The 70,680-nt window shown below is 51.5% G+C and overlaps 1 long non-coding RNA gene and 3 pseudogenes across 3 annotated transcripts; 3 read left to right on the forward strand and 1 right to left on the reverse strand.

The window, feature by feature from the left end:
* Positions 1-26,295: 26,295 nt before the first annotated feature.
* On the reverse strand, positions 26,296-26,668 carry LOC147827957 (alpha-ketoglutarate dehydrogenase component 4 pseudogene; annotated as a pseudogene).
* Positions 26,669-27,394: 726 nt separating this feature from the next.
* Positions 27,395-34,578, forward strand: LOC101719037 (leucine-rich repeat and coiled-coil domain-containing protein 1-like; annotated as a pseudogene).
* Positions 34,579-38,674: 4,096 nt separating this feature from the next.
* Positions 38,675-41,931, forward strand: LOC101718696 (liprin-beta-1 pseudogene; annotated as a pseudogene).
* A 6,284-nt stretch (positions 41,932-48,215) lies between these two features.
* Positions 48,216-55,408, forward strand: LOC110350585 (uncharacterized). 3 transcript variants are annotated; one of them, XR_002397244.2, is made up of 5 exons: positions 48,216-48,333; positions 50,606-50,745; positions 51,773-54,356; positions 54,657-54,814; positions 55,066-55,408. It is a non-coding gene; the product is annotated as an uncharacterized LOC110350585 (long non-coding RNA). The 3 variants fall into 3 exon arrangements; XR_002397243.2 differs by lacking the exon at positions 48,216-48,333 and having other exon boundaries at positions 48,340-50,745; XR_002397245.2 differs by lacking the exon at positions 48,216-48,333 and having other exon boundaries at positions 48,340-50,745; positions 51,812-54,356.
* The last annotated feature ends 15,272 nt before the right edge of the window (positions 55,409-70,680 follow it).

Below are 70,680 nucleotides of genomic sequence, written 5' to 3' on the forward strand. Positions count from 1 at the left end.
TTTTGATGCCATTGTGTCCACTGAATGTTGATACTTTCAGCCAACCTTACCAATGAGATTTGGTGCCAGAAATAGAGTGCTTCAGTAACAGGACCTAAAATATGACATGGCTGAGGAAAAAAAATCAGGCGTTGACCATGAGGACACAGATTTCACAGGCAAGAGAGTGCTCGGCTCCTGTTACGTGATGTGCAAACATTCTCTGTGGAAAACTGTCTCCTCTTGTTTCTCGGGACATAAACCATGGTGTTTCATGTAGCTGTTAGGGAGCAGTGGGTGTGATTTATGCTGACAGGTGCTGGTTACCTCTTGACACTTTCAGCAAAGTCACAAAGGACAGGGGTGAATTCAAGCTGGAGCTGACCTCCCAGCTACACGGAGCCAAATAAACACCTTCCCTTTATCCAGCATGCTGTCAGAGCAACAGCAAAGGGACAACAGTAACCCATCTATTTTGGAAAAAATGAGTACCCTAAGCCAGGTGTGGTGGCACATGCATGCCTGAAGGCCCAGAATTCTGGGAGGCTGAGGCAGGAGGATTATAAATTGGAACCCATCCAGGGCAACTTATTGACTTAGCAAGACCCGTCTCAAACATTTTTTAAAGGGGGGTGCTGGGTATTCAGCTCAGCGTGAAGGCACTGGGGTTAAAACCCAGCACAGAAACAAACAGGACACGCCCAGCCCCTTCGCATCTGGGTGTAGAGGCTTGTGGGACGCTACTGCCAAGAACACGGGCTTTGTAAGAGCAGTTTGGGCTGCTTGCCTGTCGCCCAGAGCTTCCGAGGAGAACAGGGAGCCCTGTGCCTTGCTGTCTTTCCAGCCTTGCCCAGCACCCTCAGACTCAGGATCACCAGGGATCCTCAGCTCAACAAGGAAGGCTAGGGAAGCCTGAGGCCAGCTTCTCGGATCACACTTGGAGAAATCCCCCACCCTGCTGTTAGGATCTCCATCTGGATGTCCCCCAAAGAGTCCTGTGATCATGGGCAGGACTAGCAAGAGGACTGCATCTGGGCGCCTAGGGCCCACTTGCTATAGGAGGCAGGGCCTGGTCACAGAGGAGGGGCCTGGGCCTGGCCTGGGCGCGCATCTCTGAGCCATGCGGCTCCTCCTTCTGCTTCCAGTCCACCCTGCCTTGAGCAGAGCTCCTGGCCAGGTCCCTGTGCTGGGCCTTCCTGCTTGGAGCCAGCTGACTGTGGACCGAAACGTGAGCCAAAGTAAACCTCTCCTCTTGTAGGCTGCGGGTGATGGGTGCTGTGTCCCAGTGACCACAGAGTGACCAGGACACTGACCGTGGTCACATGCAGAGCCCAGCACAGCCTGTTCTGCAGTCCTTGCAGCCCCAGCCTCACTTGCTTTCCCCTGGGTGTTCCCCCAGTGTCCACCGAGGAGCACAACCCGTTCTCAGCCCTCAGCCAGGTGCCCCTCTTTGGACACCACGGAAAGGCTGGCTTCTGTCCCCCTCTGGCCAGCAGGGTGCAGCCCTCCTTCTTGTCTGTCCTGGGCCCCGTGCATGCTCCCGCCCTCAATCCCTGTGACTCCAGGGTACACTTGTTTGTCACCGGTCCTGACCAGGCTGTGAGCCCCGACCAGCCACCACCATGATTCACTGGGTTGTCTCCAGGGAGCTTGCATGGGGCTTGGTGCTCATTAGACAGCTTAGGAACATTAAACCAATCAAAGAATGGAAATATGACTCTTTTGAAACACAGCCAAATACCACAATTCAACAATTCATCCCTGGTTATACCACTAGCTATGAAAATTCTTCTCAAGCTAAAAAAGGGCCAATGAAAGGGCTTTCATGGAGGGAATCGTGTCACATTTCTGCCTACCCGGGAGCTCCCCAAAGGAGCAGGCTGCCATTTCCAGACCCACTCTGGGGCTTTCTTCTGAAACCACCGGGGACAGGGGTGATGCCCTCCTCCAGGCTGCATGCCTCCAAAAGGAAGAAGGGGCGGGGGCGGCCACTTTGTTCTGGAGGAAGAAGCTGCCCGACTGTGATCCGCAGGAGGCCGGGTGCCTCTGCTCTGGAGCTTGGCCCTATCTCTAGAGCAGCAACAGACATTGTTAGGTCCCAGGTTTCGTATCCTACCCTGCATGCACCCTCACTGAGCCTCCAGAACTCACAGCAGCTCCCAAGTGCAGGCTCCAAGCCCCTGAGCTCGGGAGAGGCCTGTGCTCCCTTTCAGCCTCCTGCCTGTTCTGACTACACCCTGCCAATCCCACCTCGCTGGCTGCCCGTCTGTGTCCTCAATCCTCAGCATGCATCCTCTGCCTCCCCGTCTCTGTCCTTTGACCACTGTGTGTTGTAACCACCGCCTCTCCAGGCCAAGGGACCATGTTTCATCTGTGTGCTGAACAACAGTTGCTTCATTAATGTTTTGTGTAGCACTGGGGGTCAAACCTGGGGACTTGCGTGTGCTAGGCACGCGCTCACCTCCTACAACACCTGGCCCTACTTGCTGCTTTTGGGGATCCTGTGATGTCTGTGTGCCAGATGCTGGTCTAGGTGCTGGGGACCCCAGGAGCCGACTCTCAGGTTCCCTCCCGAGTGGGAGAGAGACCCGGAGATTTGAGTGAATCTGGCAGAGGCCGCTGAGGTCTGGGGGATGCTGAGACTCTGGAAGGGGGGGCTGGAACGTAGGGGCTGGGGGCTCACAGCCAGCTTGCCCAGCAGAGGCCAGACAGACGGGGGACTAGAGGAGCCTTCACCCCACAGAGCTCCCGAGGTTGGAAGCTGGCAGTGTGAGGTCAAGGTCTATGGGGGCCTCGAGGCTGGGGAGGAGGGGTGAGGGCCGGGGGGTGCAGGGCAGAGCTGAGGAGCAGCAGGCGGGGCGCACTTCACCCCGCGGGGCTGCTGCTGATTTTAGGCAGGGAGTGACACGCTTATATTTCTTTCCAGGGAGATAACTCTGGCAGATGAGCGGGGCGGTGCGCGGCCGGGCAAGTCACTTAACCTCTCCTTCCTCTGCGCTGCCATCTATCAAGTAAGAGCAGCCAGGTCTGCTCTGTGTAGCTCGCAGGGTTTGGTGAGGAGTAAATGTGATAAGAGATGTGAAAACACTCTGAAAAGTAGCCAGTGCCGCAAGAATCAAGCGGGTCGCGCTGTTATTCCAGCTGCGCTCTGTGTGGACTCCGGGAGAGGGGCAGACCCCAGCTCTGCCTCCAAGGGGAACACAGCCCAATAATACTTTAATTTATTGAGTGCCTATTTCAGCATCCAACTGTATAAAGAGCTGAGGGGATTTTATGGAAAATAAAGAAAACCAAATCCGGGAGACATTCCAGTCTAACCAGGGAGACAGTTCCCCGGAAGGGAGGAAAACCCAAGGAAGTTCTTGGACGTTGGATCCCGGCCAGAGGGAGCTGCAGGAATGGTGGAGGCTGAGTGTGGACACTGCTCGCCCTGTGGGAAAGTCCTTGCTGTGTCCTAATGAGGTGATGATGGCTGAATGACACCTGAGGTGTGGCACTCCCTCCCACGGGCAGATGAAAGAGGAAGCAGGAAAGCATTTCATCAGGTGGAGTTTTATTCCATCATTGGTGGCACTGCACAATCCATCCTTCCAAAAGCAACACCTCATCAACAAAAAGGACAGTTTGACGTTACAAAAACCACATGTTCTTAGTAACAAAAGCGAGTCTCAGCCCAGAGACATCGAGTCAGTCTAGCAGGCGGTTCCCCTGGCTCACACACTTGTTGGGTAGAAACAGATCCCAGGGGTACTAAATATTTCCTAGGCTCCTTCTCACACACACGTCTGAGTTGCTTTTACCTCCTTTAAATGGTGCTTTCCTATCACTGCTATCCCAAGTAGTTCCGTGAAGGTATGACGGACGTGTGACACTGTATTTCTCTTTGAGGATTGTGAAGACAAGGCGGATAGCTTTGTAGAAGTGGCGGAATCTTCAGTGCGGAAAGCCTGTTGCTAGGGGATGATGTTATAGTTTGATGTGGTCCGTGTTGGCTTCTCCCCAGCCTTTGGGGAACCTTATTCCTTTGCTGAGCGTTCTGTCTGGCAGGTCAGCCTCACTCCAGGCTTGCTGCATGCAGGAATGGAACAACGTTTCCTGTAGTGTTTGGACAAAGCAAGGAATCGACTGAAACGGACTCTTTACACACAAGCTTTAGTAAGGGCTCGTGGTCATCACTTCAGGAAGACGGTCATAACCAGGTCAAGGGGCAGGATTTATAAATAAGAAACAAGGTGCAAAACCACAAAGCCATGTAAAACGTGCTACATGACAACGCTCAGGGCCGAGGCCTGGGCGCCAGGAGTGAAGCGCCCTGGGGAGAAACCGTGCCTCAGTCGCAAGGGTGATGTCCACGTGGGCAGCTGTAGTGGGGATGAACAGCACCTGCTCTTCGCCAAGGGCGTGGCCTAAGGGACAGCGGGTACTTGTCCATCTCCGACCTCTTCTCACCACAAGACCTGGGCCAAACGACCTCACCTGGTCTTCAAAGTGCAGCTGTTGTTCCAGTCCTGACTCCTAGGAATAATAAGGGTGGCTCCTAGACCGAGTCAGCACCTCTGTGCTTAGTTCTGCCTCTTGTGACTGAGCCAAGAAAGGCCTCTGAGCTGCTGGGGGTTCCCGAGGCCCTCAGAGCAGGGGAAAGGCTCATTTCCCCACTGGAACTTTAGGGAGGGCTTGGGAGCGTGCGGGGAGAGGCGTGGGAGAGGGGCGCGGCGGAGGGGCGCTGCAGAGGGGGCCACTGTTGGGTTAAAGGGAAGGTCGGACAGTGCGGGAGGAAAGATCTCAGGAGCGAATTCCCACACTGTCCTCCCTCTTACACCCACCGAGTGTAACACAAGCACAGAGCGCAGTGGGAAGGGAAAACAGAAAGGTAACGCAGGTGAGCCCTTCGCCCTGAGGTGCTCAGCGCTTCTGTCTTTCCGTGTTTCCCTCAGTCCCTCCCCACTCATTACCCCAAAGGACATTAGGGGGAGAATATTGAGGTACAGGTGAGTTAAGGACTAAGTTACCCTAAAGCTTCTCAGATTTCCACAGAAGATTCACCCTCTCTGCTTAGGATATTTTATACACACGAGGTGTCACCAAAAGCTACAATGAACGTTGAAGTTTTTAAAAACGTATTACAGTAAAGACACATTGCCACGAGTGCCCTCAGAATCCTCCCCCTCGCTTCAGACACACGCCTCCCTCCCACGGCCCTCGCCGCTTTTCTGCAGCAGCTCTGGAGCCCTCTTTCACGAGACTCTTCGGTTGTGCTGTCCTGGCTGCCTCAGTGTTTGCCTTTCACGATCATTTTCGCTGTGGAGAAGAGCCAGAAGGTCCACAGTGCCAGTTCTGGTGGGTAAGGTGGGTGGGGACAGCGTCGTGGCTTCACGTCCTCCCTGTCCATGGGATGACAACTGGCGGCGGCAGCACTCTTCAGAGTTCTGACCACACCCCGTACATACCCCCTTCAAAGAGGATTTCCCGAGCTGCTCCAGAAAGTGGCCAGGAGGATGGAATGAATGTGGTCGGGTATATTCTGAGGGGGACTTGTGACTATGTGTCTTTTACTGTAATACATTTTTAACATAAACATCCACTGTGTATTTTGATCAAACCTCATATGTAGCAAGGACCAAAAATAATCCACAGCCAAATGAAACAAAAGCAGGTGATGTCAGTTGTTCTAGAGGTGGCTGCAGAGTTCCCCTTTACAGGAACTCTCCTTTTCTCTGTAAGAAAAACATGTCATGGGCCACTTGAGTTAGGCAGAGGTGAAAGCAATCTTGCCTCAGCATGGAGCAGCTCGGCCTGAGCTGCTGGATTGCTTTGCAGAGCAGTAAAAGGCAGCGATACTGCGAGCAGCGAGCACTTGTGTAGAAACTGTCACCCAGAACCTTTCTTTGTCGGGGTGCGGGCAGAGGTTCAGGGGTGCCTCGGTGGGCATGGGGAGGAGGACCTGGTCCTGGAGTCCACAGCTGGCCCTGCGACCCCTGCAGGCTGAGGGCTGAGTGGAGGCAGCGCCTCTCGGGGACTTCCGGACGGAGCTCTGTCCGAGGGCTCGGGAGCAGCAGGGTTTTTGTAAACACTGGAGTTATGACCGGAAGCGTTCCTGCGAAAGGAGAGAAGCTGGGGAGTGGGAGAGCTGGGAAGAAAGTTAGGGTTGGGACCGAGAGAAAGGGGCGATGGGCGAGCCCTGGCCAGGCACGGGGTCCTCACAAACAGCAGCGAGGGCAGCAACGCGGAGTCCGCAGGTATCGACTCCGGTTATCCAGCGGCAACCGGCCGGGGTGCTGCGGCGCTGGTCCCAGCTTCCAGACGGTGTCGGCCCCGGAGCCGGGACTCAGCCACATCGTGTGGCCGCGCCTGGGCTCCTCCGGGCCGCTGTGCTCTGCCCCACGGGGAGAGACCGGGCTGTGTAGGGCCGTGCAGGGCGGGGCTCTGGCGTGGCCAGCGGGACTCGGGGGACCATGACATGCAGGAGCTAGAGAACTCGGGGCTTCCGTCGGAACACTTGACAGGTAATTTCTTGTTTAAATAAAAAACCTTGATGGACACATGAAGATTACGTATGTTTAGATGAACCATCTAAATTATGTATGTTTAGTGATGATTTACTGTACACGCATTGCATAAGGACAGGCATGGTTAAATTAGCCATGTCTATAGCACTTGTACCATCTACCAGGCCTCCAGAACCGGATCATCTCACAGCGATAGTTTGTGCCCTGGCATCGAGGTGTCCCTGTGTGTACTCGAGGCCCGGCCGCCGGAGATCTTCGTTTGGGTCTCTTCCCACCACCAGGCTCACTTCCCCTTCCCTCTGGAGCCTCAGCACCAAGCACAGCAATTACTCAAAAGATATTTAAGCAAAAAAGGCCACTAGGAGCACTCAGTGATGATTCCCAGGTGTTTCCTGAGCAACAGCTACCTCTTTCCTCGGGAGACCTTCACAGCTTAACAAGCATGCTACTCTTTTGTACTTTTATTTCTTAGCTCTTCTTTCCAGTAAAGGTCTGCATTAGGAGATGAGCTGAATTTTGCTCACAATTTCCTCTCCAATGCCAAGGTACAATAGGGCATGAACTAATGTGAGATTTATAGTCTTGTATATTATCAAGATATCTGAGAACAGGTAATAGGAGCAACCTAGGAACTTGATAAGATTTATAGCATGTTTAAATCTTATGTCTAGTCCTAATACATAAGAAAACACAGAGGGACCTTGAAGCAAAATTCACATAGAATGTAAGGTGCATGGATCAGCCTGCTCAGGCCCCAGGACCTGAACTTGGAATCTTGTGTTCCCGCTAACAAGACCAGGGCAGCCTTGGACTCCTGCTGCACTGCACTTAGTGATCAGCCACACACACCTTCGTGTGCCGTGCCCTGGATGCGCTGGGCCTGGTATTGTGGTTATTGTGGGTGCTTGGTTCAAGCCCAGAGAAAAAGAAAGATGTAACCCTCCAAACCAAAATTCAGACGTATGCAGTGGAAAGAATGGTGTACTGAATTCCCATGTACATGGCATCCAGTTCAACAGCTGTTCACTTGTTGGTTTGAAGAAAATCCCAAGCACTGTACCATTTGTCGCGAATATTTCTGTGTGTAGGGCTGAATGATAAGAACTCTGACTTAACTTACCACCCTCACATATGAAGCATGAAGAGAAATTGGCACCCACTCAAAATGAGCTTCAGACTCAGATGCACCAGCCCAGACAAATGTGGAGAGCTGCCCCGCACAGGACAGACGCTGGCAAGGATGCAGAGCCACGGGGATCTTCTCCACCACCATGGTGTGAGTGACAAGTTTCACGGCCTCTTTGGAAGACAGTGCAAACTTCTAGCAAACTGGCCGTGCTGCTGCCAAGCGAGACTGAAGTCCCGCTCTGCCATGTGCATCCAATGTCCACCCTTGAGCCTGCCCAGCAGCTCTTACAGCTGCTTTATCCGAGGTGCCAAGGCCTGGGAGCAGCCATGACACCCCTCAGGGTGAATGGAGGAACCAGCCAAGGTCCACGCAGACGTGGAATAGGACTCGGTGCTGAAAACAGTGTGCTTCAAGCCACGGAAAGCATGGAGCAACCGTACATGCACATTGCTAGGTGCCAAAGCCAATTGACAAAGCTCTGTCCCATGTGATTCCAGCTACATGACCTTCTGGAAAGGCTAAGCTTGGGGACGGAGACAGACCAAGGGTGTCAGGGCTTGGGGTGACAAGTGGAGCACAGAGGGGCCTCAGGCAGGGAAACATCTGCACTGTGATGTCCACACCCTGGAATGCACGTCATGTGGACTTGGGGCAGTCGTACGCATCAGTGTAGGTTCATCAGTGTGACAAATGGCGCTCTGTGGGGATCCGACAGTGCACAGGGCCATGCTCCTGTCAGAACAGTCTTCGCAGTCTCTGTATGCTGCTCTCATTGCTGTGAACTTAAAATCGCATTCCTTCATACCACCAAATACCTGGCCACACTTCATGGCTTTTTCTTCCCCCGGTACTGGGAATTGAACTCAGGACCTTGAGCTTGCTAGGCAGGCTCAGCCCTGCTGAGCTACATCTCCAAGCCACTTCCTATTTCTCTAACAGTCTTATTGTTAGGTACTTATGGTTTGTTTGAATAAGGATGCAACCAAGTCTGTAACTCACGATTGGCTGATCTGTCATCGAGACTCTAACGTTCTGCGTTCATTGCCTTTTTACCCCACAAGCTTAGTTCCGGGAGCTACACGAGCTGCCTGGGCTGCCCCTCGCCCTGTGCTTCCTGTGCAGTGGTTCTGAGGCTGGAGACCTCACTGGGGCCCTGTGGGCAGCAGAAGCGGGAAGCTCTTTGGAGCAGCGCACACAGGACTGGGGGAGGCACCCATGTCTGGTTCATGGGGCAGCATCATTGTCTGCACCCAGGAGTCCACTCATTAATCCACAATCCACTGGTTTATCATCACTGTTCTCATTCTAGAGCTCTACCATTAATCAGCTGAAATAATTCTGCAAGAGAAACTACTGGATCATCCCAGAACACATTCATAGCACAACAAACAGACAGGACAAATGCAGAAACAATCCCACCCACCCAGTATTCGAGTCTTCCCTTTTGTCTACCAGATTTAGAAGCAGTAAGTCCATTTCCTAGCATCCTCCGAAGAGGCACGGAGGTGCCCCTCACAATCCTTTTCAGCCACAGTGTGCGTATTGGACATTTTCCCACCCATGGAGACAGGGTTACAGCTGTCCCCGTCACCCAGGAGCCCTTGGGACGCTGGAGGCCTTCTCTCCTTCGGAGAAGGACTTTGGGCTCAGCTGGGGTCCCGACCCGGAAGCTGGAATGGGAGGAATGGGCCCCTTCTTCAGGGGCGCTGGTTCATTTCAAAGGGAGATGGTTTTAGAGACTAGTCTGAGAACTAAGGAGGGCGGGGGTTCTTTGAACTAAAGGAAAGTTGCTTCTAGTTCCAAACAGTAGAGCCCACAAGATGCTGGACTCCATTCTATCGGAGAATTGCTGCTCTCGTAAAGCACTGTGTGCTCTGAAGGAACCATGCTACCGGGCAGGAAATCACAGTAACGCCATCTGTTCACACTGCAGCAGGCCCCCAGCAAGATGTCCACGTCCGGACACCCAGCACCTGTGAATGGTACTTTATGTAACTCGAGACGCTTTACAGGTGCGATTCAGGAAGGGATTTCAGGTAGGGAAAGTACCCTGGACTCTGTGGGCGCTGGACATGACCCAGTGTCCTGGTGAAAGGGAGACAGGGACATGATGAGGTGGAGAAGGCCACATGGGAACGGAGCCTGGGGCCATGTGGCCGCAGCCAAAGAGATAGCGGCCCCAGAAGCCAGGCAGCAGCCCTTCCCTAGCCTCCCACAGGCTCGTGAGGCAGGTCAGGGGCCTGGCGAGGACTCTGTCTTCCAGAACTGTACGAGGGCAAATCCGCCATGCTGGTGGTGGTTTTCAGAATAGCAGTAGGATACTATGCTGATCCTCCTCTGGAAATGGGCCGTAGGAGGCCGGCATCTGTGTTGGAGCCGAACAGAAACAAGAAATCCGGGAGTGTCCTAGGGCCCGTCCTGGTGCGGGGCTGAGTTGGCATGAGCAGAGTGGCTGCAGGCCCTGGGCTCGCTGCCCACTGCACACCTGTCTGTGCACCTGGGCCTGCCCTGCAGTGCTGCAGGCGGTGTCTGAGGAAATTGCCACTCGATGCTGTGGGAGGGCCTGGAGAAGAAGCTCTCCATGGAGCCAGGGCTTGCAGCCTGCCGTCCTGGGCACCAACAGTAAGTGTTAGCGCGTTTCCATCAGCAGCCGGTGGTGGAATAATGCATGCAGGTTTTGTGCAGGGGCAGGCAGCGGAGCTGAGAGGGCAGAGCGCAGGTGCCACGGCTGTGGCTTCTTTGTGGGACCCTGAGCTGCGCTTGCCTTCCCCTCCCAGCTCCACCGAGAAGTGGGAACAGCCACCGGCCGAGGCCCCAGAAACTCTCTTCTCTGACTTATGGCTTCCAGACAGGCTTGGCACACTGTCTGCCTTTGGCTTCACGCTTTGAAGGTTTAAATAAATCCTTCCCTGGACTCAGCAGCTATCAGGGGACATGATGTTGTTTCCCGAGTCCCATCCGAGTACCCACGCCCTTCACCAGCCAAGCAGGCAGCGGCCCGAGTCCCAGAGGAGCTGCACAGTGCAGTGGACAGATGGATACTCCCCTCTCCGCAGGGCCCTGGTGATCTTGCCTGCACACGCTCAGCGCTTCCTCCCCATGACACCCGTGTGAGGAAGGCCCTTGCTGCTGATGCCCTCTTCCTTGTACAAATGAACATTTTCAATGTGTAGGTGAAGAAGTCAGAATCATTGCCAGATGGGTTGTGCAGCCCCCAGGACAGCGTAGCATTGACCCTGGTGTTGAATGGCCTCTGGGGTCGCAGCAAGGTCACCATACTTAGCAAGAAGAGAAACGGATGTTCTCAACAATCCACCACGTCCCTTTCATAAAAGTGTGTCAGTCCCCACTGAAAACACAGCTCTCTGACCTTGACTTCCCTTGGCAGCGTAACCATGAGGCCTGCCATGAGCTGGACATCAAAGAACCAATAAATTTAACGAGTGGCTTTCAGCACTAAATGTTACTAGTTAGTAGTCTCACTGTGGTGGTGTCCCTGTCTTTTAAAAAGACTCAGTTCTAATTTAGGACATTCGGGCCAGGCTGCAGGACAAAGCCTGCCCGAGACTCGTTCTGAGGAAGAGGGAGAGAAGTGATAGAAAGTCTTGTGGCCAGAAATATGCCTCGCGGTGCCTGGAATGTCACCAAACAGTCATTGGTCTTGGTTACAAAGCCTTTTCTGGGGTCTCCTCTGCAAATGCAAAGGGCCAGGTCAGGGCACACGTGGTCGGCAGGTTAGGCCTCCCTGGGAACAGGAAGCACATTCGGGGAAGCAGGGGAAGGGGTGGAGCTGGACGGCGCGGAGAGGAAGGCTTCCTGCTCTCTCGGGCGTCTGCAGGGCGCGGTGACCTGCGTGGGGGACGGTGGGGGGAGCCAGCCGGAGCCTGCTGTACAGCACTGGCACCCTGCCCAGCCCAGGGGTCCCACACACATCATCAGACGCGAATTGGGACTCAGCCTGGCTACAGCATCTGCTTTTTCAAAAAAGCTAGAACTGCGCGTCTTTGTCTGTGAACCGCTCACCTGGACATACCGGCAGCTGACGGCAGGATTCTGAGAGCGCTGGGACTCAACGAGGCGCGGGCGGAGCTGGGGGCGCGGCGCTTGCGGTCTCACAGGGAGGGCGCCGCACGCTTGAAGCAGGTGTACAGCTTGCTCCTGAGGAAAGACCAGGAGACCGTGCGGTTTCTCCGTCTCTTACGCTGGGTCCGGAGGGAAGGACAGCAGTCACTGGGAAGGGAACTTGACTGGTGCGTTGCAAAAGCTCGGTTGGCTTCGATCTTGCAGGCTCTGCTGTTTTTCTGCTGTTACGTGGATCGGCCTCTTGCCCCCCGTTGCTTCTGTGGGGCCACGAAAACCTCAAGTCTCCCAAAGGAGATCTTACAAGGGGGCCACACTGAGGTTCACCCTTCGCGCTGCGCAGTTCTGTGGGTTCTTACAAATAGGGAGCACGGTTTGCCCCCGCTGCACTCAGGCGCAATTCTGTCCCCGGCCCTGGAATAGGGCCCTGCTTTACCGCTCACAGGATTTTTTCTCTTTGGTCCTCACGAGCCAAGCACAAGGGACCGTGTGGCACACAATGAGAAGAGGCCGTTGTGAGCACAGACGCTGGATCTTCAGCTGCAAAGAGGGAGTGCGCTCACAGGGTTAGCAGCTGTCATTAGAGGCAAAAAGCGATTTCATGCACAGAATTGAGTATTCAAGTGAGGGCTCTACATGGAGGCCCACACCTGTAATCCTAGGTATTAAGAGGCTGAGGCAGGAGGATCTCACGTTCAAGGCCTGCTTGGGCAATTTACCAAGGCGCTGTCTCAAAATAAACATTTTTAAAAGGCTTTTGAAAGTGTGTAGCTCAGTGGCAGAGGGCTCACCTATCACATGTGAGGCCCGAGTACTGAAAACAAAAACTTGTAGGTTCTAGTCTGGACCAAAGAGTCGACTCACCATGAGAGCTTGGACCCCTGCCCCTGGGGACAGTGGGGATCACCAGGCCCCTGTTGGCTTCTAGGACTCAGGGCTGGCTTGGGAAGGCACCGCCACCTTTTAACCTTCCTTCCCAGGCTTCCAGTTCATCTGCCTTCGTAACTGTGACTGTCAACAGCTCCAGCCCAAGCGAGGGAAAGGGGGCTCTTCTCACTTCCGCCTCGAGACCCCACGGTGCAGATCTAAGGGCCAGAACCCAGTTCATACCCGGCAGCCCTGGGGGTGGGCTGGCCGGGGCTCCCCCAAGGGTATGTCCCTGGAACCTGGGAATATGCCGTGTGGGAGAGAAAGGCCTCTGCAGGCGTGTTTATGGTCACGGTCCTGCACTGGCTGGGTGGGACCTAAATCCAACGGCAAATGTAGTGTAGGAGGCTTGAGAGAGGAGGAGACGGAAGCAGAGATGCAGCGAGGCAGCCACAGTCCTGGCAGCGCTGCAGCCTCTGCTGGATGGGACCCTACTCGGAAGTGGGTCGGATGCTGAGCGCAAAACCTACGGAAACCGGAAGTTCACGGAGCAGGCAGAGCAGAGTTCTCCTAGTGTGTCTGCTTGGTGACACTGAAATGCAAACCGACCCATCGGTACTGGCGAAACCACAGACCAGGCCAGGGACACACATTCCACACCCCTTTCTCCTGCTGGTGGGGGACTCAGCCAGGAAATGTGGCCAGGCTCTGCTGTGGCCCTGCTTGCTGCCCAGCTGACAGCTGCTGTGTCCATTGCCCCACCGGATCCCTGGCAAGCCCAGCATAGATTAAATCGCCTCCAGGGGAAAACCAAGGCAGTGAGCGCCACAGCATTGCTGCTACAGCACTGCGATTGCCTGTCATTCATGTTGACTAATTTATGCCTAGAATTTGGAAGATTCTCTCTTCTTTGTATTATTTCAATATTCAATAACATGTCACACTCTCTAAGTGGCTGGAATTCTTGTGATCTTTTTGCAGGGACACGTTCAATATTTTTTAAACTACATTTTTAGCCTAATGTGAGCTTCCATAATGAGCAGAGCAAGGTCCAAAGTAGAAGCCGGGCGTATTAACCTAGCAGACAAATCCTAATAACCACAAACGGCAACTGCACGTCAGGGGGTTGTGTTGTTGCTTGTGGTTTTCGGTGCCGTGGCTTTGAATGAATGCCCGACAGAACTCGGCTGTGAGCTCTTGCAGCGAGCCGGTGGTGCCCACGGTTGTCTTAGGGCAGGGTCAGAGGCCATCACATTCTCTCCAGGACATCGTAATGAGCGGTTTGGGGAGGTGGCGGAGAGGCGAGTCAGTGGGACAAGCAGCAGAGGCGAACTCTCCGCTCCCTGACCATGCAGTTCAGTCCTCGGCCCTTGTCGTTCCATCAGCACACGTGGTCGGAAACACAGATGAGTTCAGGCCTTTGAGAGACTGTATGTAAAGACTTCGCTTGGCAGTGAAAGCATTTTAAAGCTTTTCAGTTGCTGATAACATTTCTCTTCCTGTTTGACCTCTGAGGATCATGTATTATTAGTAGTATATTTATATTTTTAAGATATAATCCACATACCATTGAAGTCACCCTCTTAAAATGTACAACTCGGTGCCGCTTTTCAGGAAGTGGTGTAGCCATGGCCACTATCGAATTCTAGAACATAGTCATCACCCCACCCCAGCACTCCCCACTGGGAGTCACCCCAAGTGTCTGTGTGTCTAACTGACCTACATGTGACAAGCAGGGGCCTCTGGGGGCCTCACAGCTGTGCCTCCCGTGTGAGCCTGCTCCACACCCTCGATTTTTCAGACCCCTAGCGACTTTATGACCCCCATCTAATATTTAATTCACAGATACCAAAACACTCATCATCTATGTTTTTAGAGGAAGTGAATAAAGTGCTAACATGGAAAGTACTTAACAGTAAGCCAACAGTGTATGGTTACTAGCAAGACCTACATACCTGTCCTTAGTTGGCAATGGAGCCTAATGGTTGCATGCTTCGAAAAGGAGAAGGCAATAAAATAAAAAAGCTGTAGTGAGGGATCCGGAAGAACAGGCAACTGGGTTTTTGCCAAATTGAATAGTACAGTTTTAAAAGATTGACTTTGTACATCTAAATATAATGTGGATCAGGCTGTGTAAGCTCTGTCATCAATATGTCCTCTTACACACACGCACTGAGAAGAAAGGTCCGCTTTGTGTGTTCTGCTGCTGGAAATTAACCACTGCTCTCTGCCATGTCTAGAAGTATTCCTTGGGGTTTGGGGCATGACACTTTTTTAAAAAGTGGCCAGAAATTCACTGATATTTCTCTCTTAGAGAAGAGATCAGCTGGGCATGGTGGTGCACGCCTGTAATCCTAGCACTCGGGAGGCTGAGGCAGGAGGATTGTTGTGAGTTCGAAGCCAGCCTGGGCTACGTAGCACGACCCTGTCACGGCAGGGCGGGGGTCCCTCCCTGTGAGCACGGCAGGTTATGAGTGCTTTGAACAGAGAAGTGGCGCTGTGTGGCCTTCAGAGCAGGCTGTGAGCCGTGCAGGTGTCTCCTGTCCCGGGCCTGGCTGTCTGGTGCCACCTCGGGATGGCCTTCTGGTTGACAGTCCCCACTGTCCCGTGAGGCCCCAGACTGAGAAAAGCTGTCTTGGGTCCTAGCGATGAGCTCACGCCAGCCAAGACCCCACGGGGCCTCTTTGAGCACCACATGGGACAGCCAGTGTGGCCAAAATCCTGACCCACAAACTGGGAGCTGTAATCAGAAAGCTGTTCTTTCTAGCCAGTGAGTTGCGCGCTTGCTTGGCACACAATGCCTCTCACAACAGGGTCTCCCGCAGTCTGATCAGCCGCCGCCCTGGGGAGCCTGGGGTGATTCCACTGGCCCAGTAGATTCCCCTTCCCCCTGAGCCCTAAAACTTCCTCCGAAAGGGAGGCTTCCCTGAGAGACACCCTTCCCTGGCCACCTGCTCTTCTGCTCCTGGCCCCTCTCCATTCCCCAGGTTGCTGTTTGCTCTGCGGTAGCTGCTAAGGCCTTTGCATTTATGTCAGGCATTAGCTGTTTTGAGTTTGGGATAATTCAGTCTGACCTCAGGCATATGCAAATGTATCTGAAAATTTCACAAGAAGTAATTTCTTGAAAAATTTAAAAATTCTTTCCTTTTACATGTACGCAATGTAACATGAATGTTCTTGAAGGCTTTCCTTTCATTAAACTGGATATTTGTCAACAAAGTGAAGACGGAAATTGAGGTCATTATTTTTGACCTGTACTTTTGAAAAACACAGAAAATGGAACCAAAGAGATATCAGACAACTGAGCTATTACTTTTCCACCTTCCTAAATTGGAGCACCTCATGCCAGAAAGAGGGAAGAAAAATCCACGAAACTGGCCAACAGTAAGCAGTTCTAAGCCGATCGATTATCTTTTAGACTGGGAGAAAATTTTTATTTCTATCTTGGCTGAAGATTTCAGCGTCATCCGTCCCTAGCTGTGGACACAGCATGAATGGCGTGGGACGAGCAGGTACTGGAGGGAGACGTCTCCTGGGTCAGTCCTGAAGCCCCGGGGTATCCCGGCAGCATGCGGTGGCCAGCTCCCGCCCTGCGCTGAGGTCTGCCTGGCCGGTCAGGGTGCATCTTGTCAGGCGCAGCTCTGTCTTTCCCGCTTCTTGTAACAGTGCAGCTTCGAGCTTCTGCATGATGCTGATGAAAGAAGGTGAGGTTTATTTTAGCACGGGAGCTGCCTAACTGAGTGTGTGTGTGGAGGGGCTGCAGAGTATTAGTGTTTTTTCCTCTCTGGCTGAATTTCCTGAAGAAGAATAATTCATATATACGGCTGTCAATTGCTACACTTTTCTAACTGGGACACTGGACACCTCGCTGATCCCACCGCAGCCCCCCTGGAGCCCTGAGATGTGAGGAGTAAACTTGGAAGGAGCCTTCGGTGTCAGCCGGTCCTTGCTGCTCAGTGTGGCCCCAGCCCGAAGCCAGGAGCTGGTATCGGCCGGGAGCTTGTTAGAGATGCAGACTTTCTCCCCACATCGGACCGAGTAAGGAGCCCCTTTCTACCACCTCCCTCACGGACGCCCAGCGGCCTGTGACTTGAGCGTGGGCCGCGTAGATCCAGTCCTCCCCTATAGGAAACACACGGAATACACCGTGGTATAATTGAAGCTGTCTCACTAGGGCTATGAAGACGACGACCTCAGAAACTGCAATGACAACCAGTGAAACGCATGTCAACAAAGTGGGAAATCAGGATGGGGCAACAGTTTGCTGGGGAGAAAGCGGAAGGTCGGAAGTTAATAAGAAAGCAGGGAAGGCCCAGGACAGGTTAGGAGCTGCTGGGGCCCGGGGCAGGGCACGCAGGGATTGGCCTGCAACTTCAGAGCAAGGGACCCTTCTCTGGAGTCCCTCCGACCGGTCCTGTGGAGTCCTTGCTGCAGATTCCTCACCTGTCACAGCCTGAGAAGCCCTCGAGCAAACTCTGGCGCTGAAGCATTTGTTTGTTTTAGCACAGTTTTGTCTGAAGCATGTGAGCCATGTTTGGGGACTGTGGTAGCAGGTGTTTTTCTTAATCTTTTTTTTTTAAAGGAGAACTGCTGAGTTCAGAGGAAATGAGTACTCTTTTATTTAAATTTCCTGAGATTAGAGGGAGAACATATTGCCAAACAATGCCTCTTCACTTCAAAACCTCTCCCCATAAATTATTTGAGGATATCTTATTAAAAGTCTGTAAAATTTCCTATTAAGAATAGTTGATTGCAGCCTGGACATCATAGCTTTGGTGCTTTCCCTGAAATGCCACAGCTGTCGGGAAGAAATATATTTTGAGACAAAAGGTTTTGTTTCCCCAGCAATAAATTATTTTAGTGATATCTCAAGATAGATAAAACTTTCACTTATGTTAGAGTGAAGGAAGATCCTACTGATAACTTGTTGAAAAAATCTATAAAAAGAATATGAGAATGTAGATGTAGATAGCAAATTAAAATCAGACTTCCTTTAAGTTTAGCAAAGCAATTATTTGCAAAGCCAATGAAGATTATTATTATGGATAATGAAATGATTTACTGGAAAATGTGGACGCGACATTCAGTACGTCCACATGTCTGCTCAACATCAAATTGGTATTTTCAACTTTAACCTTAGAACCATTACATAAAAAACCTCACTGATGATGTTTTCTGCAAATTGCTAAGCAGAAACCCTGCTTCCAGGGACATGGACCGTGGCTGAGGTGGGAAAGACTGGCTGGTGGCGCTGATGCCACAGCCCACTGATTTCATGGCAGCTGTGCTCTTTGAACACAACGCTCCCAGCCCTGGGCCTCTCCCTCCCCCTGGCCCCTCATCCTGAAGCTAGGGCGACCTTTCTTACTGAAGTCAGAAGAAAATGCATTTCATCAAACACATTTATTTTCAGAGCTGCAAATACCCTTTTATCCACTGGGAGTAATGATGTAGATACCAAGCAAGTTGCTAAAGACTTTTAATTTTATTTATTTCCTATGAAGCTTTTCAGGGACATTGGATTCATAAAATATTTTTTAAGCCAGGAGGATTCTCTCTCTCTCTCTCTCTCTCTCTCTCTCTCTCTCTCTCTCTCTCTCTCTCTCTCATTCTTGCTTTCTTGCTGGCTTTTGCTTTTAAGCCTAGTATAAAGCCAGTGAGAGAACTGTGTTGTCTTCACCCTGTCCAGAGCAATTAAGAAAGGTCCTGTCCATTTTCCACTCCATCCCTAAAGAGTCTGTTGGCATCTTCTCAGTGCACATCTCTGATTTTTAAATTTTGAATTGTAACCGTGGGTGGAGATGCAGAGCGGTTCAGACTCCACCTAGCTTAACAATGCTAATGCTCAGTGAGCTGCGGGAGGGCAGAGCTGTGATCCAAAGGCCAGAAGACACTGATACAGAAATAATAAATAAATGTGTGATAATACGGTTGCAGTTCTCCATTCATTGTGAGTTTGGAGGTGATGAATAAGTTGTGTCAACATATTCATTCTTTTTTTTCTCAAAAACTAAGAAATGAAGGCCCTTTTACAACTTTCTAAAATAAAAAGCGTGTATCTTTAGTAGGACATCTGAACTGAAAATGACCCAACCCTGTGCCAGGCCGCACATGTCACACAGGTCTGTGTGTGAGCAGCTCTGCTCTGCCTCAGGACCTGGACACAGTGAGCCCAGGCTGCCCGCGGAGCCCTGTGGCTCTTAAGGGGGCATTCATTAATCATTTGAACAAGGTCACAAGCGACAAAGGCCAACGAGGGTTCAGGGTTTACAGGCCCAGGCATTTGTCAGGTAGAAATGGGCTCCACTCCGTGTTTTGTGAGACGTCCTTTCATGAAAAAGCTACCTGGTGCTGTGGAGGCTGCTGAGATGCTGGGGTCCGTGAGCAAAGCAAGGCTGACAGGAGTCGGGGAGCCCTGCGGCCAGCACTGCTGCGGGACCACCCGGGCCAGAGCACGCATTTCCAACTCCTGCTAGGGCGCCAGTGCGACGTGGGGATGCGTTCCACTCTCACTCTGGCAGGCAGACTGGGAGCAGAGGGTCAGGGCGTCGCTAAGTACCGTGCAAATTAGGGTTTTCCACTGATCGTCGTGTGGTTTACGTTATTTTAAGGGGTACAAAGTGGAAGGCTTATTCCACATTCAGCTCGTCTAATCGCACTGCGTTCATCGTCCTGCTTGCTGGTGCTAAGGGTCAGGCTAGGCGTGTTTCCCTTCTGATGTGAGCATTAGGCAGGTGCTGGCTGGTGGTCCCGAATGTGCTGTCTCCCATTCAGGGGAGATCTTGGCTCGTAGGGGCCTCAAACTTCAAAGTCAGGGAAGAAGCAAGTGTGACTGTGTATATAATTCGAGAGTGCTTTCAGTCTGAGTCTGTTTCTTAACGTTGTATTGAGATGTAACTCAAACCATCCCACCCACCTATCTAAAGCATACAATTCAGCATTGTAGAGTGTTCACAGGACAGTGTAACCATGGCACAGACCTTTGGGGCATTTCCTCACCCCCAGCGAAACTCCCATGCCCGAAGGCATGCCCCAGCCTGGGGCAGTCATCAGTCCTTTCTGCCTCTACCATGGGTTTTCACACCAAGGGCACCGTACTCTCTGTGGTATTCTTCATTGGCTTCTTTCTTTTACTGTAATGCTCTCAAGATTCATCCACACTGAAGCGTGTCCTGATACTTCATTTACTTTTATAGGATTAAAACCCACTTGGAGAATGTGCTGCGCCCCAGGCCCCGAGGCCCCCCAATCGAAGGGCTGTGTGGCAGTCAGCTGGGGTGAGGCCCAGGGCTCGAAGTGGGGAGGTGCAGGCGCCCTGAGGCTGCATCAGTGCCCGCCCCACGCCCTAAATATAATGCGGCCATTGTTCTAATTCTCCGAGGACCAGGACGAGGAAGGTCCGGCGGCTGCGAGGGAGCAGGGCCAGTCCCCTCCCCGTCCTTCCCGAGCGCCGTTCGCTGGATATCGCTGTGTCTTGGGCTTTGGAGGAGTCCAGCCTCCTCCTGTGGAGCAGCGTCCCCTGAGCTCCCGGGCATTTCCCCAGCCGAGCACAGAGCCCATGGACGGGGTTTCCTGTGCTGGCTGGCTGAGATTATCAGAGTCCACAGGGTTGATGCAGAGCAGACGGAGCTGTACTTAGCCAGGGCCGCCTCCTGGCCTCGAGCCGCAGGCAGGGCACCGGTTCGCTCATCCGTCTTCCAAGGTTAAACCTGATGTTGACCCCGGCAACAGCCCGGACGCCAGGCTCTGGGGTCCACCAGAAATCCCCCTCCCACTGGGGACCCCGCGGTGTAGACCTCACGATTTCGCCGTCCTAGAAAGACGGGAAAGCACTAGGATACAGCGACAGCCGCGTCCTAATCGGGAGCACCAGGTCGGGAGTCAGGGCAGCTGCACCCAGTGCTCCGCGTCACTCCTAGCTGTGTGACCTTGGCAGCGGCACCAACCTTTCTAAGCGTCAGCTTCGTTTTAGTAAAACTCGACGGCTTGGCTAATGATAGCTGGAGGACGCACCACTCCCACCTTCCAAGTTCTCCAGAGCAATCCCTGCCTGGTCCCAGGCGTGCAGACTCCTGCTGGGCCGGGCCGAACCGGAGCTGTGCCTGGGCTGGGTGCAGGCTAATCTGCTCATTGGCTGTGGATGTCGCTTGCTCTTGTTTGCTGACTTTGGCGGTTTACAAATAGATATATCTACTTTATGATTTGATCGTAGTTCTTATTACCTCACTTCACACGTTAGAGCGGAGGTTTGGAGAGAGGAAGCAACGGCCCAAACCCAGTGTGCAGAGCCTGCAGCCCAGGCTGCATCCTCATCTCCATTTCCCCACATCACGCGATGGCGTCAATTTATCTCGGCCCGTGGAGAAACAGCGCCTGGATTCTAAGCGCAGCGACCGGGCAGTGCCCAGGGTCCCACTGGTGCTGCAGCTGGCACCGCCCCCCAGCCCAGCTCCTCCTGCCCGCAGCCGTGCCCCCTCCTCCCGTGCAGCCCAGCTGGGACCAGCCGCGCCCCAGGTCCTGCCTGTGACCCCAGCCAGCAGCCGCCGAGGTCGGGAGAAGACCTGGGGCCTGGAGCGCTGGCCGGAGGTCCCGTCAGGAGTGGAACCCAGAACCTGAGGGCTGAGCCGAGCAGGGGTGGCAGGGGTCAGAGTGTAAAAGTGTGAGTGCCCTGTGCCCGCCGGGTGCTGTTCTGCTCTCCTGCTGACTTCCACCCTACATGTGTGTGAAGTGCACAGGTGCTGCTGGCGACTGCATCCAGGTTCTGCACACTGGGGCCCACATCCCCAGCCCTCAGGGTCCACTAAATCCGCTTGTCCTCCGTGCGTCTCCTTCTCCCTGGCAGCCCTGGGCTCTGACCACGCTCTGCTCCTCACAGCGAGGCTTCACAGCCCTCCGCGGCCTGGGCCTTCTCCAGCAGGGCTGAAACACTTCTCCTGCACTTGCCAGGGTCCCCAGGCCGCAAACCGCAGCGGCTCTCAAACAGCCCTGTGTGCTCTTGGGCTCTGCCAGGCGGAAAACCCTGCAGCACACCCCCAAGTTAGTCCTGCAAGGCTGGCAGCAGGCATCAGAAGGCGTTCGCCATCGTCGGGTTGGATGGTCGTGAAGACAGAGCACTCAGTTTGTTATGAATGAGGACTGGCGGGGACCCACACGGATCCTTGGTGTCTGCAGCATGGGGACAGCGGACCCTGCCACCCTCTCTGCTGCTCCTCTGCCGCTGTCGGCACGATGCTCACTGCAGGTCTGGAGTGGTCAGCAGGGTGATGTGCTGACACACACTGCGGGGCCACGGTTACCAGCTGCTGCTGACCCCCGCCCACCCTGCCCCACCCTGCCCTGCCCCGCTGCAGGTGCTGAAGACCTGCAGTCACCGAGCTCTGTCCAGCCCAGCTTGTGCGACAGACCCCCTGCCCGCTCTGCCATTTCAGCTGCTGCAGTGGCCTATTCTTCTTTAACCTTCTGAAATTATTTTATCATTTGTTTGTCTCAAATTTATATTTCATTCTACTTCCCCCTCCAACAGAATTTCATCCATAGGTAAATTATCCTGGTCTTGAAAGACATCCATGGGGTACTGCCTCCTATATGATCTCAGGCACAGAAATATTTTAAGAAATTAAAAGAAAGATTTAAAAATTTCTACCATCACAAACCTCTAAGAGTTAAACTTTTTCTTCTGGATAAAGTGTTCATTACAATTACACAGTACAGTGGTGCCTCAGTTCACAAACTTAATTCTCTCCATGATTCTGATTGCAAACCAAACTGCAAGAGAACCAAGTCAAATTCCACGGTCAGGCTCAGTGTTGACCTTACTGGGAAATTTGAATCAGTTCTCGTCCAGCTGGGTTTGGGACCAGAATGGTGGCGAGAACTGAGCTAGTGAACCGAGGCCCCACTGTACACAGCAGTGCATATTAACCAAAATATAAAGTCTACTGCAAATGTTCGTAAATAATTAGCAGTCGCTACAAGAGATGGGGCGGGGCCTTTCTAAACTGACTCAGCTGGGCCTGGCTCAGTGGGGGGTGAGGGGCGGATCCTAACAGGGGCCACATCCCTGCAGGTGACTGCAGGCTGAGGCCCGGCTTCTGCAGCTGCTGCAGCTGTTTTCCTTCACGTGCAGTGCTGAGAAGTATCACTCATGGGCCTAGGCATGGACGTCGGGAAACGTCATCCAATAATTTGAAGTGTTTCCAAAGTATGTGCTAAAAAGCACTATTACCCAGTATTAAAATTTTTCAAATTTTTCTCTTGGCTAACAGCTAGATTGCATCTTTTAATCTTGCAAAAGGACCGGTCTTTGGCTATTCAGATAATTTGCTTTCTCAATTGAGAGGATATGGACCCACAGTTTCTATGGAAATTTATCAGATGGTCATGAATTACATTTGTTACGCTTTCACCTGCAATGTTACGATCTATCCCGCCTAACCTGCTGTATCCAGAAAGGCTTGGGGATATCAACACATTGCCTTAATATCCCTTTGTTAATCTTTTTGGTTTTTGCCAAATGTAAAAATAGCTATTTTACATTGTCCCCTGCTTTAAATACATTTATCACTCTCTGGAGCTTCAGCTCCCGCTGTCAGCCTGTCCAAGTGGCTGCGTGGGTCGCCAGCCCTCCCCTCGCTGCAGCGCTGTGGCCCTTCCCACGGAGTGCTGCTGCCCTGCTCAGGTCCCTGTGGCCTTGGCGGCCTCTGACTATGTTTTATTTACCGACATCATCACCAGCTGTCCGCTCTGTTAATGCTCACCTCCCTCTGACTTTCAGCACCCAGTGTCTTGCTGGAATTTCTGGAGGGCAATTATTGTCTGGAAATTGACCATCAGAATGAATTCATTCAATCTAAAACCTGATTTCTTCTTAAACTTTTGTTATTCCAGGGCTTATCAGATGCACTTACGGCTGCTTCAGGCACGAGATGCAACCATAGAGTCGGCTGGTCACTTGCTGGTGTGATCAATGACATAACCCCAGTCTGGAACTGTAGGGGCCCCAAGGCACTCCCAGGAGGGGAGGCCTGAACGCACTCCCAGTGAACTGCATCCACCTCAGAAACTGCTTGTGACTTCCTGGTCCTTCCCAGGAGAAAGCCAGGGACAGCAGGGCAGGTGTCAGGGACCTGAAGGCCTTAGGGTTCAGGTCTTTCACAAAAGGCAGGGACCAAGAGACAGGGAGAGGCAGGGAGGGGACAGGGCATGAGCTGCGAGGCACACGGAGCGGAGTCGGCATCTGCGGCAGACAGGCACATGGATGACACTTTCAAAATCTAAGGGCTGAACCTGGGTCGCTGCACTGAACCATTTGATGTCTTTGGCACTCTGATTTTGTTCCCATCTGGGGGTGTTTACCCAGTCACTTTGCACATTTAACCCTGGGTTTGGCTCACCGGCGGCACCTGCAGTCCCTGTGCGGAAGTCGTGGACGGGACCCCAGCTTCTCTGCCGCCCTCCTTGGGTCCTGTGGGTGGAACAAAGCCCGACCCTGCATGCTGTCGATGGCACAGGCTGGGAAATAATATTCTCACCACGCAGTTTCAGTGGCTTCCCGTTATCTACACGAGGTGTGGTTGAAAGTACAGTGAATGTATTTACTTATTTTAATTTATTGCAGTAAAGACACATTGCTGTGAATCTTCCTCAAAATCCTCTTTCTTGCTTCAAACACACATATCCCATCCTTCCTTTTTGAAAAGTTCTGAGTCAGGCTCTTGCCAAGTTTCTAAGCTGCCCAGGCTGGGCTTGGTCCTCCTGCCTCCTGCCTTGTGATCCTCCTGCCTTGTGATCCTCCTGCCTCAGCCTCCCAGAGTGCTGGGATCACAGGTGTGCGCCACCACACCTGGCTTCTTCAGTGCTTTTCTAAATGTTGCAGGCAAGCCTGCCAGCACCTGTGCAAAACAGGACCCCCGGGGAAGGCCCTAGCACGACACGGACCCCCTCTCTGCTTGGCCAGAATCACACAGTGAGACTGTGCAACCCACATAAGACAGAAGCTCCGCTCTCTTGGGCAGAAGGCCAAGGTGTGCGAGCAGCTAGGCCGCGAGGAAGCCCTGGCTCAGCCAGTGAGCAGGACATGTGGAGACGCGTGCAGGGTTCGGGCCGTCCTGGCTCCGCGGTCAGAGGCCGGGGCCTCGCGTGGCCTGGCAGCGCCGGGATCAGGGGCAGAGGCGCTGTGGCCCTGGGCTCGGTTCATTACGTGGGGCAGAAGCGGGGCGCCGTCCTGCGACCCTGTCCCCGGAGCAGACCCCGCTCTCCCTTCCCCAGGACGCACCCCCTCACGCAGCCCTGTGTCTCTGGCCAGCGGCTCGAGTCACCTCTACGCACCGCACCCCTCCTCTGGGGCCACTGCTCCACTCCACTCCTGTGCCAACAGCTGCTTAGATCCCGCAGCTGAGGGGCAGCGCTCGGTACTTGCCTTTCGGCACTGTCTTATTTTACTTACCCTTATAATCTCATTCCACAAATGACAGGGTTTCCTTTTTGTGGCTGAATAGTATTCCATGGTGCATATGGATGTAGAGTCACTTAAGACAGTTGGACAGTTTCTTATAAAATGCGACATTCATTTTCTTCTTGACCCAGCAATTCTGCTCCCAGGAATTATCCAAGAGAAATGGAAAGACCCATACATGGATATGCATGGGGCAGCTCTGTTATAATTGTTCAGAAATGGGATAATGAGCTCTACCCAGTGTACTTCACGGTGGAATATAACTCATCCCTGAAAAAGAACAAACTGCTGAAATGTGTGGCTACATGTAAAAATCTCAAATATGGTAGTTTTTTTCAGCCAGTCCAGAAGTCATGGTATGATTCCATTTCTGGGCGGCTCAGAACACAAAACTTACCTCCATTGAGAGGAGGATGTCATTACTCATCCACCTTGAACTTTGTGGCGTTACTGTAGGTAAATCATGCCTCGGTGAGGTTGATTCAAATACATTTCACAAATTATTTGCACTAAAACATTCATAAGCTTTATTTAGAAACAGAATCAATGGCATCTTCCACTTAGTGAGCTTTACTGTGAGCTCCACAGGCCTGTCAGGATTTGCAGCTTAAACACACCTTTGTGAAAGTGTAGTCTACAAAAATCAAAGGTATGAGAAGTTTCAAACTGAACTTTTTTTTTTTACAATTTCTAGTGAAACATTTATTCCTATCTATATTCATTTTAATCTCTTTATTTTCCATTTTATACTGACATTTTTTTCCTGAATAAAGGTTACAAATACATCTTTTTGAATTGTATTCCATGTCTTAATCCCAGTCATTGGTTATATACTTATCAATCATTTACAATAGGGTATGCTTATTAGGCCAGTTCACTCCAGTAACCTTGTGAATGAAAAAACATTACAGAATTAAGGATAATGTAGTTATTTTACTGATTCTCATCTAATTTCAGGAAAACTACTTCCCTAATGCAGTAATTCTATCTAGTAAGTTTTTTCTGTTTCTAAACAGAATCAGAAAGAAAAGTGAGATCATAGGAAATCTATAGTTTACTATAGATGGTGTGCTTTTCCTAGTTTGTCAAGAGTAATTTAATAGGCTAACATTTTCAAATGTATACTTTAATAAGTACAAAGTATATAAACAATTAGGTAAGCTTGTGGAGAAGCTGACCAAGATACATAAATTAGAAGATACAAGTATCCATCTAGATTTTCTATGTTTCTTTTTCTCTTTTTGCAGAAGATTTATTAAGGTTGTTTAATATACAACTTTTCACGTGCCATTTTGGAAGTCATTTATTGTAAAGATAATTCTTTTGTCTGATGACAAACAGCAGCCACGGTCATGATTCTGGCCTCCACTTTGGATAAACTCCACTTCCTCTTGAGATATAAGTTTCCTTCTGCACTTCTGAGGCAGCGTTTTTAGTATTTCTGCAGTGTCTGGTGGACCCGGATGCATCAGCAACTCCGGTGATTTACTTCCCGGAGAAGGCTGTGAAATTACAGAAGAGGGAGGTGGGATCTCAAAGCTTCTGATACACGGTTTAGGATTGTCTCTTCTGTCAGGGAACCTTGTTAACGGTGGATGTGGCTTGGTGACCTGGACAACCCTGCTAGCGGGCGCCATCTTGCTGCCCATCGTGACCCCAGGAAGGGGCAGCTTCCGGGGCGTGAGCCAGCCGCAGTGCTATTGGGAGTCTCTGGCTGCTTCAAACTTAACTTTTAAATGCAGCTTTGGAGAAATTTGAACATTTAAAAAATAATGATTTCTAGCCAAGGCACGGTGGCGCAGGCCCGTAATCCCATCGCTCAGAGAGGCTGAAGCAGGAGGGTCAAGAGCGTAAGCCCAGCTGGGGCAAGTGCATGACTTAGTGAGATGCTGCCTCAAACTGAAAAACGAAATAACGAAAGGGCTGTGGGTGCAACTCAGTGTGAAGGCCTTGTGTCCAATCCCCAGTACTTTAAAAAACAGCAAACCAAGAAGCCCCGAAACGGTCCTCTGAAAAATGCTGGTGCCTCGCACTAAAGGCAGATGCGCCAAGGGCCTGGCCCACTGTGGCCTGCGCCCGAGCAGCTGTTCTGGCCCTGTCTTTCCAAAGCTTCAGGTGACTGACAGTGACGGTCCGAGGTGTCTGCCTCAGGGTTCCCAGACAGCTCTAGAGGTAGGTGGGAGCTTCTCAGGATTTTTAAATAATTTTATTTTTGAAAGTACATAGTTTCTGAGTAGAACTTTTAAAACTAAAACTTATGTTAGAGTGCAATGCAAAGACGTTGTAGATCAGTGTTCCAAGGTGCTGTGTGGCCTTGGCTGTTCTGCCCCTGCTCCCTGGCGTGCGTGTCCCACGTCCATGGGCCCTGTCCTAGCCGACATGGGCGTCTCCACTCCTGCTCTCGCCCAGCGGGCCGCGGGCCCTCTGTCTCGTGTGCAGTCTGTGTCGTCTCCAGTCCTGGCCCGCTGCTCCCCAGGAAGCCAGGTCCCGGCCCACCCACTGCGTTTGTGTGTGGGTTTCCCTGAGTGCTGCTTCGTCCCCTCTTCTTCCCCGACACGCTTTCCTTTCCCGCTGGAGATCGAAGCTCTTCTCCCCCAGAGTCCTGGCCCAGTCCCTGCCTGGCACAGGGTGGCGGGCGCTGCCCCACTCCGGTGCTGCATGCAGGCCCCACTGCAGCACACAGGCTGCCCTGCGTGCCGGACAGGCCGATCCTGCCAGCCTTTGCTACATCAGATTTGTGGGCATGGGTAAGATTTACAGTTTCATCTTAGAAGAAGGTCTGTGTGCACAAATTGGCTAAAAATCTTTCCTTTTCACACCTTCTGAACTCTTGTCTTGTTAAAATGCTTTTGGTGCTCTGCGAAATGGAGGAGGAGGTTCCAGAGGTCCTGCTCCTCTTCACCTGGCCGTGATGCTGCCATGTGCGGATCCCAGCCCCTGGCATGGCCGTGGGAAGAGCCAGGGAGTCACCAGATCGGAACTGGATCGGAACTGCAGGGGAACCGGGCAGCGCTGAGCATGGCTTGGGATCCCGTGGCATGGTCCAAGCACGGAACATGAAGGGGATGCTGGGGCTGCCCCAGGTTGCAACCACTTCCTGGCCAAGAGCAGCATGAGCTGCCATTCTGCTCTGCCCGAAGCCCCCCAAGTCCCACTCTGGAGGTAGCTGGGCTTCAGTGACGCTGGCCACCAGAGGGGCAGCTGCTCTCCGAGTCCAAGCTGAGACCTGAGGTCCAGGTTCATGACACGCCCGCCCAGTCCTGCTCCTGCAGCCCTGGAGGTGCAGGACTGAAACAGACGTCAGGCAAAAGCAACCCAAACCCTATAAGCAGCACATCCAGGGCTCGGGGGAGGCGTGGGTCAGGTGCAGGAAGCTGCCTGGTGGTGGTCAGGAGGGGCTCTGAGGATGGCGGATGTGGCAACCGAGGCCTCAGCCTGGTCCAACAGGGCTGGCATTGGCACTGGGACCTTGCTACCTGCGGATATCCCCATGGGGCTGGGCAGAGGACACAGGGTGCAGACATGGACAGATGGGGATCAGGAAGGCCGCCTGCCAGGTCCTAAGTCAAGTGGGCTATAGTAGCCTGTGCCTGTAACCCCAGCGCTTGGGAGGCTGAGGCAGGAGGATTTCAAATTCCTGCCCAGCCTGGGCAATGTAGCAACTTAGACTCTGACTCAAAATAAAAGGAATGGAGCCCTATGGGAAAGTCCTGGGTTCAATTCCAGGACCACAGAAAGGGGCGGGGGAGGAAGGGGAAGAGGAAGAGGAGGAAGCAGCAGCTTGGTCCCAAGCGGTACAGTAGAGGCACTGTGAAGACACCAGAGACTGCCAGGGCTGGGTGGGCAGGGGCAGGTGTTAGCCGCAGGGGACCACAGGGGTAGGCAGCGGGGAGAGAGATTCTGACGTCCCGGTGACAGATGGTCGTCAGGAAGCCTGCGACAGTCAGTGCCTCGGCCCGTGTAGTGCAGCGTCTCACTCCTAGCTTGGTTGGAGAGGCGTGGTGTCAGGAATGACAAGCGGTCTGTGACCTTCTGCTCCCTGCACCCCAGCCTCACTGCCCTTTCCCGCTCTGTGTCCTCGTGAAGCACATGTGGGTCCCCGAACCCTTGCACATGCTGCCCCCGTGAGAGTCCCTTCATCCTGGGCCTTCGGAGGCCCCCGCTTCTGACCACCCACTGACATCCTCCCTGCGCCCCAGAGCCTCGGCGACTCCCGGTGGACGCGAGCTGCTGCTCCGGGTGCTCGTGGGAGCACAGGCCTGGCTTGAAGACTGGCAGGGCCCGAGAAGACGCCAAGACCACCAGGCCCGTGAGGGCCCTGCCTTTTCTGAGCTGTTAGGATGAACAGTGCTCTGCATCCTCAGTGAACGCAGAAGCCACGCGAGCATGCAAGCACCAGCATCTCAGCACACGTGCACACTTGGCTGGTGTGTCAGGATGCAAGGACCAGTGCTACAGATTCACAACAAGGTCTTACATTTGCTTTTGTCCGGGGCAGTGCTGGGGATGGAGCCCGGGTCACACATGAGGCAAGTGCTCTGCCCCAGACGAGTGAGTCTTCAATGTGCAGGACTAGCAGCATACAGGGTGCCTCTGGGGCCCAGCCTTCCTCCCACCGGGCGGGCATGCGGAGCGGTTCATTCCCAGGTGAGCTCTACCCAGACTCCAGAGCCTCGACGGTCAGGGCACCTGGCAGCCAGCACCAGGAAGCCACCTGGACCTCGGCACACGGGGCAGCCTCCTGGGCTCTGCCGTGGCCAGCCAGCTCCAGAAGACACTCGGCCTGGGGTCTGTGACAGCTTGGGGGACCCTGTGACCCTGGGAAATGCCGTGGCTGAGATTTCCACACCCACACTGGGACAAGCGGGCCCAGCAGCAGGGGACTGTCCTGTGCACTGGGCGGGACTCTTCCAAACCCCTCAGGAGCTCTTAGTCCTGTATCAGCTCGGCAGTGCTTGGACTTTGGCTGGGCACAGCCCAGGACGAGCTGGCTTCCGTGTCTGCTGGTCACAGTCCCGGGCAACGCTTCTGTGGGGATCCCCGACTCCTCAGGGTTCCCCAAGCTGCTTCCCATGGGCAAGTCTGGTGTGGACGCTGACCAGTGGGCAGCGAGAACCCACAGCCAGCTCTGCGCCTTCACAGTCACTGCCCGAGGGGCACTAGGCCAGCTGTGCAGGAGCCTCCCGGAGCCCTGCGGCTGAGAGACCCTTGCCTGGCCACAGCCGGGCTGTGCCCCCTGCTGGGCGGCATCCTTTGGTCTCTGTGGGGCCAAAGCAGCCTCTTTGGAAGTTGGCCCGAGCTGCCTAGGGCCGAGGCTGGGAGCTGCCCACATGGGTCCAGCTGCGCCCTGGCCAGGTGCCCACGTGTTACTGCTGCACCCAACCAAGGCCAGGCCTGGGCTTGGGCCGGGGTCCAGAGGCCAGCCACTGACCCACTTAGGGTGGTCCCATCCATAAAAGGAGAAGCAGAGGATGCGCACTCAGAGAAAACCCATAGAACACGGCCCGGGAGGCTATGCAGGTTCACGGAGAGGCCGGTGGTGTGGAAGGCAGCCCTGTCACCAAGGGAGGAAGACACACAGCCACAGTCCCCTTGGCCAGCAGCGTGTGGAGCCAGCCCAGGGACACAGGCGACCCTGCAGCGGGCCTGATTTCCTTCCCCTTCTCATCTTTCCTTCCACAGAAAACAATACTCACCAGGTATGGTGTGTCATCCCAGCTACTCAGAAGGCTGAGGCAGGAGGGTCCCAAGTTCAAGGCCAGCCTGGGCACCTGAACAAGACCCTGTCTCAAACTAAAAACAAAATGTTAAAGGGCTTGGATGTGGCTCAGTGGTAGCGCTTGCCTGGCATGTGTGAGGCTCTGGATTCTACCCCAGCCCCACAGGAGAAGAGAAACAAGCCAGGTTTGGGTCTTTCCCTCCGCTTCGCCTTCATGTGCTGGATGGTGATGTTTTCTTTATCAGAGTTCAGGATTCCCCTTCAAATCCCTGACTTCCAGGGTTTCACCCTTTGGGAATGAGCAGAAGGATCAACCCCAGCCAATGTGAAACCCGACCTGCCTTCCCAGGATCTCAGGGAAGCCAGTTTCCTCACCCCAGAGTGGCCAGTGGCTCCTCCTGCTCAGGCCTGTGACCTCGAGGATGTGTGGCAGGGCCCTGTGGTCACCCCGAGTGTTGGGGTCAAGGTTTCGCCATGAAGAGCATTCCAAAAACCCCTACCAGCAGACTCACGGTTTTGGATTTATTATTTGAGCTTGAACAAATCAAAAGCATCATCACATTAAAGCCAGGCAATCTCATACAGAGGTTACTGCTCACTGTGGCTGCTAAGGACTCTCCTGTGTGCGGAAAACAGAGACAAAACAGGAAGTGCTGAGATCATGAACTCTGGGGCACTGTGCACGATCCTCCCATGTCCAGCTGCACCCATCTCCTCTCTCCCAGAACTTCCCCACAGCCCCGGCCCAGAGAGACCGAGAACACGCAGGACAAAGCAGCGGGTGGCTGGGATCCAGCCCCTGCCTCCTGCACCTAAAGCAAGGTGGACAAGAGGAAGAGTAGATGCTGGCACTGCAAGGAAATTCGGCCTTGACCTCCCCCCAGCACAGAGGAGGTGAGCCGCGCAGGCGCCAAGGGCAAACCCTCCACCCTGTCGAAATGAGAAGACACATAAACAAGCCACAAAACCAGACTCCCAGATCACCTACAGCAACCCCAAAGGGAAGCAAGATGGAACACTCTGATACTCAACCACCTGGACTCTCTGAACTGGCAACAAAAGAGGATCTGGAAAAAATGAAATCAGAAATAATTTCTCAGATAACAGCAGAGATTGTGCCCATAGTGCAAGACATGATTAATAAATATAGAGAGGACACAGATAAAAAAAATAGAGGATCTGAGGAACATGATGGAATTCCAACACAGGAAACAAATGAAATCCATAAAACAGATGCAAACAGACTTCCAGAAGATTAAAAACTCCTTTGAAAGTTTACACAGCAGAATTAGCTAATGTGAGGACAGAATCTCAGACATAGAAGATAACATTGCAATTAGTGAACAGGAAAAGAAAAATTGCTTTAAAATTGTAAGGGACCATGAGAAATCAATCCAGCAGCTACTAGACGATGCAAAAAAGAATAACATAAGGCTGATTGGAGTCAATGAAGAAACAGGAGAGAGTGCAGATGACATAAAAAACTGTTCACAGAAGTGATGGCAGAAAATATCTTAAGCAGGGGAAAAGAACTTGACATACAGATAAGTGAGGCATATAGGACTCCAACTAGCCTTGATCAAAAAACATCTACACATAGGCATATAATAGTTTAGATCCCAGAAACCCAACAGAAGAACAAAATTCTACAAGCAGGGAGAGAAAAGAAACAAATCACATACAAAGGAAAGCCCATCAGAATCACAGCAGACTTCTCAATGCAAACCCTCAAGGCAAGAAGAGCTTGGAGTGATGTATTTCAAGCTCTCAAGGAAAACAACCTCCAACCCAGATTGATGTACCCTGCAAAACTATCTTTTAGAATTAATGGAGAAATAAGATACTTTCATGACAAAAAGCACCCGAGGAACTTCATGAATACCAAACCAGCACTCCAGGTAATTTTAGACAATACCCTAGGAAAAGACAACAAGGATCACAACCCCAGGAAGCCCAGCAGAATGAATCCATTGGGCGTGACAAATTAAATGCAAAGGGGGAGAATCTAGCAAAAAGAAAAAGTCATGACAATGATAAGTCAATACGTATCAGTTATAACCATCAATGTTAATGGTCTCAATTCACCAATCAAAAGAAAATAGACTCTGAAAGAGAATTAAACTTACTTCAAACTTCTCTTCACCAAGAAAAGGAGCAAGTGCAACAACTTCATGAACTGCTGGCATTGAAAGAACAGGAGCACAGGAAAGAACTTGAAACAAGGGAGTTTTTTAGTGATGCTGACTTTCAGGATGCCTTAGCTAAGGAAGTAGCCAAAGAAGAGAGAAAGCATGAGCAAGAAATAAAAGAATACCAAGAGAAAATTAATGTATTAAACCAGCAATATTTGGATTTAGAACATGAATGCCGTATTGCTTTAACTGTTGAAGCCAGAAGATTTAAAGATGTTAAAGAAGGTTTTGAAAATGTTGCAACTGAGTTAGCCAAGAGCAAACATGCTCTTATTTGGGCCCAAAGAAAAGAAAATTAATCTTCTTCTTTAATTAAAGATTTAACCTCTGTGGTAAAGGAACAAAAAACAAAACTAGCAGAAGTTTCCAAATTGAAACAGGAAACAGCAGCAAATTTACAGAATCGAATCAACACTCTTGAAATTTTGATTGAAGATGACAAGGAGAAGAGTATTCAAATAGAACTTCTCAAGCATGAAAAAGACCAGCTTATTTCTGAGCTAGCAGCCAAGGAATCACTAATTTATGGTTTAAGGACAGAAAGAAAAGTGTGGGGACATGAACTGGCACAACAGGGATCACGTCTGGCTCAAAATTGTGGAAAATTAGAAGCCCAAATTGAAAGTTTATGTAGAGAGAATGAATCTCTGAGAAAAGCAAATGAAAGTGAGAGTAATGCATTAAGAATAAAGTGCAAAACTGTAGAAGACCAAACTGAAATCATTATAAAATTAAAAGATTGTCTACAAGAAAAAGATGAACAAGTCAAAATATTACAAGAAAAGATCACTGAAATAGAAAAATGTGCTCAACAACAACTCACTGAAAAAGTAGGGGTGGAATGGGATTTTATCTGAGTTTGAGTCTATGCCTGATGGGTTGTTTGACCCGGTTTCGTGGAGGAATAGCAGGTGTACTATTGTTAGTGCTGTGATGATGAATGGTAGAATGAAGTGGAAGGCGAAGAATCGGGTCAGTGTGGCTTTGTCGATTGCGAATCCGCCTCAGATTCATTCTACTAGTGTTGGGCCGATGTATGGGATTGCTGAGAATAGGTTTGTGATGACTGTTGCACCTCAGAATGATATTTGTCCTCATGGTAATATAAAGAAAAATCTTTATAGCTGGACAATATAATAGAAAAACTAGAAAGGCACAATGAAAGAAAGGAAGAAATGAAAGAACAATTGAAAACAAAAGGAAGTAGAACTTGAAAAGAAAAGCTTACAGTACACTTAATCAGAAATGGCACGATAAAGGAGAACTTCTATGCTATCTTGAAACACAAGTAAGAGAAGTGAAAGAAAAATTTGAAAACAAGGAAAGAAAATTTAAAGCAGAAAGGGACAAAAGTATTGAACTACAGAAGGATGCAGTTGAAAAGCTTCATAGTATGGATGATGACTTTAAAAAACAAGTAGATGCAATTATGGAAGCTCATCAAGCTGAAATAGTACATTTGGCAAGTGAAAAACAGAAATGCATTGATTCTGCAAATTTAAAGGTTCGTCAAATTGAAGAAGAAATGCATGAACTTTTAGAAAAAACATGCAAAAACAAGAAACCAGTGGAAGCAAAAATTAACCAACTTGCTTGTGCTCTAAATGAGATTCAGTGAGAAATGCAGTAGTTCTGAGAACAAATTTAATTGAAATGGACCAGCAGACCTCCTGTAAAAATGATTAAATATTGTAATAGCAGTAACTGATATGACTTTGAAATGTCTTTCTATATATTTCATATTGAATATATTTTAAAAGATTTTTGATCAAATATTTATTGTATATGTAGGTTTTTATAATAAATTGATGATTATGTATATTAGAAAAAAACCTATCATAAAACAAAAGAAATAGACTGGTAGAATGGGTCAAGAAGCAAGATCAGACAATATGCTGCATACAAGCAGCACATTTAATTCAAAAAGACACTCATAGACTGAAAGTTAAAGGGTGGAAAATAATACTCCATGTGACAGGAACCCGAAAAAAAGCAGGAGTAGCTATCCTCTTTGCAGAGCAAATGGATTTCAACCCAAAATCTGAAACACTTCTGGTCCCAAGAATTTCAGATAAGGGATAGTCAACATGTATGTAAAAATCTATTGTGAACATGTGTTTTCATTCCTCTTAAGTAAAAACTTAAGAACAGAACTGTTGGTTCTTAGCAGTAATACAAGACATTTCTATATTGTTTTCCAAAATGGTTTTGTCATTTTACATTCACATTAGCAGTATTAGACAGTTCTAATTGGTTCACACCTAAGCTGACATTTGTTCTTGCAAAACTTTTAACTCCCTAATGAGTGTATAATATGATCTTGTTATTGTACTGATTAGTATTTTTCTGATTCTAGTGTTGCACACCTTTCCTTGTGCTGCACTGGCTACTTATCATCTTCTTATGACTACTTTTTAATTGGGTTGTCTATTAATGAGCTGTAAAAGCTCTTTATATATTCTGGTTTTAGGTTATACGTATTATAATTTTTTTTTTTTGTACCGGGGATCAAACTTGGGATCTTGTGCTTTCAAGGCAGGCGTCAGAACCACTGAGCTAAGTCCCTGGCCCTTATATGTGTTATAAATATGGTCTGTTTGAGGACTACTTTTCATTTTCTTTTTTTTTTTGGTACCGGGGATCAAACTCGGGTCCTTGCGCTTGCGGAGCAGGCGGCGAAACCACTGAGCTAAATCCCCAGCTACTTTTCATTTTCTTAACGATGTCATTTAAAGTTCTAAATCTTGATGGAATCTCATTTATCAATTCCTTTCTTTCATACATCACGTTTTTTGTATCCTAGGAAATTCTTGCCTATCCTAAATTCATGAACATTTTCCCTTATAATTTCTTCTTAAAATTTTATAGTTTTAGTCTTTCATATTTAGGTTCATAGATCCTTTCAAATTATTTTTATGTATGGGAATAAAAGGTTGAGGTTAATTTTTTATATATGGATACTGGGTGTTCTAGTGCCATTTGCTGAAAACACCATCTTTTCCTGTGGTCTCGAATTGAGTTTATGTTCTATAAAATGTTAATGTTAAATAATCTTTCAAAACTCAGTGGACAATATATGTGTGGTTCTATTTCCAGATTCTCTGTTTTATTCCCTTGATCTATATGTCTTTCCTTACACCAACACTGCCTTGATTACTGTAGCTTTAGAGGAAGTCTTAAAATTAGGTACTAAACGTCTTCCAATACTGTTTTTTTTTCTCTTTACTTTTGTAGGTCCTTTGTACTCCTACACAACTTTTAAATTTCAATATCCAAGTCTTCATTTATAGCAAGTATACATAGACCTGAATTTTTATACATACCTTGTGTTTTCTAATCCTGCTAAATTCAAGTACAAGTTCTAGGGGCTCCTAGAGATTTCTTAGTATTTTCTCTGTAGATGATCATTTCATCTACAGATAAAGATTTTACTTCTACCTTGCCAATCCTATGCTAATTGTGTCTTTTTATTGCCAGACTATTTTGGTTTAGGCCTATGTTTCAAAGTTTAATGGACAGATGAAGAGTAGGCATATCTGCCCTTGTTCTCCACCTTAGGGAGAAAACATTGTATCTTCTCCGTTCATATAAGGCATTCTCACTGGAAGTATGGAGTACAGGTCTTTAATCTGTGGAGAAGGTTCTGTTCTACTTCTAGTTTCCTGATAGCTTTTACCATGAACAGCTGTAGAATTTAGTCCAATACTTTTTCTGCAACTACGGACAGGATCATATGGCTTTTCCCTTTCCTCTGTTAAAGTGGTGACTTTTGGGGGTGGATCTTCCAATGCTGACCAACACTGCCATCCCTATAACAAAACCACTTTCAACATCCTGCCAGATCTGACTTCTAATAGTTTGTTTTGTTGAGCAAATTTCTATCTATGTTCATATTTTTTCTTCTATTATCTTTATCAAGTTTTAGGATTAGTACAATGTTGAGTTCCTAAAATGAGGAGAGAAGTGTTCCTTCTTTTTTCTGCTTTAAATTTTTGATATAATCTATCAGTTAAAATGCATATGAGCCTGCTGTTGTCATATAGGTAGGTTTTCGAGCTAGGAATATACTTTCTTTAATAGGTGCTATTCAAATTTTATATTTCCTCCAGAGTCAGTTTCATTAATTTGCCTTCCAAGGTACTTCTTAGAAGTTGTCAAATTTATTTGAAAAAAGATGTTTGTAATATGCTTTCTATATCCTTTTAAATTCTGTAAAATCTGTGGTAATGTCCTCTAAATTTTGATATTATAATTTAAAAAATGTATAATTGATATTGTGTAATAGGAAGAAAAGGTCTAAAGAAGTAGGGGAAGTGGGAGGGGTAGGGGAAAGGAAAGAAGGGAAAAAATATGAGAAGAGAAAAAACATGAAACGAAGTCTGTAAATAGGGAGGGGTGGAGGGGGTGAAGGGAGGGCAGGGGAACGGGGAAAAATAAGAACCAAGATACATCATGTACTACAAGATCCCAATGATGAATGTAACTGTACTGTATACCTAAAATGGACCAATAAACTTAATGGGGGGGAAAAAAGAATCTGCATGAACAAAAAAAGAAAAAAAGGAAATTCGGCCTCCTTGAAGTGTGGTTGCACATACATAAGTGCATCTATTTTAAGCGAACAAATTAATGTGCCCCGACACGGGACGCCGCTGTGTACCCCACAGTACCCTCGGGATGTGACCCGTGTCTGCGTCCCACCCCTCCCAGTGCCCTGGCGGCCCGTCCCTTGTCCAGCAGCCTTCCCTCCCGGCAGCCGCAGACCTGTGTCGTCCGTGGATCAGACCATGTGGAATGCACGCTTGGGGTCGGGCTTCTTCCACTCAGCAAACGGTCCCTGAAAGTCACCCCTGCTACCGTGTGTGTCCGCGACTGCTCTTTTTGATTGCCAAGCAGTACGCGACCGCTGACATGCCTACGTTGGTTTGCGGGCTCCCTTCTCCATAAGGCCTGTGAGCTTACGCCCAGTTCCTGCTGGGTGCTGCTCACGTGAAGCTGCACAGAACCCTAAAAGCCTCTGCTAAGCAGACAGTCCAGGTTCGGAGGGGAGAAGCAGCTCATGGGGCGAGGCAGAGGACCACGGTCGAGGGCCACAGCGTAGCAGAGCCCTGGAGGACAGCGGGGGACCCCGCTTCACAAAGTGAAGTGCAGGCTTGAGGTGGCCGTGACCGGAGGCTGTCAGAAAGGCGAGAGTCCCGGGTCCATGCAGCCTTGGTCAGGGACAAGGGCCCCGCCCCACAGGCGAGGAGAGTCAGGAAGGGACTCGGGCTGATTGGTCCCGCCCTCCGGCTGTGGGGTCCTGCGTGCTGTTCCCGGCGGGTGGGGAGGGGCTGTGGGTGTCAAGGGTGACGCCGGCCCCACCTCGTCGCTCAGGCACGGGCCTCTTATTGGCTCCCACTGAATCTTCGCGCATTTGGCTGGGTCCGGGAGAGGTGCAGCGGGGTGACAGCAGGGTGACAGCAGGGTGAGGAGCCCGCTCTGCTGGCGCCTTGGTGCTCCCTGAGGCCTCATGGACAGTGCCAGGCCGGGACCCGGGAGCGTTGGGACCTCACCGCTCTGGCCCTGCAGCCTCTTCCGGGTCTCAGCCTTGAGTCCGACAGGTCAGAGCTTTCTGGGCTCAGCTGGCAGCGGCTCCACCTCGCCTCTCCCACTCGCCGGCGGGGCAGCCCTGTGGCCTGGGTGCTTTGTCCCTCTAGGGCCGGGCACAGAGCGCGACCCCTCGGTGGGAGCCCACTGGGGGAGGACGGAATGGGCACTGACAAGAGCACAGCTGCTTTCAACAAGGGTGTGGGTCCAGGTGCCTTACAGACGCGCGCGCGCGCGCACACACACACACACGAGCACACACAGGAGCACACACAGGAGCACGCACACACGCAGCCTGAACCAACAAAGGAATCAATAAAATGTAACCACATCAGCATCAGTCAGGTTCCCATCAGTACAGGGAGTATGGGAGGCTGGGTCACTTCATAAAGAGAAGGGGTCTGCTTGGCTCACACTTCCGAGTTCCTGGCGAGGCCCCCGTGTGGGGCGCATATGGGCCGAGAGCCCCAGGGCCGGGTGGGAGCTCAGAGCAAGGAGGCCAGGTCTGCACCCCACCCCTCAACGGCACCCACACGTGGGCCTGGGGAGAGAAGCCACCGGCCCTGCAGTGTCCACGGAGGATTCCGTGTGTGTCTATGAGCCACGTACAGGCAGGTCACGCAGAAGTTCAATAAGAGAGAAAGATTACACTCGATGGCCATAGTGGGGAATATCTGCAAGTGAGCATTCTTGCTCTCCTAAGACTGCTTTCTCAACTCCGGGACACTGGTTTGGTTTGTTTCTCACCTGCTCGTGAGAACTGGGAGCAACTCCTAGGACAAAGACTTCCTGGGTTTCTTCCCCGCTAGATCAGTTATGGGAGTAAAACAACAGCAAACTTGTCAACTTGTGGCAGAGCCTGTAAGATGGGCCCCGTCGGCAGGAATAGATGGGGACTGGGAGTCCTGCAGAGTCCTCCGGGGACATTGAGGAGGAGCTGGCGGGGCGGGGCCATGCATGGGTTAGCAGGTATAGGGTCCTGGTCCCACAAAATGACTGAATCCAGAGATTTGCTGTACAGCGTCACACTTGTGGTTAACGGTGCAATCTTCAGTTAGGATCTGCTATGGGGTAGATCTCGTGTTAGGTGCTATTAGCAGTTTTTAAGAAGGAAGGGAGGGAGGGAGGAAGAAAGGAGAGACAGAGGAGGAAGGACAAAGAAATAAGAGACATGAACCAGGGAGGAAGAGAGAAGCAGGGAGGAAGAGAGGAGCAGGGAGGAAGGTCTTCCGGAAGTGCCGCGTCCTGCGAGGCCCCGGCCGAAGAGCTCTCTCTTGGACAGGCGGGCTCATGGTCCGGTCGTGGACTTGCCCTTCCCAGCTTCAAGGGATCAGGACAGCACAGAGCCCCCAGCCTCCTCTTTCAGGGAAGAAAAGAGCAACTGCTTGCCCTCATCGCGGGGCTGGGAACAGCACCAAGAAGCCTGGTCTTCTTAATCTCAGGAGTACTTACAAAGGCTAGAAACAATTTATTTTTAAAATCTATTATTTATTTAGTTTTATTTTTTTAATTTCAAACTTACAGAAAAACAGGCAAGGTCAGTACAGTGCATGACACACCCTCCACATACAGCTGTGGATTTTTAAGTTCTGCCACGCTGGCCCGATGCTCAGCTGTCTCCTCTCTCTCCACCTGAGTCCACGGAAGACCCATCTGTGGTTCTTTCGGTCTGGACGTCTCTACCACTAAGGGTATACAGAAGGCTGGATTTGAACACCAGACTATATCTGAAAGGTACCTTGCAAAATTCTTTTCTCTGTACAGTTATGAGATCGGTTGGACAGAAAGTCAGGCTCATGGGTTTCTGTTTTGCTTCAGCTTTAGGGTTTGTTTGCTCCCTTTGATATAAGTTTATTTTTGAAATATGTAAAACATTTGCAAAAAATAAAACAATGTCAACAGGTAGCCCTAAAGAGGTGGGAGTCCCACCCATAGATAGCCATCTTTAGCCTGTCTCAGTTTATCCTTCCTGTGTTCCATTCTCCCCTTTTCTCACACAGAGGTAGCACGCTGTAGAAGTTTGGAGGCTCAAACTTGACTGAAACAGGAAAGGAGACAGCAGAGCACCTGGGTCTGGCTGGCATCTTCTCAGCCCAGAGATCCACCAGGGAGCAGCGCCTTCCAGCTGTCTCCACTACCTCCAGATTCCAAAAAGAAACCCAGAGTTATCACGAGACTCTTTGGAAAACTTAGGAGAAGTCAACTGATCACATTCACCCCAGAAGACATGTCTGAGCCTGAATTCAAAAGAGGAGGGACACGGGCAACTGCAGGTCTTCGATTGGGTTGGTCTCGTGGTCTGGGACAGGCTAACAGTGACGTGGATATGCCTTTTGCCAAATGGACCAAGGAACAAGTTTGTACTTGGCTGGTGGAACAGGGGTTGCGGTCCTACCTGAATTCTGGCAAACACTAGATTGCAACCGGCCAAACCCTTTTGCAGGCTTCTCAACAAGATTTAGAGAAGGACCTTGGAATCAAGCATTTACTTCATTGAAAGAAGCTCCAGCTGACATTCCAAGCCTTACCATCTGAAGAAGAAACCAATCATGGAAAGCTGGATTTCAACTGGGTCACACATGGTTGGATGATATTGGTTTTCCCGAATATAAGACCCAGTTTGATGAAGGATGAGTGGATGGTCGAATGCTCCATTACATGACTGTTGATGACTTACTGTCTCTGAAGGTTGTGGGCACCATCCCGGTATCAAAAGGGCTACCCAAGTTCTGAGGATCAATAACTTTGAGCCAAACTGCCTACAGAGGCGGCCGTCTGGTGTGAGTAGCATTACCCCATCTGAAGTTCAGCAGTGGACAAATCATCATGTGATGGTGCTGCTAGGCTCAGTGGACTTGACCAAATATGCCCCCAGTCTCAGAAGCAGTGGGGTCCATGGTGGACTCATGGTGTTAGAGCCTTGCTTTAATATAGAAACTATGGCTCAGTCATTAAACATCCCACCAAATAAAATGCTGTGAGAAGACACTTGGCCATTCATTTCAACCTTCTGATTGGTGCTGAGGCCCAACACCGGAAGCGAGGTGCCATGGAGTTACCAGGCTATGGACTTTTAACAGCTACTACCAAAGTGAAGCCAAAGAAACTTACCTTCAGCAATTTTGGGAATCTGACAAAGAAGAAACAGGAAGATGGAGAAGACTATGTTTGTCCAATGGGATTGGGACAGGCATCAGGCAGTGCCTCCAAGAAAGGATTTAGGCCTGGTTTGGACGTGTGCCTGTATGATGAAGATGATTAGACCAGATGGAAGATACAGAAGGGACGGCGAGACAGGTAGGTGCATTTTCTGAAGGCATCAACAGTCTCACATACATGCAAAAAGAAGATGACATGTTTAAAGATTTTGCCGCCCATTCCCCAGTGCCTGCGTTACAGATGAAGATCCAAATGTTTAACTGTGCGAACTGGATAAGCACTTGGAAGCCTTAGTCTTTTCTCCACTTTTTTTTTTTTCAAATACAATGTATACAGCAGGCGAGGGATTGCATATTGTTTACCATCCTCACTTCTGTTCTACAGAAGTGGAAATGGAAATTGGAAAATGTTCCTATTTAGAAGTTGCCACAGGCTGGCAACTTAGCTCAGTGGTGCCACTGCCTGCCTCAAAAGTGCAAGGTCCTGAGTTCTATCCCCGGTACCAAAAAAAAGGGGGGGGGGAAGTTGCCACAAAATGAGACACTGGTGAAGAGAGTATGATTGTTTTCCTCTATTTAATGTAAAAATCTATGATATATTTAAAGTGCTGCATTTAAAAATGAGTGTTTTACCAGTGTTTCCATCCACATCCCCAGTATGGAGGGTTTGGGGAGCAGTAACCAGTGAGGGAATGACTTTGTCACATCTGCGTCCACCTCAGCCACCTCTGCAGGACGTGCTGTGCTTCCAAGACCGATATGAGGACTCTGTTACGCACTCAGTGTGCCCACTAAATGCCAGTCACACCTCCACTTGCCTCTTATTTTATATTTTTTCTAAATACATATATACACACACAGTACATAGAAAATAAAACTTGTATGACATAAGGAAGATGATGAAAAGGTCACATCAAAAACAAAATACCTCCCAAATTTCTAAATTTCCATATGCCAGCCCGTTCCTAAAGAAATCAAAATGATACTTCTTTCTGCACAGCTGAATTTTAACAACGTTGGTCATTGAACCTAAGTTAATATACATGAAATACCCCTTCCTTGATGATACCACAAAATTCTTGAACAGTTTAAATATTTCAGTCTTAATTTTGGATCCATTTACCTTATAAGGAAGAATTTGAGGGACATGAATACCCTATTAACTTGAATGCATTCAGAAGTATTCATACACCCTAAAATTTTGCAAAAAATTTGTCTACTGAAACAAAAAGCAAAATAAAAACCTTTACAGAATTGTTTCTTATTTTTCTCTTTGCCAAATACATAATCCTAATAGTGCACTACACCTGCTAGTTATGTTTTCTCAGGCTGTCAGTGGGGCAGAATTCAAAAGTTCTGAGCCTGCAAAATTAGTTCTATAATGACTTTTTTAAGACAAAATGTTACACAACACTGAAAAACTCTTTATAAAGAACATAGAAAAATACAGCAAAAACTGTTTCTGTGTTTATCTTGTTGTTGTTGGTTTGGAAAATCTGGTTTTCATTCCGTGCTACATAATTGTTTGTGATAGCCAACTGTGTAGAGTGAGTGTTTATGAGTTGGAGCAGAGGTGGGCAGTTCAGCTTTCCCAGTGGACTTGGTTACAAGCTGTATTGGAACATCAGTGCTATTTTTCATTTTCAGCAAGTTACCAAGCTATGCATAAAGGCACTTATAACACTAAATTATTATGTATAAATCACTAAAATGATCTGATGCTAACAAGGGTTTTCTTTGAACTCTACCATTCATTATTTGGTAATTGTATTAGACTCATTCTGTATTTGGGTTTTATTTTAATGTGAATTTATGTCATCATTTGAAAAACTCAAATTTGCTGCTAGAACCTGGTTTGAAATACCATAAGACTTGCAGATACCCAATAGTCTTCATTTAGGGCAATGTAGCATAACTGATGATATGGTTAAATAGTTTGATGATATATTTTATTTATAAAATATATGCTGCTGGTAATGCCACATGAGAAGAAATAAAGTCAATTGATAACTAAAAAAAAAAAAAAGGAGTTCCAAGGCTTCGTTTCTACTCATTTGAGAACCCATCCTAGGGCCGGGGATTTAGCTCAGTGGTTCCGCAGCCTGGCTCACAAGGACCCGAGTTCGATCCCTGGTACGGAACAAAAAAGAACCCGTCCTGCAGCGGCCCCACGGCTGCCACGTGGTTGGCTGCACACTGTCCCACCCCCTCCAGCTCCAGTCTTCCCCTGCCGATCGATGCTACAGTGGAGCGGAGTCCACTTTGCTCCCGCGTCTCACTGCAGAATTTAAGGGGCTGCCCAAGTGGAAACCGCTCTATTGCCTCCCACCCTAACCTCTACGTTCGTCCCCCAAGGTAAGGCCGCTGTTGGCTGCAAAGAATGAAATTTCTAAGTACTGGAAATGCCGTTGTTCGGAGCAGGAGTGTGTGCTTGTGGGACAGGCCGTGGTCACCGCTGATTCTGCAACTCGGGACGTGGCTCATCGTCTTTCTTAGCTGGGTCCTGACCAGAGAAAGGAGGCCCAGCCCAGTCATACGGTGTGTTTTGCTTTTGAAAGGGAGGAAATGAGGAAGTAGATGCATTGTACAGGTTAGAAAGTACTTTATACAGTCAGGTGAGGAGATGCTGTCCGTAACCCCAGCCACTTGGGAGGCTGAGGCAGGACAGTGGAAAGTCTGAGGTCAGCCTGAGCAACTGAAGAAAGTGAGAACAGCTAGGGATGCAGCTCAGTGGTTGAGTGCCTCTGCTTCCAGCCCCAGTACTGGGAGGAAGGGAGGAACGGAGGGCTGCAGCAATGGTCCCACGTCTCCTGCTGCATGTCCTGCAGCACTCGGATGAAGGCCCCTGGCTTTGCCTGGACCCTTTCAGTCACAGCTGGTGGCTACACCCAGGACGCTGGACTGCAGGGAGGACAGCAGACCGCAGGGCGCTACTGGTCACTCACCTGGATGACAGCGTGCTGTCCCGACCCGCTCCAGATGCCCATGTCTGCAGGGGCTGAGTCCCTGAAGAGCTGGTGGCTCGAGCACAGGGCCTCACCCTGCAGGAGTGGGTGCCCAGGCTGGGCACAGCCCGTCTTATGCCCCGTGCCCGTGAGCTGCTGCCACCACCCCCACCCTGGGTAAGAGAAACACGGGGGTTTCGGAGCCCCGGTAATTTGTTCCTGGTCAACACAGGCCTGTGGCAAAAATACAGTCACAGTTGTGTGTGCACAGGAGCACATGTGTGTGGCTGTGTTTGCACACTTTTCCCTTGCTCCTTGTTCCCTCGTTTCTCTGGGTGCCCCTCTCACCCAAGCTCTCCCACATGGCAGTCATTGCTGCTGCACAGTCCCGTGCCACCCCTGACCCAGGAGCCACCCAGAGTCCTCCAGAGGACTTGCAGGGGACTTGGCCGGCAGCAGCAGGGAGCCTATGCCTCAGGGCAGTGTCCCGGCAAACAGGGCCGTGAGCATACATGGCACTCTGCTTGCTGCCCACTGTTTCTTCACATCCTTTTCCTTTTCCTTCGCTTAGAAAAGTATCTGAGATGGTGGTCTGGGATAAGAGAAAAATGTGGGTTCTAGGCAGCTAGCCTTTCCCCTGCTGATCTGATCAAATAAACAGGCTCCTCCCAGGACCAGGAAGCTCGCCCAGCCCGGCCTCCGACCCTCACACACCCCGATCTATGAGGCAGATTTGCCACTGAGCATTGGAAACATCAACAGCAGCACTGAGCGCTGGCAGGAGTGCAGCTGCTGTTGGAACAGAGCTCAGATGCCAACCCCGCCCACTGCACCATCAGGGTGCCTGACAGCACAGGCCCTACCTGGAGGACCGAGTGGGAGGGCTGTGGTTTCCAGCCTGCTGGGGCAGACACTCGGCAGAGCTGCCTTCCCTGTCTGTCTCTTCCCAGGGTCTGGAAGCTGCTGTAGGGTTTCCTGTGGGGAGATTTCTCTTAGCACAGAGGGATTTGGTCTTTCCCTGCTGTTCCCACTTCTCACTGGGGGGCCGATGGTTCAGGCTGGAGAGCCACTGCCCAAGAGAGGCACAGCTGCAGGCTGCAGGTGGCAGCTGCCTGCCCTGGTTCAGGAAGGGAGTTTGATTTAGGACATGCGGGACGCAGCCGGCACCGCAGAGCTGTCCTCCCAGGGCCCTTGGGATGGCGGACACCGGTGTGCGGTGACATTTCTTGGTCCACCTTCCTCGTGGGATGCAGGACACGGTTCAGACCCAAGAGCCATTGTTAGAAAATGACCTGGAACACAGGCAGCATTTTCTGGCCAGGCTGGCGCTGCCTACTCTCTGCTGCCTGGTCCTGCTGTGCTTTCCCAGGACAGGCAGCCTTCTGGGTGCCGCGGCGTACACAATTGGTGCCTAATCACCCTGCTGTCTGTGTTCACTTGTGCCTTTCAGAGCCTCCCAGGCCCTGGTGTGCAGCAGTGCACAAGACAGGTGTGCAACTCTCTCCCAGGCCTCCAGTCCCTGGCAATGCAACTGGGCACACGTGAGACACAGACATGGGGCCCCGAGCGGAGGGCGCATGCTGGTCCCCACGGCGTCGTGCTGCACCCCGCCTGCAGGCAGCCTCTCGTCCCCATGAGCCCAGGTGCTCGGAGCGTGATGTCTCTTCCATAAGTTCCTGTGCATGTTCTACCTGTGTGTGTGCATGACACAGCTGGGGTGGTGTGTGCTTGTCCCTGAGCGTCCACATGTCATCACATGCTCCTCTACGACTTCACGGTTTCCAGTGTGGACGCCTTCTAGGTCAGTGCCTCTCCCACTGGGCATGAGCATGTAACAGCTAAATAACTTTGTGACTACAAACACAGAGGACAACTCACTCACTTGCAAATTAAGCTTCGCACAGGAGTACCTGATGGTTTTCTTAGGGAGAACTGGAAATGGACCTGTGAGGCCGTCGCACACTTTGTGACAGATGCAGACGGGCCCGGGGGGGGGGGTCGGCCTGGGGTTCCCCATTGCGCCCCTGAGTGAATCCAAGAGTCACCTGTCTCACAGGTGCTGTGTCTGGATGGGTGGATCAGGCTGCCGCAGGCACGAGGAGCCGCTCTGGCCCAGGCTGGACTCCAGGGTGGGCCTCTCCGGAGCTCAGGGCTGCAGCTCAGGATAAGGGGAGCATGGTGCTTCCTTCCCTGGCTTGGTGCAGAGATGAGGGGAACCACGTGCCTGGCCAGAGCAGGCATCTTGGGAATGAGCCCTCGCCTTTGGCCTCTTGGCGTGGAAGTGGCAGCCCCGGCCTCTCAGCTCTGCGGGCTGGCTGTGTGGCCCGGCACGCTGCCACCTCCTGAGCCCCGCGAGCCCTGCTGTGGGCCTGGGTGATAAAGTCACCACTCAGGGTGGCCGAGAGGGCTCAGCAGGGTGAACACAAGCCGAGATGACAGTCTTGGAGCCCTGACCTCTCACTGCTTCCAGGCAGCAAATCGCATGGCTTGGGCATGCAGGGCTCCCGGGTTAATGGGGAGAGACAGCTGCTTTTAGGGTGGCCTGTCTTCTATTCCTGCAATGATCAATGGCTTCTCCCCTTCCCATGCCCTGATTCATGAGACGAGGGGAACATGTAAGCACTCAGGATGCCATGACCTCTGGCACTGCAGGTGACAGCAGGACCATGCCGAGTCGGCGTCCTTGTCCCGGGCATCTGCTGGCAGGGACTCAGGCCCGGCCCCGTGGCAGTGGCTTTGTGGTTGCTGTGCCAGAACCACCGTGGAGTCCATGGGTGGGGAGGGGAAGGGCTCAGAGGACTGAGAGTTGGAGTCAGAGCTGTGTGAGGTTTGGGGGTTTTCTAATTATTATTTTATCCTGCTTCTGTCAGGAGTCCTGCTCCTCCTGCCCCGAAGGCCAGGCCAACCCCAGCTTCCCAGCGCAGACCCAGGCCTTGCAGGGCGAGTGCAGGCCCTCCTTCCCCAAGGAGCATTGCCCTGCCCCCTCGGTGCCAGCTCCACCTCCTCACTTACTGGAGCCGGGACCTTGGGGCTCCCTTTACCTTCTGGGGCTTTGTTTGGTTTGGGTTTTGGCTTGGCCCTTCGTGCTCCTGTCCCAGCTACCAGAAAGTTCCACGGACGAGGCCTTCAAAGCCTGCCCAGGTGGCGCGCCTTCCTGTGGGCGGTGGTGCCGGGTGGAGCTCTGGGCCGAGTCACACAGGCCCCAGCCACGCGGTCGGGTCCTGCCATCCCTGCTTCCTGCCCTCGGTGCCACGCTCTCCCCTTGCCTTCCGCATTTCGCTGCTGCCCTCTGGTCTGTTCCCGGCACAGGGGGCAGAGGGGCTCAGGGGTGCCCATCGGGTTGTGGCAGAACTTCCCATGTCCCTAGAAGGTCCTTACTCTGGGCCACAAGCCGCTGGCTCTTCTCCAGGCCTCCTCGCTACCCAGGCTGCCCGGGGCTCGCTCTTCCTCTGACACCCATGGCCCACGCTGGCCTCAAAGCCCCCTGGGCCCCTCTGCCTCGGGGTTTCTTCTACTCTTGCCCAGCTTCACTCACTACCACCTCCCCAGCCCCGCCCACCCCTCCTGAGTTCCCAGGGAAACAACAGTAACAGAGCTAGAGGCAGATTCATCACAAGAATTTGTTCACCTGATCGTGGAGGCTAGAAAGCCCAGCATCTGCCGTGCACAGGCTGGAGGCGCAGAAAGACTGGAGGGCACCTTCGGCCACGTCTGGAGGGTGAGCGTCAGGGGACAGAGACCACGGCACCCCAGGGCGCCCAGGACACACCCTGCCCCTCCATTCTGTTCTCTCCAGGCCCCCAGCGGGCGACGGGCCCACTTGGGGGTGCAGTTGGTGATCGTGCTCTGCTCCCCCGGTCTCCCATCTCCAGAAACATTTCATGGCCACAGAGACACCTTCCACCAGGTATCAGGCCTCCCTCAGCTCAGGCGGAGGACACAGGGTCCCGGCAACTGGGACGTGGGTGTGCAGCACAGGGCGGGGCTGTGTCATTTCTCTTGTCCCTTAGCTTCGAAATGGAAGCCCCAGAGAATGAGGAAGGTGTGGAATGGGCCCCTGGGGAACGCGTCTGAGGCCTCCTGGACATGACTCTGTGCCCATGCCACACTTCGATGGGCGGACATCAAACCCGCTGTGCGCTCAGTGCCGTGACACTGCGTGAATGACTGGAGAGGCCGGTGGGATTGGATGGAGGGGGTGAAGAAAGGCAAAGCTTTTGCTCCTTCTCTGGTTTTTCTTAAGTTCTCTCCTCCTCCTCTCATTTCAAAGGCTTATCCTGGAGTGATTGGGAGGCTCAGGAAGCCATTGTGATTCTCAGGTGATTCGCATATGGGTATTTATAGTCTTCCAAGTCTTTAACATTTAAAAATTGAGCTTACTGTCCTTAGTAAATATTGCTGGTTGATTTCTGCTCATTCACTTTATCTTTAGCCTAGAATGGTTTTATAGTTGCGAAGGAGGTAAAACCTCCTGTAAAACCATGCCTCTCAATCCCAGCTTTCTTAAAGATTCCGAGTCACAACTGCTGGCATTGTAAGGGAACATCTGACTAGTGAGTTAAGAGGCCAGCTCTCACTGTTTACATGTTTATCTCATCGGTTCTTGAACATTTGCTGGATTCCTGATCTGTGTCAGTTGTGGGGACAGATGGATAATTATGGGGTCCTCTCAAGAAGTTACATCTGTTGGACAAAATAATCTGGGTTACAGACAGCTACTCATTCCTGCAGATGCACTGGAGTCCACCTTCATGAAACATGATTTGCAAGGGGTGTGTGTGTACACAGATACATACGCATGCGTGTGCAGGCACACACATACACACACATTCACTGCACCCAATTCATTTTTTGGAACTTTAAACAACCTTTTTTTTAAAAAAAGAAAAAAAGTCCTGAAATTCAGCTTATAGTTTGGGGAGACATGTCTATCTAGGTTTCCTATAATGCTTTATAGTACAGTATTGTAATCCAGGTCATGAAACAATCTAAAGTTTCCATAGTTTGAAATGCATTATAATCTTTATATAAACATAATCTACGACTGTATAACTGTAATCTTACAAAACCTTCAAAATCTGTTTTGTGGAAACTGAGCCTTTTACTCTCAGAAAATGTTTGTAAAACAGACAGGCAACCCTGTTGGAAAATGCAAAGGCTCTTAGAGTTCTTACTGAGCTACCTTACTTCCTGCTTGGTGAGTTTTAAGAGTGTTTAATGGTTTTGTTTATCTAGGTGATGTGTGTAACTCACAGCTCAAGGACAATGAAAATCCTTTCTTTCTGCACTTGTTTTCTTGTGTATGCTTATCTTTGGCCGCATTGGATGGAAAGAGCAAGCTTCCTCCTCCTGGACGTTTGGGGCTGGACCATTCTTCGTTCTGGGGCTGCATCCCTGGCGGCCCCGCACCTTGTGCCCAGCAGGGACAGCCACAGTGGCCCCGGCACTGCTGTGTGTCCAGCAGCTGAGAACCACTGCTCCAGCATGGGACGCTGCTGTCCTCACAGTGCAGCGCACTTCCGGCTGCCTCAGGCTTTCCGGGGAATAATGCTTCTGGTGTTTTTCCATTCAGCACATGCAGTTTTGGGGCGGCCCAGGAAGTACAATTTTACTTCCATTTAAAATAAATAAAATGTTAAACTGCACTAAAATGGATTCATGATAATGTTGAATAAATTCTAAAAGAACTCCTACAATTCAGCGGGTCCCTGAGGACCAGGGCTGGTGCGTGCGTGTGTGCAGCTGTTGGGCAGGGGCTGTTGTGTAACCTTTGACTTGGACGCTTGGCTCTCAGAAGCAGGAAGAAGAATGTGAGCCTGAGCACAGCCAGGCTCTGCCCGGAGAAGCCAAGGAGACCAAATCAGAGATGATTATCGCTGCGACTGCGCATTTGGCGTAGATGGATTCTTCAGCCGTTCCTTTCAAGTGACAGTTTATAGCTCTTTCTGTTTTTACTCATTTGGCTTCTGCTTTCAAACGCTCACATACAGGATGAAGCTAGGAGCCCCCGCTCTGAGCTTCCCCTGGCCTTGAGATGTCGCCTCCAGGATGGGACGAGGATGGCTGACATGGCGAGGCTGGCAGTCCCACCCACCTCTCAGGCCCAGGTGGGCCATCGCAGACAGCACAGGTGAGAGATGTGAATCCCACCTGAGCTCCGGGGTCACTTGGCCTGGTGGCCCCTCAGAGGTTGGGTCCGGGCCCCTGGGCTGGCGGGTCTGTGTCTGCGAAGAGATTAAGCAGCCTTCAAAGGGTGGCGGAGGGGTGGCTCCTCCATGGGCCGCCTGGGCGGGCACAGAGCCATCTGGAGGGACCTGGGCCGGCGCCACTGGAGGGAGGCAGTGGCTGAGGGGTGAAGGTCACAGCGAGCGGGTGTTGTGATGATCAGGGCCCTGCTTCCTTGAAGGTTCCGTGTCCTTGATTCTGGCTTCAAAGTGCGCTGCCCGTGGAGCAGGGCACCGTCACACCTGCCGGGCTGCACAGGGCCCAAGACAACAAAGGGGCCGTTGAGGTCTTCAAGGCCACAGCCACAGCCAGCCAGGGGAAGGCTCTCTCCTCCTCTCTCTAAGGGCAGAAAGTGTCTGTGTGCCAGGAGAAGTGGCAGCGACCCAGTTTCAAGGCTGTACGCTCAGTGTGGACGCCTCACGGCCGACGCCGACTCGTCCCGCCACCCTGCCCTCTCCTGGCCCGGAGGGGCAGCGGGCCTGCGTGCAGTGTGGGTGTGGGCTTTCTCTTCTTTTCTCTGATGCCCACCCCGCTCCTTTCTACAGAGGCTGCACCAAGACATAAGAAGTGGGGTCCCGGGTTCCTTCCTCTGTTAGATTCCTCTGAGAGCCCGGGAGGGAGGCGGGGAGCCCTGTTTGTGGATGGGGTGCAGTGATTCCCCCCACCAGCACGTCTGTGTGTCTGCTGGGGCCTACGCCAGCTTTCCCCAGAGTGACCCCGTCACTAGCTGGCATACTGAAAACTCCTCTCTGAAGACCCTAAGGCCGGGCCAGAGCGGCCGGGAAGGACAGCAGGCGAGGGCAGGTGCTGGGCCACACTGGACCCCCAGACAGGGAGACTGGGGTCCCCGGCGGGTTCTCGCTTTGACTTTGAGAGTGATAAATTCTGACTCCAGGTATGAAGTGTTTGCTCATTCTCTGTCTTGTTCTGAGATGGTGAAAACACAGTTATGCTGGTGGATTCCCACACAGGACATGGGCAGAGCCGCTGCACACACAGAGGGAAGACTCGCCTGCCCTGTGCTCAGGCCCCCACCCCTCCACCTGGCACTGCTACCACAGTACCTGCCGCACGTGGGCTCCACCTCCAGCACCAGCTCTGCTGCCTGGCCCGGCCTAGGTTTGGCTGCGATTCAACGCAGAGTCCCAACGGGCAGCCCAGGTGTGCAGTCTCAGACCCTCGCCTGCTGCCAAGGGAACATTTAATCTGTTGACTGCATTCAGTTAGGCCAGTCTGGCAAGGGTGCGTGGAACTGTAAATTACTCCGATGCTTAATTTATTTGGTGTGGAAGGCTCTCTCTTCGACTCTAGCTGTCTCAAGCTGAAGATGAAACACTGCTTCGTTTGCAAGTCGTAAAAACTTTAACAGACTTGTGCCTTAAAGAGTGAGACCCTCTGACTTCACAAGTGCAACTGCTGTGCGATGCTGGGTCATTTACCCCGGGGAGAGCTGCAGCGTAAACAGACTGCAAGAGAAGGGAGCAGAACGGGCCTCACTTCTGGTGTGAACACAGCCTGGGAGAAGCTGGAGAGAGGGCCGAAGGCCACCTCAGGGCTTGTCAGCGCACCCTGCCCACTGTCACCCGGGCGGGGAGGATGAGGCCCTGCAAGTAGAACCTGAGCCTAGTCCTGTACGAGGTCGCTACCCGGTTCGCGGGCGTGTCATTATTTCAAGTCTGATCTCACACTCGGGCACGTGGCCTGAAGAAAGCTCGGTACAGGGGCCCATACCTGTGATCCCAGCACTGTGGGAGGCTGAGACAGGAGGATAGCAAGTTTGAGTCCAGCCTGGGCAACTTAGCAAATAAGCAAGATCCTTGCCCAGAATAAAAATAAAAAGGGATGGAAGGGTGTCTTAGTGTGAAGGTCCTGGGTTCAATCCTTACTACCAGAAAATTAAAGAAAAAAACAAACAGCAGTTCCCTCCAGCAAGTACCCTTCATGGGCTTCTGTCTTGCTGCAGAGGTGGAATCCGATCTGGATCAGAATCCCAGGAAGTTAGCCTGGGAAAGGGATTCATCTGGGTTGTGGGGGAGGAAGCGGCTCCATGCAGGACCCACAAGTTGCCAGTTAACGCACGGCGGAACCGGGGCCGTCGGTTAGCTGTGTGCCAGCGGCCAAGAAATTATGGAAATGCGTTCCTGGCCGCAGGTTGAAAAGGACAAGTTTGGAAGTTGCCGAGTGCGCGCCCCGTCAGGGAGTTTCTCATCATGGGGTAGACAAAGGGCTGTTTATGTTTCATCCATTTCCATGCAGAAAGGTTCCTAAGACAGCGCCAAGAGCTCTCGTCCACACGGTGTGCATCCACTCTTTCACTATATTGTGCTTCTCTTCTGAAAATGCAACATTCTATGGTTAAAATGTCCCTTGTGCCCAGGAGTATAGCTTACCACATCATTGATGCAGTTGCATAAATACTGCGTGGGGCTGGAGATGGTGAAAGAACGTTTTAGGTCTGAGCGTGAGCTTTGTCTCTGAAATACTTTCTGAGAACACAGTGTGCGCGGAGCTGGTGGATATAGTGGTCCCCTCAGGGTCACGTCACCTGACTATCAGTGTGCCAGACCAGGAAGATTAGCACTCGGCCAAAAGAGAGGGGGAAGCTTTTCATGTTTCATGATCTCCTTAGCGCATGGCCCAGCTGGAGTTAAAAAGCCCTACAATTGTTCAGCTCCTCAGAGACGTCAAATCTCAAGGATGCAGCAGAGACTCTGCAGGGCCCAACTCTGCTCCACCCCATTCTATGCTATTTTCTCTTCTGAATAGAACACCAAGGATAGTGGCAGCAGGAGGAGGGAGTAGGATACGCTCCATACTCACACCAGCTCCCTGCCGTGTATGGCAGTGACACACGAGTGAAGCACAGTGTCAGCTTCACTCTGGAGTCAGGGCAGCCTGGGGCTGAAGCCCAGCTCCCTGGCCGGGCCTACAGGCATCACACCATCTCCGTAACCCCGAGTGGGCACGGGGGCTTGGCTGCGGTGGCTCCGGGAGGATGAAGTGAGGCAAAGTGCAGAGTGCTGAGCGGACAGCTCTCCCCCACGACGCCGGACGTTTGGGGTTTGCTTTTCACACAGCACTGGACCTTTACAAAGAAAGTCAGAGATGGAGATTTAAAAACTAGATGTGCCCAACTGATCACGTTAATGTTTTTTATTCTTACAGTGGGAGTCTTTTGTGAAGTAGAGTCATAAGCCTAGAGGTTTAGATTCTAAAGATTCATTCCACAACCTGATCCACATAAGGAGCGAGACAGTAAATAACCACTTTTTAACCAGAATATATTTGGTTCTGTGAATCAAAGAATGATGTTCTGAGAGCGAGCTCCAGAAAAGCATCCTCAACTGGTGGCTTGAGGAAACCGTGACAGAGCTGCTTCTGCCCAGCGCAGTGCAGGGTGCTGCACAGTAGGAGTCCGGTATCTGCAAAATGAATGAATGACTGAGTGTCACAGGCAAGGTCCTGAAACCTGCAGAATTTTAGAGTTGGAAGTGGCTGTCTGCTCAGCTAGCACAGGTAAGGAACCTGGGGTAAAATGACTTGAAACTAACCATGCGGTGCCCGGGATTTAGCTAGTGGTTCTCGTGCCTGCCTTGCGAGTGCAAGGTCCTGAGTTCGGTACCAAAACAAACAAACAAACAAAGAAACACTAACCATGAAGTCAGCTATTAATGGAAAGTGCTTGGCACTTTCAAATGAGGCACTGCCTCCCGCAGTATTTTCCTAAAATTTGAAATTAGAAACACCAGTCTCTTGAGGATGTCACGGGAAAAGGAGATGGAGTTTTCTGTGTTCAAATGATTTTGCGACATGCAGGAGAAGCACAGCGACGTGGTGCATCTGCAGCAGCAGCAGAGCTGTGTGCGGTGTTTCCGGACGATCTGACCGCAGAAGCCCTGAAGAGAGCGGCCTTTGGTGCCGATGGCCTTTGGGACACTGCATGGGACTCTGACTCGAGGCTTCAGCGGTGCTCAGTAAGCCCCTCCCGCAAGTGTCAGGAGAACAGCTGCTCAGGAGTGTCAGGAGCAGTGTGGGTGGAGGGAAGAGTCTGTCCATAAGGGCACACAGGAGGAGGGCTCTGGGCCCCTGGCTCCCGTTGGAGCTCCTGGGGAGAAGGAGCCCTGGGGACAAGTCTTCTCCCCAGGCTGGGTGCTTCTTCAGGGTGCTCTGCTCATTTCTCTTCACCCAGATCTGTCTCTCTTTTGCTCTGGTTCGTGATATATAGCTTTCCCGGACACTTCCCTTGGGCACCGGGAGTGTTTCCCACTGTCGCACTGCGTCTCCATTGCTCTTGAGAAGTCTGCGGTGATCCAATCATCAGCGCCTCCAGCGAGGTCTTCCTTGGCCACCCGCTGCTTCTCCACGTTCTCCAGATTCTCTGTAACATGTCTGAGGCACGAATTTCCTTCCACTTATTCCTCTGAGGACCTACTCCGCTTCTACATCTGTGGACTTGGGTCTTTTCATCAGGTCAGAAGAGCTTCCGGGTATTAGGGTTTCAAATATTGTGTCCCTTAGATTCTATCATCTCGTTACAAAACTCCGATTAAATGAATATTTGAAAACTTCTCATTCTGTCTTCTGCATCTTTAACCTTTTTGAGTTTGTTTTCATGTTTTCCATTTCCTACTTTTTCTACTACATTCTAGACAATTTCTTCACCTATTTCCTTAATTCACAAGTCCTCTTTTCAGATAGTTAACATATTCATTAAATTGCTTTTATTGATTTTATTTTTGATCTTAACCCTTTCTTCCCTCTTTCCTTATCTTCTTCCTCCCTCGCTCCTTCAGGCCTCTCCTCTTCTCTCCCTCCCTCTCTTCCTTCTTTCTTCCTTTTTGGGAATCTACCTGATCACCCCTGAGGGTCCTTCATTCTGGTTTATCTTCAGGAGTTCACTCCATATTTTCTTAAATGTTTTGCGATTCTCTATTAGAAAGGCAACAAGGTATAGTGATAAACTCTAGAACTGAACTGCTTGAATTGTAGTGCTACCACGGAAGAGAAATTGAGGAGGACAAATTTCCTAATTTGTCTGTGCCTCAGCTTTTTCATTTTTAAGACGGGATAGCAATCGTATTTGCTTCATAGGGTTTTAATGAGAATTAAATATGCCAAAATTTGAGAAATCTTTATAACAATGCCTAGCATATAATTGGTGTATACATTTTTATAAATAAAAAAATTCTGTACCTGAAAACTCCAGTATCCAAGCTTCTTGGGGCACAGGCTGGATGTTCATGCTCTCCCCATTGCCACCGTGGCTTTCTGACCTTTGATTTGGACTCAGGCTTGGTGGATGGCGATGGCCCTCCTGGTCTGGGATAGCACATCCACTTCTGCTGGGAGGCAGGGAATGGACCAGCCTTCGGCCTGCACCCTCCCAGAGTGCAGCAGCTCTGAATCTTGGCTTTCCCGACTTCTCGACGTTCCAGGGATTCCTTCTGGGCTGTGACCCCTTGGTTTCCAGCAGGATCCCACATTATTATTATTATTATTATTATTATTATTATTATTATTATTGTTGTTGTTTTTGGTACCCCGTATCAAACTCGGGACCTTGTGCTTGTGAGGCAGGTGGGGGAACCACTGAGCTAAATCCCCGGCCCCACATTCTTATTTTATTAGCATTCTTGACTCTGAGCCCCTGCTGCACCTCACTCTCTGGGAGAAGGGCCAGCCTTAAGCAATTCCCTGACCACTGACAGGCACAGCTGTGCATTTTTTAAAATGTCCCTGTTCTCTTGCCTTCGATGACCTAGTTGTCTGCACCACCTGCCGTATCAATGGGTGGCAACAAACAGCCCGAAGCTCAGGAACTTTTCCTTCTGATTCGCATGTCTGTTGTCTGGGAACGAAAATGCAGCAACTCATAGGCTGGCTCTTAGAGACTTTCAGCTCCAAGCAGCAAAGTGTTGCAGCGCACTCCGGATTGACCAGAGCGTGTCCCGGGGGACATCCGAGGGGAGGGGAGCACACGCGGAAGGAGGGTCAGTTACAATTACTCCACCCCTCTAAAACACTCATATTCTTACGCATGACTGGTAACAGCACAGTCTTACAGTTTTATAGGGAAATCTCAAACATATGAAATATAAAAGAATAATACATAAATAACCACAACTATAATTTCCAGTGCCTGCATAACAGTCCAGGTTAGGGGAGATTCAAATAACATTTTTCTCCCCCCCTTTGTATTAGTATATGTATGCAATGAAAAATAAGACATTCACCGGGAGGAGTTGGCATCTATGCACACAGCAGCTTGGGCCTTTTTACATCCCTTTCCTCTCCTCTCCCTCTTGTTTCCCATTTTATCAGTAAATATTTCAAACATACTGAATTTAGGACACTTGAGAGCTTTGTAAATTATAAAATAAAGCAGCTTTATCATTTAAAAAGTTTAAATTTAGGAAAAAGGTAAGGAATGACTAGAATTTTACTCATGTGCATTCCGAAGTGGAAGGAAAGGCAGCGGTGTGAAAGTGTAGCGTGCATGTGCGGAAGCCAGTGTTTCGGCTTCCCCGAGGCATGTGTACCAGCGGCAGATGACAGCAGGGAGGTAAGGGCAGGCACATGGGGGCCCAAATGTCAGGGCGGAACTCGGCCCAGCAGGAAATAAGAAGAAACTGAACCATTTCAACAGAGAAACAACCAGTTCAATCCAGACTTAGTAAGTCTCTGTCAGGTATGGGCACTGGATTAGACGCGGGGAAGTAAGAATGAATACAACACAGACTGTGTCTTCAGGGAGCTTACATCAGTGACAAGACTGAACATGTACCCGGTGAGACGATCCAGTCCACAGAAGGAGACTGCAATCTCCACAGAGAGGCACCCAAGATGGCGGCTGTGGTAAGGGCCCAGGTCCATGCTGAGGAGGCCGAACCAGAGGGCTGGTGATGGAGAGGGAAGGAAAGGACCATGCGGAGGACTGTGGAGAGGAAATCTGCCCAATGTTTGAGTTACCCAGACGCGGCGACAAGGAAAAGGAAAGACTCAGAGCATTTGAATGGAGAAGAGATACCATCCACAGAAAGAGAAGTTCTAGGAAGAGCACTTAGCCTGGGGAGAGAGGATTTTGAGATTCCACGACCCTATGCAGTGGGAGGACCCAGCAGCAAACAACGCACAGGGAGGGGCAGCTAGAAGTCACATCCTTGGCCCAACAGGAACAGCTTCTACCGGCCGCCCAAGCAGAGTCAGGTTGTCTAAACCACAAGATGGGCACTGAGGGTGAGAGGCTCGCCCTCCTGGAAAAGAGGGGCGCAAAACTACTGGGTCCAAGTCTTGTCCATCACAGCAAAGGAAACTCCACCCCACTGCTCTGTCTACGTGTCTGAGGCCTTCTCGTCTCCAGGTAGGCTACAGTGTGCAGTGTACACCAGACAGTTCTACAGCCTGCACCTGGGGTGCCCCCAAGTGCTCCAGCCTTTAACACTGTGGGCAACATGGGCTCTAGGAATTTGGTACCAGGCTGACAGCGGTGGCGCCCAGGGCAGTGTCCAGCTGGGGTGTGGTGGGATGGAGGACCATGCAGGAGACCACAGGAAGGGGCAGAGCTCAGAACAGAGGGTGGTCAGGTGCCAGGTCAAACCCTGAAGCCTTCAAGGGTCTCCTGAGGCCCCACCATGTAACGATGTAACGTGTGTGTACACACGCATGTACACATACACACACACACATACACACACACTTATGCAACCCACCACATGCCAAAGGAGCGTAGCGGAAATGTGGAGTAAAATGCTCAGCATGAACTAGCCAGCCCTGTTGCTTGGCTTAACAGTTACAGTCTGGCTGTGACTGAAATAGTAAATGGTCTCCCTTCCTTCTGCTTGGAACAGCCATCCAAGCTTTGGACACCACCTGGAAAACGGGCAGGGCAGAAACCTAGAAGTGGCTCCTCCTGATAAAAGCTTTGCCCCTTGGTACTTAATGCCACTGAAAGATGAAAATGGCTTGATGGTGAATTTTATGTTAGGTATATTTCCCCAAAGTAAAACAAATGGACCTAAACAGAAGCAAGAACAAAAACACATGATCATCTCAACAGAAGCGGAAAAAGCCTTTGATCGAATCCAACATAACACGAAATAGGCATAGAAGGACCTTATCTCAATCTGATAAAAGACATTTATGACAAATCTACTGCCAACATCATATTAAATGGGGAAAAAATGAAGAGTCTTCCTTCTAAAATCAGAAACAAGACAAGGATGTCCACTATCACCACTCCTGTTCAACACAGTACTCAGAACATTAGCCAGAGCAATTAGGCAAGAAAATTAATAATAAAAGGGATACATATAGGAAAAGAATAAATCAAAATATCATTATTTGCAGATGACATGACTTTCTACATAGAAGATCCCAAAAATTCACCAAAAGTCTCTTAGAATTAATAACCAAATTCATCAAAACCAACACACAAAAATCAATAGCATTCCTGTACACCAGTAATTAACCTAGTGAGAAAGAAATTAGGAAAAAATACCATTCATGAAAACATCAAGAAAAATTAAGTACTTAAGAATTAATTTAAGGAAGCAGATGAAAACTACAGTACTCTGAAAAAGGAAATTGAAGAGGACACCAGAAGATGGAAAGATACCCCTGATCCTGTAAGCAGAACCAAGAGAGTCAGAATGGTCATACTTCCAAAATTGATACACAGATTAATGCAATCCCTACCAACAGCATTCTTCACAGAACTGCAGAACACAATCCTAAAACTCATATGGAACCCCAAAGACACAGAATAACAAAGGTAATTCTGGGTAACAATCAAATGAGGGCACCACAATCCCAGATTTGAAGTTATATTACAGAGCTACTGCAATTAAAAACAGATGTGGAGATCAGCGGAACAGAAGAGAGGATGCAGAAGCAACCCCAAGCACAGGCAATGATTTGATCTTTGACAGAAGGGCCAAATGTACACTGGAGGAAAGAGCTTCTTTAATAAATGGTGCTGGGAAAACTGGCTTTCTGCATGGAGAAGATTGAATCAAGACCCTTTTTTCTCACCATGTACTAAACCAACATCAAAATGGATCAAAGGGAAAAAAATGGATCAAAGGACTAAAAGTTAAAACAGAAACACTTAACTTGTTGGGAGATAAGATAGCTAAAACTCTTGATCACAGACATAGGCAAAGACTTTCTGAACAGGACCCTGGTTTCACAGAAAATAGTACCAAGAGTCAACAGACAGGATCTATCAAATTAAAAAGCTTCTGCACAGCAAAAGAAACAACAAACAGAGTGAAAAGGCAACCTTCAGAATGGGAAAAATTTTGGCAGCTATTCCTCAAATGACTACTATCTAAAATACGTAAAGACCTCAAAAAATTAGACCCCTCAAAATAAAAGACTCAATCAAGAAATGGGCAAGTGAAATGAATAAACACTCATCAGAAGTACAAATGGCCAAGTACATGAGGAAATGTTCAACACCTATCTTTACAGAAATGCAAATTTAAATAGCACTAGATTCCCTCTCACCACAGAAAGAATGGCCGTCATCAAGAAATCAAATGAAAACAAATGCTGGTGAGGCTTCAGGGCGGGAGGACCCTTCTGCATGTCGGTAGGAAGGTGCACTAGAACAACCACTATGGAAATCAGCATGGAGATCCCTCAGAACACTAAAACCAGACATTCCATTTGACCCAGTTAGATATCTTCCCCAAAGAGTTAAAGGCATTATATCGCAGTGATCCATGCACACTCATGCTTATAGCAGCACAACTCATAATAGCTAAATCTTGGAAGCAGCCTATATGTCCAACAATAGAAGAATGCATAAAGAAGATGTGGTATTTACACATGATGGAGTACTACTCTGCATGTAAAGAAGGATACACTTGAGTCATCCTTAGGAAAATGGATGCACCTTGAGACCATAATCTTAAGTGAAATAATGAAACACACAAGCTTAAATACTGCAGTTTCTCTTACATGAGAAACTCAAGATAGAAATAAAGAGTAAAAGAAAAGATAGATCATAGGAAGTAAGGAGATAGACTTTTCTTAAATGAGGAGGGGATCAAGGATAGAGGGAGAAGAAGAGAGGAGAGAGGAAGGGAAGAAAAAAGAAGGAAGAAGTGTTGTGTACTTGTATCAACTCCCTACAAGGAATATAAACACAATGTACTGCAAATATGTGCTAGCTAATTAAGTAAAGAATAAGTACATTTTAAAAATTTTAAAGCAAAACAAATGGAATTAAATACAAGATCATTTTCTTCAGAGCATTCTGATACGTGTATATTATGACAAGAAATGAATAGCATTTATCTGATTTTTTCAAGGGGCTTGTACTTGGAGGTCATCGGAAGTGTTGTACAAAGTGGGGCTGGGGCCGCTGCCTTTGAGAAGCGGTGAGAGTAGCAGATGCCCCACAGGGAAGCCTATGGAACCTAGAAGATTCTTCCCTGCTCCTTGGTGGGGCCTGGCCGGGCAGCGTCTAGCAGGGAAGGCTTCATGCCCCGGGTGAGGTCTGGTCCCAGCCTGGGTAAAGATTCCTCCCTGAGGTCCTGCTAGGCCTGGAATGGAGGGCAGGCACTTTAGCTCTGCTGTAGTTACCTCTCCATCACTGAGACACAATACCCGACACCCTCAGCCTAAAGGAGGCAACGTTTGGGCTCCAGAGATTCAGTCCTCGCAAGGTCAGACTCCAGGCAGAAGGAGCATGATGGGCGGGGCTGGTGGAGGAGAAGGCAGACCGGAAGCAGGAAGGGAGACAAACACGTCCAGGCCACGCCCCCGTGACTGCCTCTCCCCACCTCCAACAGCGCGTTTAGCTGTGTGGCCAGTGATCCAATCACCTTTCGAAATCCCCCAGAAGATTTGAGGGAAGTTCAGATCTAAACCAGAACAACCTCTTCTTGTGCATTCTGCCAGTCTGCTCCCGGAGCCGGGCCTGCATGTGGTGAGAATATTTATAGGAATGAGAGAGGGGACAGGCCGGGCCTTGGTGGCGCCCCAGACTCTGAACTGCGGCCCCAGCCTGTGGACCGCAGGAGAGGGAAGGGGTGCTGGGCTTTCTGGCAGGCCGAAGAGGCAGGATTGGAGTCTGACCGTTGATTCACAGACGGTCAGCAAGACATTTCTTGCTCACCTGAGAGCCCCATGCCTCCCTCAGAGCGTGCTGTGTAATCGAGGCTTGCACACGCAGTAGACGGGAGTTACCCTGCACACAGCGTGTTCAGCCCTCACTCAGGACCGGGGCGAGGGCTTCATCTCCGAGGGGAGGCACCGAGGCTGCGTCCTCGGGAGCCCCTGGACTTGTGCAGCCCTGGATGCAGAGACCTGTCCCGGGGCGGGTGTGGGTGGCACCAGGATGAACCTGTGCTTCCTTCCGTGGACTTCGAGCCCTGGGAGTGCTGGACAGGGCTGAAGTGAGCCCAGGGGCCTGCGCTCCCTTCCCAGCACAGCACTGAGTCGGTGGGGTCGAAGGCTTGGGAGGTGGCCTGCACCCAGCTGCCCTGAGCATCGCAGTGTCCCCGCCGCCATCCCCAGAGTCCGCTCTGGTGGCCCAGGTGTCCCCAGCGCCGGGCGAATGCCTGGTGTCATCCCTGCTCCTGGCCTCCTCCCTGCGGGCCCAGTCTTTACAGTGTTTCTAGGGTAATTTGTCCCCTAAGAAGCAAAAGGGTCATAGGAGCCCTGCGAAGTGCTGCTCCACCCTGGTGACAAATGTTCTCCACAGCTCTACCGTCAGCCACCGTGATAGGGAAACTGACTCAGGCTGCTCTGCGCCCGATTTCCGCCTCCCAGGCCCTCTGAGCCTTCCCCACTCTGCCACGTCGCCTGGAGGCAGGCAGGCGGGGAGTAAGGACCAGAAGCTCCACCGGAGTCCCTGGGCTTCTCTCTGGGCTGCTGTTCCTCTGAGGAGAGAGCTGAGGCCGGCAGGGGTGGGAGTGGCGGGTCCAAGGCTCTCCTGGCTCCTAGGGCGCTGGCCCTGCCCGCAAAGTCCTCTTGGCACCCTTCCCCAGTGAGCTTCTACCCACCCTCCGGCACCCGACCTGGGGTGCCCCACGTCCACCGCACGTGTGCAGGATGCAGCTGTCTCACAGCCGGCCTAAGTGTTCTGTGCGCATGTGCGTCCCGACGGGAAGCCAGGAAGGAAATGTGTTTACTCTGTGTGCACCCTTGCCCAGCTCAGTACAGGGCTCAGAAACCAAGTGTACTAGGAGTGTCTCGGGTCTCCTGGCTACACCGACCCCTCCTCCCGCCACCCGGGGACAGTGAGATGACCAGGATGCACCGTGACCTTGACCCGGGCGGGGCGGGGCGGTTCCTCCTGCAGGTCGCGGGGCTGAGGAGCGGTCACGCAGCACTGTGACCCCCAGAAGCTCCCGGGAGACAGGGACAGACGCAGGAGGCTCATTTGGGGCCCCGGAAGCACGAGGACAGGAGGAAAACAGGTCCCTGCCTTGGAGGCCAGGGCTTAACCCGTGACATCCTTGGAGGAACCACACGGGATGCCTCGGGCCTGAGCCCGGAGCGGGGCACGGGGACACCACCCAGGATCCCGAGCTCCGAGGGCAGGAGGAAATGCAGAGGGCAGAGAGGGTGCCCGGGCTGGGAGTGGCCACTGCGTCCAGGACGTCAGCCAGGCCTGCCACAGAGACCCCAGGCTGGCAGCTGCAGCGCGACAGCGAAGGAGCCTGCACTGAGAGGAGGGCCGGCAGCGTCGCCTTTGGTAACTCTGGGGAAAGCGCTCCCACAGGCTCCTTCCTCCTTCCTCCCTCGGGTCCACCTTACCACAGCCTTTTGAGCTGCAAAAAGCTTGGGCATTTTCCTAAGGTCTCCTTTCGCCAATTCTGGGAAAAAGCGAAGGCGAGGGTGGTTCTGAACCGACCCAGCCCAGTTTGCCTGTGGCCCTGGAGGGGTGCTGTCGGCCTGCTCCCCCGCAAGGCCTCTTCCTCCAGAGCAGTCTCCATTTCACCGGGATTAGATTTACAATGGAGCCCACTTCACAGTTGAAAGTCCTAAATTCATCCTCAGCACAACTTGCCGAGCAGCTGCAGAAGAGATGGATGTCACTCCTGGGATCCAGAGCCCTGAAGGCTTTGGGGGAAAGTTCATCAGGGCAGGCACTCGGCCCAGCCCCAGGCGGGGTGAGGGTGTAGTGGCCTCCTCTTCCCCTGAAGGGCCTGGGAGAATGGGCTCCAGGCGACTCCCGAGTCCCGAGTTAGGAATCTGGGGACAAAGGCCCGGCTCTCAGGAGCGCCCTCCAAGGTCAGTTCAGCGCTCAGGGTGAAGAAGGCTGTCTTGAGCCCTTGGGCAGGTGCTAGCGGTTTGCTTTCCTACTTAGAAATGCGTGGCCCCTGTGTGGCACTTCCCACACCGAAAGGCAAAGCCCCACAGCACCTCCCGTCCCACCGGCTTGAGTCAGGCTGTTTACACTGCTGGGAGCTAGCCTTTGTCTACCTCCGGGTCATTTTATAGATCCATTAAACCTGCATTCTCTCCTGGGCTCCTCTCCCGGCTCCCCTCAGCCCTGCTCTAGCCACACACTCTAAAAACCCCTTAAGCCCCAGAAATAAATCTCTATAAACTGCCAAGCATTCAATCAGCTTTTACTCTATCTCTTTGCAATTAGAATAAATTTACTGCCCAGAGAGATGAGGGGAAATGGGCAAGGTACCTCTTGGGTAAATACACTGCAGGGAGAAAAGTCAGGCTCTGTGAGAATTATCTCTGTGAATTCAACAAGAACCAGGGTCACGGGAACCGCTGCATACCAGGCCCGCTAATTAATGGGCCTGCAGCTGGCGGTACCACTTGGCCGCCGCGCTCCAGCTGCCGGCTCCATATTTCTCTCGCTCGCAAGACCGTTCTTGGACCAAATCCCATCTCTTTTGTTCCTCCAAGTACAAGAAGTACATAAGTCCATCCTGGAAGGTTGCCAGCCTTTCAGGGAATGCAGGGAAGTGCTGTTTCTTCACTGTTTTTATCTCCTCTCTAACGGAGAGGCTCTGCCGCCTGGGGGAGGATGCGGGGTGGCCGCCTGGTCCCGGGTGAGGCGGACAGGGGCGCTGTCACTTCCCCTCCAACTCAGCGGACACCTAGAAGACTCTCGCGCCTCCTCTGTGCCGGCAGAGGCACGGGAGAGGAGGGGACAGGGGATTGGGTGGCGGCGGAGGGGCCAGGATTGCGGGTCAGCACAGCGGCGCCACTGAAAGCACAGGGAAGCTTGAGATGAGATCGGTGTAGTGCGAGCCACTGGGCCCAGCAGCGGCGGCTCCCGCGGAGGCCATGCCATCCCTCAGCTGGGGTCAGCCTTGGTGTCCCACCTGGGATGCCGTCCAGGGTGTTCGGCACAGGTTTCAGGGAAAGATCCGGGTTCGAGTCCTGACCAAACGCCAAGGAGCTGTGACCCTTTGTGAACCCGTCTCCGCCTCGTTGCTCTCAGCTGTGGAAAGGGCCAATCACAGAGAGCATCTGCCATGCTTGGTGTGGGGCTCAGCACAGTCCTGGGCACACTGTCGGCCTCCACCCGTCCTCACAGTGCTGGCCCGGGCTGTGAGTCACGCTGAGCCTTTCCGTGGGCAGCAGAAGGATACAGAGGGGAGCTGGCCTCCCTGGGCCATGGAGGCACAAGAGCTGCTCTCAAAGCAGCGAAAACTGCCCTTGCTGTGCCCAGGCCGCCTTGTTTCTCTCCCCGTTTGGAATCCTTCTCCCTCCTGAGCTGCCTAGCAGCAGGACTGGGCGTTCTTCCACACGATGACAGACAAGTGAGTCTCGCCCAGAAACAGCAGAGAAAGCACCTGACCCTGCTGCTTTGAGGAATCCCCAGGTGGCCATGGGCCTGGAGCTCCAGGCCGGAGCCAGGCAGCCACCCCGGGACAGGAGGCCACCGTCCTCAGCGCCAGCGCTTTGCAAAGGGGACCCGGCCTTGCAGAGCCTGGAGGGAAGGAAACACGTGAAGTGCTCTCCACTGCGGCGTCCACACTGTAAGATGATATTTGGGCCTTAAAAGACTTGGGGCATTTTCTGAGATGAAGGAATGATTGCAAGGAAGCTTGGGGATTAGACTTGTCCTCCTCTTTGAAGCCCTCCGAGCGACTTTCATCTGCTTTCTGAATGCCGCTCAATTCGGCATGGCGTGCTGCTGAGGCCCTGCGCCTTCTCTGGGCGCCTGATACTTCGGCGCCTCTTCTTAAAGCTTTTTGGAGAGGTTTTTAGGCTGTAGCAGAAGCGGAGACCGGTCCTGAAGAGCGAGGCTGCGCGGGGTGCAGGGATGGCTGCGGAGAGCCTGGGAGGGCGTCTCTGACTTCTGTGCAGAGGGTGAGAAAATGAAGGACGCCCCTTCTAGCTGTGCAGCCAGCCGCAGCAGTGACCGCGAACACCTAATGTCCTGGCTGGCGGTCCTCCTGTCAAACATGCGGTGCCTTATGCTGTGCCAACATTTTCTTACAGGCTCTTAATTAAAAGTGCTACCTGGGGAGACGGATGTGATCATGCTTATTTTACTGACACGGAAAGGGGCTTAGGGGAGTTTAAAAGTTTGCTAAAACTTTTATATGGCAAGAACTTGAAGCCTGAACTCCAAGTTTGGATCCCAGTACCTTGTCTATAGGACCTGATGGGTTTTCACCGCCAGGGGACCTCAGCTCCTCCATCCAGCTCCGGCCCTCTGCTCCCCAGCCTGTGATTAGGGTGCTGGCTCTCTGGCTCCTTTTGATAAGTCCTGCAGGCCGAGTCCATCTCTCCTGTGACCAGGCTTTTGAGATGACTTGGGAGGAGCTGCACAAAGGGCCCTCGGGGGACACAGGGGCCCAGGCAGGGGCACCAGCTCTGTGGGAGGTGCTTTAAACCACACTGTGTACCAAGAGGCAACCGGAAGTAACTAGCAACTGAGAATCGCCCCTTTTCCCCAGGGGCTTTGGAGCCTGCGAGGGGACGGACAGGGGCCAAGGGGACACATTGCCAGTCTGGGGCCTTAGTTCTCTAAGCTGCAAAAGGGGAAACAACAGTACCAACCAAACCAGTGAGAGCCCTGGAGCTGCACAGTTTCAGACCCACAGTCCTGAAATGTCAAGGAACTTATTTCTCCTCCTTATTTATTCATTTATCCATTCATTTCTAGATGATTATTATTGTAAAAATAATTGATAGCTTAAAATTAGAGTGGCATTCATTACACTTACTCCTCCAAGACTCAGTTACTTCCTCCTAAGCCGTTTCCCACTCAGAGACAACATACCGACCTATGTATGTACGAATGCATCTACGTAGAGGTACGCACTTGTGAAAGCTCACGACACGCACTGTTCTGCAACTTGTTTTCTATTTTTCTTGGTTTAACTCAGTGCACTCGAGCCACTTGCTCTTTCAGACCCCTTCTTTTTATAGGCTGGCAAGGGTTCCAGTGTCTGGACAAACCCTGGTGCATTTAATCCGGTCCCCCGAGCGTAGACACAGTGTGCTTCTCTGTGCTGTGTAACTATTACGTGACTGCTTCAGTGGGTTCCAATGACGATCTGGCGGTGACGGACCAGATCAGATGTGACCCCGCCCTGGCACCTGGGCAGGGGCAGTGGGGGCAGCCTCTCCTTGCTCTGGCTCCCCCTGAGGCCACTTGACAGCTGGCACCGAGGAAAGGACTCAGGGACAAAGCGAACAGAGGAACCAAATACAGCAAGAGAAGCAAGAGAGGACCTGCGTGTGTGGAGACCGGGCAGCGTGTCTGGAGCTTGTCGCTCAGACTGGAGGCTGCAGGAGGAGGACGGGCAGGCTGGGAAGACGCTGGGACATCAGCCTCTGCGTGGCCCACAGATGCCGGCTGGCCTTGTCTCCTCCCGCTTTGCAGCCCCACAGCTGACGCGGTCCCGACGAGAGCCACTGTCAAAGCACGGGACTGCCCACCCCGGGCCAGCAGAGCTGACCTGAATGGAGAGAAATCTTGATGTGCAGCTTTAACAATGAGTGAAAAAATAAAAACCACTGAGCTTAAGTTTAAAAGCAGTAAGTTCAAAAATTGTCTCAACAAAAGCCTGTTTTAGACTTTACTGAGCATATTTTTCTAGTTACTCTCCAGTGTTTTAACTCACTGCCTGTTCAAAAAGTGTAATAATTTAAACTGTAACCGCCCATTGAAATTAAAAATTTTTATCTCATTTTTCTTGAGTCTAGAATCAAGTGGTTCTGAATCTTTTTGTCCATTGGGTCAGCAGCCATTTCTGCTCCAGCCCAGGGCCCAGAGTGAAGTAGAACCAAGAGGCCAGGTGTCCTCAGCCGTTGCTGGAGAACTTGGGACTTGGAGCTCCATCGCTGTGCCTGTTCTGCCCCGGGCAGCCACCGCCAGCACACCCGGCTCAGCTGGGCAGACCTGAGCGTGGGCACCCACAGGGCAGCTTTGTAGAGAGGGATAATTGATGATGAACAACACAGATGCAGATGAAGGGTTTAATTTTTAGAGGCAAAAGAGCTGCTGTGTCCTCGGGAGGTGAGCAGCTGCTGTACGAGCTCCCCGCAGACTCCAGGACTCCAAGACTCAGTTGGTAGCTGGCGAGGTCTGTATCCCCACAATGCTGAGACACAGCCTCAGTTTCCCCACTGCGAAATAAAAAGCTCCAGTGCATCCTCTAGGAATGCCCGGGATGAAGGGTGCTAGTTAACCGAGCAGAGAAGGCCCAGCATCCTAGAGATGCAGGATCTTTTCAGAGGTCTTAAAAATGTCCTGGGGATTCTTGGACATCAGTCCTGGATGTCAGGGTTTTGTTTGGTTTCATTTTCTGTTTTGCCCCCAAGTCAGGCCTTGGGGATTCGGGCGAGAGTCCCTCCCTCCTGTCCACCCTGAAGGGCTCAGGAGCCTGCGTCTTGCCAGAGACTCAGAGCTTCGGGCCTGGTACACAGCCCTAGGCCAGCGCCAGTGCTCAAGCCTGGGATGGGTGGCGAGGCAGGACCGCCGCCTGCTCGGGCTGCTGCTGTGTAGCCGTACATCCACTCCTGACGGAGGCTGCCCTGCTTGACAGCCACAGCAGCCTTGAGCTGCTCTCACGAACCCCACAGAGTTGTGGCGGCTTGTGGAGGAGACACGTGCTGCTCCCAGCTCTGGAGGGAGGCGTCTGAGGAAGGCGAGGCGAGGCCTGGCTCCCGGGCTGCAGGCTGGGCTGTCGCTGTGTCTCACGGGTCCGCCAGGGAGCACTCTCTGTGGCCTCTCCAAGGGCTCCAACCCCACCCCGGGGTCCACACTGCACGGCCCCTGACACCATCACACCAGGAGTCGGGGTTCCAATGTAGGCATGTTCTCCGGGGCCACGTTCAGTCTCTAACCATGGCCAGTTTGCAGGCGATGAGCACCACCTGCACCAGGGCTTTCTGGACATCGCAGCAGTCACCACCCAGCAGGGAGCCTCAGTGCCATGGGCGCCTGAAGGCAGTGGAGCGGCTGTACAGGCCTCGGTGCTCAGAAGAGCTGCTGATGTGCTGAGATAGGCAGCAAAGCCACCAGGGTCCGTGCGTCCGGGAGTGGAAGGACACAGCCGGCTCAAGGCCCCATGGGGTAGTTTCCACGTGCGAAACATCACCACCCAGGGACTCCAGATCCAGGGACAAGTCCTGGGTGACCACGGCATATTCCCCACGGGACACCCACGCTGGCTCTTACAGGAAGGAGTTGTCCTTCCTTACCTCCCTCTGTGCCTCTGTTAGTATGAGGACCGGGCTGACTCCGCTCTACTGTTTGCTGTGAGCCAGGGCCGGGAGGAGCAGGCCGCAGGCCCAGCCACGTGTGTCTCTTGGCCAGGAGCAATCTCTTGAGCCAAGGGCGTCTCCGTGGCTCACCCACTTTTTGTGCTCCTGGTCTGGCCTGCTAGCAACCGAGGTCTGAACCTCACAACCATCGAGGGCGCAGGTCACTCAGCCCTTTCACAGACAGGGAAACCAAGGCCTAGTCAGGCAGCCAACAAGGAGGGAACCTCCAGGGCCTATGATGGTAGAGGTCTCGACCTCGCAGTGCACTCCGCTGAGTCCTGGCCCTGTGCTCCTGGTCCCTGACTTTGGGCCGAACCCCAGAACTCTCAGAGGCTCTGCTTCCGGATCTGCTTTCATTCTGGACAAAAGCGTGCCCGACAGGATTGTCCTAGATGAGGTGTCGACAGCAGGAAAGGCTCAGGAAGGTGCTGGGCACAGCGTGTCCTGTTGTTGCATCAGTACAGCACAGAATGTCTGCAGCACATAAAGCCTCTGCTCCTCGTGGGGCGCTGGTGATGTGCATAACACACCTTCATTCTCCTGCAGCCCCAACTCCTCTCCTCCGCCCTCTCTCGGTTCCTTTCACCTCTGCAGAGGATCTCTCGCTCTCTATCTTGAGGGCTCAGGCGGGCACTTCTGCATCCAGCCAGGTGCCAGCAGGTGGCAGGCATGATCCCTGTGGCAACAGGAGAGACTGGAGGGAGTGTGCGGTGGGTGAGCTCCCAGAGCCCGCAGTGCCGGGGGACCTCTGGGCTCAGGAGTGTGGCGAGCAGGGACCCTTGGGCTGTCCAGGAGTGGCCCCTTGGCGCATGTCCTAGAGGTGGACATACTATGAGAGCAAGCCCCCAGGGCTCCCTGAGCTGGGCAGGCCGCCTGCAGCAAGCCTCCACCCTCCCAGCCCATGGCCTCTCCTTCTGCCCAGCTCTGCAGCCTCGACAAGCGGCATGGCCTCGGCCCTCGCCCAGGTGAAGCAGCTTTAGTCCACGGGTGGCTCTCCATGCCCACACGCCAGGCCTGGGTGAACAGGGACAGCCACAGTCACTGTGGGCTGCGGAGAGTGCTCCAGATGTAGAGGAGACCCTGCAGGAGGAGGATGGAGAAATGTCACGAAAGCAAAAATGAAGTGTAT

Source organism: Heterocephalus glaber, unplaced genomic scaffold, assembly GCF_053883595.1.
Source record: "Heterocephalus glaber isolate CG9 unplaced genomic scaffold, H.glaber_assembly_v1.0 deba00001428, whole genome shotgun sequence".
Taxonomy (NCBI): domain Eukaryota; kingdom Metazoa; phylum Chordata; class Mammalia; order Rodentia; family Bathyergidae; genus Heterocephalus; species Heterocephalus glaber.